The 72,089-nt window shown below is 33.6% G+C and overlaps 2 protein-coding genes across 2 annotated transcripts; both read right to left on the reverse strand.

Annotated features, from left to right (window-relative positions):
* Positions 1-27,684: 27,684 nt before the first annotated feature.
* LOC149563612 (uncharacterized) lies at positions 27,685-28,540 on the reverse strand. Its single transcript, XM_089824041.1, has one exon. The coding sequence runs from the start codon at positions 28,455-28,457 to the stop codon at positions 27,903-27,905; it is 555 nt and encodes a 184-aa protein (XP_089680167.1). The 5' UTR covers positions 28,458-28,540; the 3' UTR covers positions 27,685-27,902.
* Positions 28,541-43,080: 14,540 nt separating this feature from the next.
* Positions 43,081-43,978, reverse strand: LOC149563613 (uncharacterized). Its single transcript, XM_089824042.1, has one exon. The coding sequence runs from the start codon at positions 43,788-43,790 to the stop codon at positions 43,236-43,238; it is 555 nt and encodes a 184-aa protein (XP_089680168.1). The 5' UTR covers positions 43,791-43,978; the 3' UTR covers positions 43,081-43,235.
* Positions 43,979-72,089: the final 28,111 nt, after the last annotated feature.

Consider the following 72,089-nt stretch of genomic DNA (forward strand, 5'->3'; position numbering starts at 1 on the left):
AATCCAAATGGGATCCAATTGTAAGCAAACATGCCCTAGGGAGTAATGAAGGCCATCTTGCGTTGATCCTTAGGTCCAATGCTGATCTGATTGTATCATGAATACCTGTCAAGCATTGACATAATTTTAGATCCAGTGGTTGTTTGCAAAATATGATACATAGTAGGAAGTGCATAATTTTCCTTGAGGCTAGCTTTATTTAGATTTCTAAAATCCACACAAATTCTAATTTCACCATTTTTCTTTCTTACAAGGACAATGTTTGCTACCTAGGTCGAGTGCTGAATTAGGTAGATTATGTGGGCTTTCAACATCTTCTCTACTTCTTTAAAAATAGCTTCACATACCTTAGCATTATATAAAGGTATTAACTCTTGTCTTTAAAGGCATATGATGTACAAATTCTCCATTTTTGAAGTTCTTCAAGTCTTCGTACCCCTAGGTAAAAACATCTTGATACTGAGTAAGAAGTTTAGATAGCTTATCTTTCTCTTTTTTGGAATAGGTTCGACCAATGAAAATCCACTTGGGATTTTCTTCACTCCCGATATTTATTTTGTCATTTTCTTCTGCATCTTTATCAGGATCACTTCTTCTATTTTGGGCACTATCATCTTTTCTACCAAAGAGATGTTCTAGAGACACCAATCCCTTTGGGATACAATTTCCTTTCAACTGAACAACTTCTCTTGATTTAGATAATCCCTCTCCAACAAGTTTACCTTCATAATTTGATCTTTCGAAGAAAATTTCAGCAAAGTTCCCAACACATTCAATGAAATCCTTTAATTGTGCATCATTATCAAAAACCTTCCAGTGATTGACATTATCTAGGACTCTTGGTCTATAAATCATTTCAATCCTATAGATATCACTTTTGAATTATGGATGTGGTAATAGTAAAGAAGTTGAAATAGCTAAGGAATCGACTTTAGTATTTTGAGATCGAGGTACAAATTCAATAGAAAAAGCCTCAGAAGATTTAATTTCATCCCAAACTTGGCTCCTATAGTGTTTGAACCTATCATTTTTTACAAAAAATGGTTTCCTTACCTATTTGACAATGAGTTCAGCATCACCTTTTACCTTCAATTTTCTCACCCCTTTTGCTTTGGCTTCTTGCAGACCTAGAAGCAACACTTCATATTCCATGGTGTTGTTTGTATTATGAAAATCTAATTTAAAAGAAAATGGATGAAGATCTCCTGAAGGTGAGATTAAGACAACACCTACACTCGACCCAGAATTTGAGCAGCTTCCATCAAACTCTAGCGTCCATAGGACTTCTTCACCATTTCCCCTTCCAATTTCATCACATTGCTTCTCGGAAAAAATAACATAGTTTCCAAATTGACATTCTTCATATAGTATCTATGCTTTAGGGTTGTCTGAAGGTAAAACTATGAATTTGTTCTTTGGTTCCAGCTCTAGCTTGATCTTTTTCTCCCCCACTGGAATATAGGCTTCAGACCAGTCCATTTTGACTATAATTTCTCCAGACTAACACCTTCTAAATTTGTATCACAAACAACAAGTCTTTTCCACTCTAGACTTGAAACATTACCAAAGAAATGCAATACAGATTTCATCTTAAACGAGGAAAATAAGGCTCAAACTGATTTTATTTTCGAAATGCATATAAATGGTAGAACAAAGGAAGGCTTTTCTATGTTCTCACCTACAAATTGCTGAGAAAATAACTTTTGAATTCCCTTTTTGCATGGTAAACAAAAAGAAAGACTATTCTCTTTTTAAGGAAAAGAGAACTTACATGTGAAAGTACAACCTCATAATGAGGCATTCATGACAGATCAATTACAGCTAAGCTCACACGTTCAAAATCTTGCGACGTGACCTTTTTATTAAATAGCTCCCTTTTGCGGCTGACCTGATAATGATTAGCTTCATCTGACACCCAATCTTTCCTTTGGCAAAAGGATTTTTCACTTTAAGTCATGATGGCATTTTTCCATGCTTGAAATTAAGGTTCCCCCTTTGAATGATCACTTCCTGACGTGGTAATTCATGTCACATGAACCTGACAATTTCACCAACTCAAAATCAATTTTGCCAAAAGGCCTTCATTATAGAACTGCTTTGAACCACGCTTCAACGGGGTTCAAAGTGGTTCAAATGAACATTTTTTCTTGTGTGAATTACATATAGGAAACAAAAGTCAGCATAAAAACCTTCAGTTGAACTACTTTGAACTAAGGTTCAAAGTGGTTCAAAGTGGTTCGGACAAAGACAAGGAAAAACATGAACTTCGGGTGAATTTGTGCAATGTTTTTGATGATTGGGGGAACATAAAATGACAATGAGAAGCTTCGATGGCTAGATAGACAACCTAAGAAAAGTTCAAATTATGGTGACTCATAATATGGCTAACACAAACCACAAATGTAAAATAAATTTAGGGAGTCTTTCCCATAATGTAATTTTATCAAAGACCTCATTATTGGAATTGAAATATGGAACCATGGTTTTAACATTAGAGAAAATGTCTTCTCCCAACACTATTGATAGTCACACAAAACCTTATCCATATCTTGCACTTTTTCATAAACACTAATAAAAAACTTTTTATTGTAGGATAGATATGCACGTAAACATGAAGAGTTTTCTCCCAAAAATTTGAAATCAACTTGTGAAAATCAATCAAACTAGGCCAAAAACCCTTAAATGCACAAATCAAACTTATGTCTCAAAACATTTCCAAGTTGCAAATGACATCCTCTTGCAATTCATCTTCTACCACCAATAACAAGGCTTTGACTATAAATGCTATAGTATTTCCATTGTTCTTATGAGCTAAAATGGAGGGAACTTATCCCATTTGAACTCTACTCACCAAGAAACCATGAAAGAAAACTTGTCACATCATGTTGTTTCTTGAAAGCTTCATGCTTAGAGGAACCCTATTTGCTATGTTATCTCTCCATAAACCCTAGACCATACTTCAAGAATCCTTTCTGTAGTGTCTGCAAATTATTTTCTCGACCTCAAATCCTTGCCTTTCCATAAGATGAGAAGGGTTGGTACCTATCCCTAGATCTGCAAAAAATTGACTACTTCATATGTCATTTGTTGTTTCTCTTTCCTCCACCAAGGTTGAATGCATTGCTCTCACTAAGGGTCCTAAAGAGGTGATATGGCTACACTGATTGTTTGGAGGGTTGGGGTATAAATAATCCCACTTCACTCTATTTTTTGATAGAAGGAGTCCCATTTATTTGGCTAAAAATTCACCTTTCCATAGTCATATAAATCATATAGAGACTAGACTGCATTTCACTCATCATGCTCTTGAAGAGGGAAAATTAGAGTTATTGAAGATTACTAAAGTTAATCTAGAAGACGTGTTAACAAAAGTTGTATCCTGAGAGAAGTTTGAATTCTATATCTAGCTTCACTTAGCATTGTCACTACATAGCCATAAGTGTTCCAAGTGGGGGATATCATTGTTTTAGCTCTCTTTGCAATATAGATTGGCCTTCAATTGGGAGATTGTAATGATTCTTGTAAAGCCCAACCATTAGATTCTTATCTATCTTGTAATTGTTGGTAAGATGGAATCTATCTCTTTATCTTCCATTGTGTTGTTTTGTAAAAAAATGAAAAATAATGTAGAAGTGATGAAAGAAAACATTGTGTGTATTATAATTAAAAGTTATAAAAACCAAAGATTAAGTAATAGAGATTAATCCCCTACTTGAAGAGTGGATGTATTTTAGGCATTCTGGATGAAATACTATAAGTCTTGGTTTTAATTCTTTACATTTTAATTTGTCTAATATAGTTTAGATTTTATTTTTCATTTTATGCACATTTTCTTTTAGCTCAATGATTTGAACAACTCAAACTCACCATCCACAGTTACGTTCTTAATGATATTTCATCCACACATAAGCTCTAAATGACCTTTCACTTAGAGATAATTTCCTCCAACACTTGTGCATTGCACACAAAAAATCATTGGGTTATGGGAAACCTTAGCACCTAGCGAGAAGTGACCACACCATAATACCATTCTCCTCTATAAAGGATTTGTGGTGGCTCTAGTGAAATTTGAACTAGATCATTGACCTAACACTACACCGCATAGCTCTTCTACACACCAAATTAACTATACACTTATTCTTATATATATATATAATCATTTATTTAAAAATAAGAAGATATATATAAACTTGGAGTTAATATTACAAAATTAGAGACTGCAAATCATATAGATATATATGATAGGATGATCATGATAGTGAGGGTGGATAAACCTAAGAATTTAGTCATAATATAATTTAATAGGGCTCTTTAATATCATTTTATTATACAAGAACCTTTTTAATAAATAGACAATGGGTCGAAGTCTATAATATTTATTATTTTTTGATGAAATTAATTATTATTATGTTTTAAGCTCAAGTATCGAGGCTCACAATTTATCAATGTATTGTAGGCTCTTGCCTCTTATGCAATAACTTATAAACTAGGGTAAAAAAAACTAGAATAATGGTGACTTGAAGGCTAAAAAGTACAAAGCCTAGAAAAATATATGACAATGTGTTTGATTTATTTTGAACCTTTACTACTACTTTCTACCAAAATGTGCTTTGAATTTAATTAACATCATATAGGTTAACATTATAAACTAATAGAAAGATCAAATTTAGATTTAATATCTAACTTAGGTATGTAATATTACAACTTCTTGGTTCTAAAAATAGAGTATACTCTTATAATTTTAAAAAAATCAATGAAAAGATTGTAAATATTCATTATAGTGGGTGAAATATAAAAGATATTATTATTAATATTGAATTATTAAACATTCAAGGAAAGTCAATGCAATAAAAATAATAGAGATGCAAGCATTCATTAAGAAAGATTAACAAAAAAACAAAAAGTAATTAGAGAATCTTTGTTACCTTGATGTAATTTAATGATTTTGAATGTTTTAATTAGAGATCAAGTCTTGTTAGATAGAGAGTCCTTAATTTCATAAAAGATTGTCAAGTGAAGTAAATATATTAAAGTTAACATAAAATATTTTTTTAAATAATAATTTTTAATATCAAACTAATTATAATTATTTCTTTAAATGCTATATCTAAATAAATTGATCTATTCTATTTTTCCCTAAATCAAACATTTGTACATAAATAAATAAAATTGTATTTAAACTTATATCATGTTAACAAGTTAATCACACTCTCATAGGCAATCGCCTACACTCTATGACTTGTGAGCCTCTCATATCTGATACTTGAACTTAACACATTAAAATAATTAATTACAATAAATAATAATAACTAATCTAGACTTCAACTATCACTTGCCATCACTATCTTGTCATCATCATCTTCACTACTTTTACATAACAAAAACTAATCTAGAAATATTCTTACATAGTAGATGACAACGGATACAGGCTACCTACCCCAAATTCTTTTATGAAAAGAGAACAAAGAAGAATGTGGGAATGAATAGTCTACAGATATTTCAATAGATGCCCATAAACACTTATAGTTCTAAATTTCAAAAAATTCAAAAATTAATTTAAATTATTCTCCTAACATTCAATAAGTGAATCCATCAAGAATAGTGGAAAGTGTTGTCTTCCATGCATTTCGTGAAGCCATACTCCCTCTCGACATTGACCGCTTATATTTCTTCATAGATACCAAAATTTTAAGGTCATATGGATGTTGTTAGTCGCCCAAATTTTAAGCTTGGAAATCTAGCCTTCCCAATGACCCTCCCTTGGAATATCGGTCTTCTCCTATGATTGATATTGAAAATGTTGTGTGAAGGTATGTCGTGTAAGGTAGGTTTCAGATGAAGTTTCATGACAATAAACCCAAATGCTCAAGCACACAAGTTGGAAACCTTCCTTTGTAACTTTGGAACCATATGGAACATGGTTCAAGTGGTTCAAATGGTTTTCTTGGCCTAATTGGTCAAATGTAGAAGTTCATGAGTGTGGTTCAAAGTCAAGATGCAGACCCAAAGTTCATCTTCGAGCTTCTAAATTTAGAAGTTCAAGGTGTAGGTTTAAGAACACAAAGGGTTCACAAGTTCTTCAAGTTCGATAGATTTCTAAAATTTGAGGTTTGAAAGCTCAAAAGGCATGGTTCAAGTTCAAAGTTCACCAATTTATTATAGAGATTGAGTGGCTTGAAACTTTGAGGTTTGAAATCTCAAAAGGCATGGTTCAAGATCAAAGTTCACCAATTTAGTACAAAGGTTGAGTGACTCTAAGTTTGAGTTTAGTGTACGTAAATCTAAAGTGTATATTCAAAGCTTGTGGTTATAATCAATGAAATATTTCAAATGTGCACTCCATGGCCATAACCCTCAAAGTTAGAAAGTTTCAAATTTGTTCAATACATGTATGATTAAGGGTGAATACATTAGTTGGAGAAATTAGCTCACTTCTTTTTCAGATTGCATCATCAGGAATTCATTAACCACAAAGATAAAAGAATCATTATGAATATCAATCATTTGATTTTTAGGAGTACGAGCTCAATTTGTCAGTAATCGATAGAAAAATACATTAATAGATGTGCACAATGGCAAAAAAATTTTGGCACATAGAAATGATGATTCCTTGTTTCCATGGACCACTGTCAAATATAAATGTTTCAAAAGAGACCGATAGTATATTGAGTTCATTGGCTAGTCACTAGGCTTTGAACATGTGATTTATTTCCTCTTGGAAACTAGGAATAAGGTAGATGCTTTATTAAAATAAAACTATGTTAGTGGTAATTGAAGCCAAAGTCTCACTCTTAAATCAACCTAAAATACTTTTTGAGTTTTCCCATTCTAAAGCCTTTATCTCCCAATATAGGTGAGATGTTAAGGTTATGATGTTCTCGAACATATTTGAGACTAGCCTCATAATTGTTAGGTGTATATGTGAAGCCCAATAGTCATTCTTTTATTTTTCACATTTTATGATTGTTTTCCTTCAATTGTTTGTCTCGTCATTTCCTTTGAGACTCTATAAATATGTATTGAAGGTTTATTATTATGTATTATATTTGAAGAGCTAAAGCTACAGCTATGATGTAAAGTTCAGACATTTACATTAATAGAGATCTTCCTTACAGTGTGGACATAGCCACAATTTAAGGTGAACCACGATAAAATTGTGTGTTTGCATTTTCTATTTCTTTTGCTTGTTCTATCCTTTTAGTGTACACTTTCAAAAAACTTCACAATTGGTATTAGAGCTTGGCGTAGATGCTAAAATTGATTTTAGTGTTTGAAATTTGGAGTCATTTCTTGAGATAGAATTTTAGTTTGTGGAAAGTTCAGATGCGTTCATTGCTAGTCAAGCAAGACTTGGCAGTAGCAATTGGTGGAAAAGAAAAGAAATCGACTGCAATGAAGGATAAAGAGTGGGATAAAACTAATGAGAAAGAAAAGGAAATGATATTTCTTTCTTTATCACAAAATGTTTTATTCAATGTTCACAATGAATCTTCAACCAAGGAAGTTCAGGATAAACTTCAAAGTATGTACGAAATGACCTCAGCTATAAATAAAATATTTATTATGAAGAAGCTCTATAAGTTGAAAATGAAGGATGGGACTACAATGTCAAATCACATAAATGATTTGAACACTTTGCTATGTCAAGAAACCTCAGTTGGCATGACACAAGATGATGAATATAAAGCTATCATCTTGTTGTGTTCATTACCTGACAACTAGGAGCTCGTTGTTATAGCAGTTAGTACTTCCAACTCCTCAAAGAGCAAGCTAGTCTATGATGAAGTTACGACAACTCTACTTAGTGAGGATATGCAAAGAAGCAATAAGGAATCCTTATCTAGTGAAGCCTTGATGGCGGTCAGCACCAAAAATAGAGGAAGAAGCAAAAATAGAGGAAGGAACAATCATCATAGAAGATCAAAATCAGCTGGGTACTCAAAGTCAAGGGAAAGGAAATGAGGAGACTATTGGTTTTGTAGCAAAAGTGGTCACATGAAAAAGGATTGTAGAGGTTATAAGAGAGCACAAGAGTGAGTGTGGGAAAGTCAAGCCAACACTTTCTATGACAAAGATGATAGTGTGCTGATTTTATCTACAACTAAGACTACTTCATCCTCATGGGTTTTGGATTCTAACGCATCATTTCACACCACTTCATGTATGGAATGCTTCTTGAATTAACAAGAAGTTCGGTGAAGTATACTAGGGTGATAATAAGGCATGTGAAATAATAGGAAAAGGAGATATTTTATTATTTTTGAAATGAGGCATTAAATGACTATTAAAAGATGTGCATCATGTTCCAAAACTAAAGAGAAATCTGATTTCCATAAGTCAGCTATATGCAAAAGGTTTTCTCACTTCTCTAACTAATTCATGGAAAGTCATAAAAGGATCCATGTTAGTTGCAAAAGGAGACAAGATTGGGAGTTTGTATATTGTAGAAAATATCAGTGAAGTTGGGGCTGCCATGTCAGTTGAAGATAGCAATTTAGAATTGTGGCATCAAAGGCTCGGTCACATGAGCAAAAAGGGCCTTGCTGTTATGCATAAAAGGGAGCAATTACCAGGGCTGAAATTAATTGACTTACAATTTTCTGAAAATTTTCTCTATAGAAAATAGAAGTGGGTCAGCTTCTCGAGGACTAGACATAAAAAGAAAGGTACTTTTTTGGCACTTGTTTATTCTAATGTGTTCAGACCCACCGAGGAAAGCTCTATTGGAGGAGCAAACTTCTTTGTCACCTTCCTTGATGATTGCACAAGAAAGGTATGGATTTACATATTGTATAAGAAATATGATGTTTTCAGCAAGTTTAAAATCTTTAAGGCTTTAGTTGAGAATCAAACTAGCCACAAAATAAAGTTCTTACAAATGGATAATGGTGAAGAATTTTTCTCATTGGAGTTTGATTCATTTTGTGCGAACAATGGCATCCATAGAATTAAGATTGTTCCATTCACCCCATAAGAAAATGGAGTAGTGGAGAGGATGAATAGAACAATCCTTGAGAAATCTCATTGTATGCTTTCTAATGTTGCTTTAGGCAGGGAGTTTTGGGCAGAGGCATGTAATACAACGGTATATTTAATCAACCAAAGTCTCTCTTCTTGATTGGACTTTGGCATAGCTAAAGAAGAGTGGATGGGAAATAAATCTCATATTCACACATCCGGGTGTTTGGATGCGAAGCTTATGTACATGTTCCAAAGGAGATAAGACAAAAGCTTGATCCAAAATAACAAAAAGACATTTTTGTGGGCTATGGTGAAGACTAGTTTGGTTTCAAAATATGGGATCCAATTGGGAAGAAAATCATCAGAAGTAGAGATGTTGTCTTCAATGAAAAGGTATTTCTAGCATTACACAAGGAAGAAAATATGATATGTGAATATGCCCCTTTCTCCATTTTTGATAATAATGTTGGTAGAAATCAGAATCTTGTTTCTCCAAATGAATTATCTCCTACCTCAATGTTAGCCCCTACACCCTCTATCTTCTTCTTCTACTAGTATGTAGAATCAACATGATTAACAAAATTTAGATTGTCACAGTCAGAGTGATAACATCTCTTCCTCAAATCCAAATGAGAACATAGAAGATAACTCTCTATTTGACTACAGAGATATTGGAAAATATGTTAATCATGGCACACTCCCTACTAATACATCTAGTCAAGGCACCAAAGACCATGTCCAACTCAATGATAGACTTGGCACTTGGTGCCAGGAGCTCACATTGGATCACAGGCTTGGTTCTATCCCTAATATTGGACATATTATTACTTCAGCCAACAACCAGTCCCTATCTCACAGTCCTATGCACATAGATGAAGTGTGTGGACACTTACAAACCAATGAGAATTCAAAATGAATTCCCTTCCTCTCTCACACTGAGCTTGGTCACCACTATCAACATAGTTTTACCACTCCTGCCGATAGACAATAGCTTACTCATGGCTCATGTATCCTGGACTTGGGCTGGTAGGATGCTTCCACCATAGATAGGGAGGAAATTGGTGACAGGTATAAGTTTTATGAACAACCGTAGGTTCATCAGTTTTGTACGCACATGGAAGAAGTGCGATGTCACATACAGGCAAATGTGATTCCATCTCAAGTCCCATCTCATGCCAAACTTGGTCGCATATATCTACATGGTCTCCACACAGAACTTGATATTGATGCATATATTGCAAATCATCTAAGGACTTCTTTTGATAGAGACAATGTTGTTCCTAATAAATATAGTCACAGACAAGAACATGATGTGGCTCTAGATAGTCAAATGAATTCAGCTAATAGAAACAAGGAGTTGAATTTGAAATTTTTAAATGATTAGAATTCACAAAACTCTTGTAAGGACAATAGGATTGAAAGTAATATTAATTCCAATCCTAATGTGGAGAAAATTCAAAACATCAATATAAATCACACTAATGCATAGAAGAATCATCTCACATATTCTAAAGGCAATGATTATGAGTCAATAGGAAAAATTTCTCATGACATTAACAAGGAACATGCTAATGACAATATACAAAATGGGGATAATTTTCAGGGGCTAAGAAAATCAACAAGACAGAAAAGGCTTCTTGCCCAATTCTTTGATTATGAACTCTTATACTCTAAAGAAGCAGAGCTAAAATTTTTGCTTTTAGACCAAGTTGAACCAACTAGCTTCAAAGAAGCTCACAAAGCATTGGATTCTCACAAATGGAGGTAGTGATGTAGGAAGAGATGGATTCTCTGATGCAAAACAAGACTTGAGATTTAGTTCCTTTTCCACCGAATCAAAAAGCACTCAAAAATTGATAGATTTATCGGTTGAAAGATGAAGGCAAAAATTAGAAGTGATATAAAGCTAGGCTGGTTGTTAAAGGTTTCGATAAGCAAAAGGGCATAGATTTTAATGAAATCTTCTCTCCCATGGTCAAGATGATGACAATCCAAGCTATTCTTGGTTTAGTTGCTACTCATGATCTTGAATTTGAGTAGCTAGATGTCAAAAAAAAATTTCTCCATGGTGATCTGAATGAAGAAATCTACATGATGCAGCCTGAGGGATTTATTAAATGTGGTAAAGAAAACTTATATTGCAGATTGAGGAAGAGCTGGTATGGTCTCAAGCAAGCTCTAAGGTAGTGGTACCTCAAGTTTGATTGATTCATAACTGAACATAATTTCATTCGTGTGAATCTAATCCATATGTCTACTACAAGAAGTTACCTTATGATTCCTTTATTATTTTGTTGCTCTATGTTGATGACATGCTTGTCACCGGCTCATCTATGAAGCTGATTTCAGAATTGAAAGAAAAGATGTTAGAAAGGTTTGCCTGAAAGATTTAAGGGTAGGTAAATAGATACTTGGCATGGACATTATCTGTGATAGACACAAGAGGGAAATAAAGGTTTCTCAAGAACACTATGTTCTCAAGGTATTAGAAAGATTTGGCATGGCAGATGCCAAATTGGTCAGCACACCTCTTGCTGATCATTTCAAATTATCTTTAGTCATGTGTCCCAAGACACAAGAAGAACAAGACTACATGAAAAACATCTCATATTCTTTTGTAGTGGGTAGTCTTATGTATGCAATGGTTTGCACTCATTTGGATATTGCCCAAGCAGTGGGGGTTGTCAGCAGGTTCATGAGTAATCTGGGTAAACAACATTGGGACACAGTTAAGTGGATCTTAAGATATCTTAAGGGCACTCCTAATTTTGTATTTGTGTTTTGGTGGCAAAGACACTTCACTCAGAGGTTATAAGGATTCAAATATTGCTAGATATTTAGACAATAGGAGATCTACTACTAGTTATGTTTTTACATTTGCTAGAGCAGTGATCAGTTGGGCATCGAAGTTGCAACAAGTGGTTTTACTTTCTAATACTGAGGCTGAATACATTGCTCTCATCGAAAGAGAAAAATAGTTGATTTGGTTGCAACGTCTATTTGGTAATTTTGATTGTCCTCAATAAGGATTAGCCTTGTATTGTGATAGCAAGAGTGTCATTGACTTAGCAAAAATTGCAGTGTTTCATAGCAAGACTAAGCATATTGAGATTTGGTATTATTTCATTTGAAGTAAACTTAATGAGAGAAAAATTTTGGTCTTGAAGATTAACATCAAGGAGAATCCAATTGATGCATTAACTAAGGTTGTTCCACAAGAGAAGTTTGAGTTCTGCCAAGCTTCTCTCAGCGTTGGAAAGAAATAACAGTAGGGGAATTCAGGGGAGACTCATACATTACCATTGTTGGACTTCAAGTGGGGGTTTGTTGAGTGTATATGTGAAGCCCAACAATCATTCTTTTATTTTGCACATTTTATTATTGTTTCCCTCCAATTGTTTGTCTCTTCATTTCTTTTGAGACTCTATAAATATGTATTGGAGATTTATTATTATGTATTGTATTCGAAGAGCTAAAGCTACAGTTTTGGTGTAAATTTTAGACATTTACATTAATAGAGATCTTCCTTGCAGTGTGGACGTAGCCACAATTTGTGGTGAACCACTATAAAATCATATGTTTGCATTTTCTATTTCTTTTGCTTGTTCTGTTATTTCAGTGTGCACTTTCAGTGAACTTCACAATAATCACTAAGAGAGTCCATAGGTTGCCTATGGTCCTCTTGTATGGAAACAAGATCTCAATGACTGCACCCTTATGGTTTATAAGAACCTTGATTTACCTGAAATGTAGCATTTGAGAATGGGAAGAATGTCTTTGTAGAAGCATCAAATGAATGCGAAGAGCACATACAGGTGGTTCGAATGAAGTTCCAACATCATTAAGCTCGTGCCAAACCTGAATATCATAAATAAAAGAATTCTAAGGGCCATGGGTTGGTTCATTCTCATTATCAATGTCCTTTCATGTGGGAGTACACAAACTGTCTGACAGAATGCTCATGAGAAAAACACAGTATATGAATATACAAAATGCAGGCCCGATGCCAATGTGGTGAAGAGAATGATTAGGCATGCTACTCTCCTTCATACCGTGCCCATTAATTGATGCTTCTCAGTTGTATCGGCACTTACCCAACACGTGGATGATCAGGGTGTATTGAAGTGTGCATCTGTATTTAGTGCTAGTAATCAACCCAATATCATTCCCATAATCCGAGTTGATCAAGCTCTCTTCTACAAAAGTAAAAGATTCACTACAATGTTCAAGATTGTGCAAGGAATCTCGACATAGTAATCGAAGAATGCATGAATCAGGATGTTTGAAGACCAAAAGGGAGGTAATTTGGTCACTTGTTTGACAAATACCACCTAAGTCAAGTTGCAGGGCAACCATAGGGCTGAGGCAATTTGTCTATGGAATTAAAAGATCCCGACAGTGTCAAATAAAACGAAAGATTGTTGCAAAGATCATAAAACCCTCAATATTGAAACTGATGGAGATAATAGTGCATCGAAATGATAACTACAAATAATGACACTTGCCATCAAATCTAGTTAAGTTATTAAGATTAAAAGTTTAGAACTCAAAGGAGTAAACACAAAATATCATTGGAAAGTAATTAAAGGTTTTATTTGCTAAGAATCGGTTACGTTGGTAGCGAAAGGTTATGGGAATAGAAGATTGTTAAATAGATGACAGAACATCAGGAAAGGGGTTTCGCTTTTCTGTAAACAGGGTTGTTACATGACAGGGGGAGTCATTTTTTTTCCATTTTCTTATCTTACTAGATTGTATGTTGGGAAGAGAAAGAAATGGAAAGATAGATGGTAGTCTTTGTTGCTTGTAGTTTACAAGATTTTCTGAAATATATTTATTTTTGAAATGAAATGATATCTTGAAGGATATTGAGATTGTGTGTTCTATTCTTCATTTTATGGTTACGGTGTGAATCATGGAGTAGTTCAAGATTTTTATTTCTTTGTGCGTCATTTTTGTTCAAGAGCTACAAGTGTATCATTATTCTGTATTCATTGCCTCTTTTGTGCTCTTAACTCGTAATAGAGTAAAGGATTGTATGCTTTTATCTTGGCTGTGAGGTGTTTATGTGAAGTAGGTAATGGTTATTCACCCCCTATCCAAGAATAGTGAGGGTAGCCTTCGCTTTCAGGTTAAAAGCATTTCTTAATTTCATTTTTTGTATATCTATATCGTGGAGCTGTACCCTGTAAAATTAAGCAGGCACTTGCACAATCCAATGGAAAAGCAACCCGACTAGCTTCGTGCATCTTCATTTTTGGGTGAATAAAGGTTATTTTGAAAGTTTTGTTCAAAGACAAATCTCTTTACCAATAGATGTATAATTGAAACAGTATAGTGATGCTTAATAGAAATGACTTGATATTACTATTTTAAAATTACATATTTTACAATTCTATTTTACTTATAAGATATAGCATCAATATGCCCTTCATTAACATGATTCAAATTTCTATAGATAGTCCTAACCCTTTTGTTGCAATTTTGATTATTTCTAATATTGAATATTAGATTGTTTCTAATATTGAAAGAGTTTTCTTTACTAAACTATTCTTTGATTCTTTCCTTTCCTGTAGCTATTTCCTTTCCTATAGCTTTATGTACTTGGCACACAACTATATGTATCTGGACAGTTTTATGTGAATACTACGAATGGAAAATATTTTTTTTGTATTTCTAATTTTCAAGCATGTGGAGGTAGACATATTCTTTATTAAGGAGAAGTTGGATGAGAAGATTGTGGAGTTGCCTAAGATTCGATTAGAAGATCAGCAGGCTGATATTCTTACCAAAGCAATTTCAAGTTGAGTATTCTTGAAGTTTTTGGGCAAGTTGGGCATGTGGGATATCTATGCACCAAGTTGATGGGGGAGTGTTGCAATATTAGATTGTTTCTAATATTGAAAGAGTTTTCTTTCCTAAACTATTCTTTTATTCTTTCCTTTCCTATAGCTTTCCTATAGCTATTTCCTTTCCTGTAGCTTTATGTATTTGGCACACAACTATATGTATCTAGACAGTTTCATGTGAATACTAAGAATGGAAAATATTCTTCTGTATTTCTGATTTTCAAGTCTTTCTCCACCATAACTTTCATCTTTTGTCCCACCATCTTTAACTACACCTCAAGCTATGCATTTCTAGACTAAAACTCACTTATACTTGGACACCTTTCAAATTTGGCATGACATTACATTAGAACTCAAAGCATGTAATCTAAGTGTCTCAAAACATTACACACACACACACACACACACACACACACACACACACACACACACACACACACACCTAATGGTCTTTGGTGACTTGCTAAATGACTTTATGTCATTCAAAATATGAGAGACTTTAAGATAGAAAATATTTGCTCGACTTCACATTTACCCTATCAATTGTTTCATACCTAGAAATTAAATTCTCTATCTTTACATGCCAATCTTTATACTCTAAGTTTGTATAATACACAAGCTTCATCTTTGGTACTCAATATCTTCCTAAAGAAACACTTATAGGTGTCTAAACATACCAAGAACAATAATTAACTATTTTTACTTTCTTAGACAAACATTTAATGATAAAGGTATAAAATCTTGAACATTGAATACACCTAATATGGATATTATCTCATATTTCTATGATCACATGGAATATTGAAAATATATATTATATCATGTGGTTTGAGAGTTGTGATGCATCAAGAATAAAGTTAGAGTTCATCTTCATGCAAACCAAACATCAATAATGAGGAACTCTTTAACCGAGTTCAATTTACTCCTCAAAATGGGCTCTTTCAAGTCTTAAATCATCATATTTTCTTTCAAAAGTGTGATCTCAACAGAAAATGAGGATGTTCACAAAAGTGAACCATTTTTTGAAACCACCCCTAGAAAAATTTGCATATAGTAAAATTATGTCAACAAGAGCAGTGGTAAATCACCATTCTAAATTATATATGAGAGAGTCCTAGAAATGTTTCAAAATTAAGGGAGTTAGACTTGATGGAAAAAAATAATAGTATTGAAGCTGAAAATTTTATAGAAAACTTGAAGAATTTGCATGAAGATGTGAGGAAGCAAATTAATAAGGTCGATATATAGTATAGGGCTAAGGAAAATCATAAAAGGATGCATAAGGAATTTTTGATTGGGGATGAAGTTATGCTTCAATTGAGAAAGGTGATATTTCTAGTTGGAATATACAAGAAGTTGAAGATGAAGAAATTTGGACCTTGTAGAATCTTGAAGAATCATTATTTAGAAAATTCTTACAAAGTAGAGTTACCTCAATTGATATTTCAGTATTTTAAAATATTTTCATATTTGATAGAGCATCATGAAGGAAGTATGGAAGATGAAATTAGAGAAGCACGGTGGAACATTCCAACAACTACTTCAACTATAGAGGAGATAGAAGAAATCTTGGATGGTCATGTTGGCAAAAGAAAAAAAAAACATGAAATATGTGGAGTATCTAGTCAAATGGAAGGGATGACCTATTAAAGATTCATCATAGATATCAAAGGAAGGGGTTGGCCACCTCAGTTTTCCTTTGAATACCTAAGATGTGACAAGGTTAGTTCTCAAATTACCTCTGATGTCTAATGTAGGAGCATCTAGGTTGTAAAAGAAATCTTGCATCAACCCAAATAAATAATTATCGAGTTTGTTGATAAACTCCTATCTTTGTGTAGAGTTATTATTTTTGGAAAACTTACTTTTCTTAGGAAGTTGTTCAATTGAGCACAAATTGTTCCAACTAATTCCTCGAAGGTTCCATTTGGTTATCTAAGCCTACCAACAAAGTTTCATGACAAGGTCAAGTCTAGCTTTGAAGTTATTGTATTTTGAACTATTTTGGCAAGGTAGTACAAAATATTTGAGCTCATTTTTGAAGGCTTTAAAGAGGCTCTAAAAATGGGTCAAACCTTGGAAATAATTATGCTTTAGAACTTAAGGCTATAGATCACTTTGTGTCATTTCCAAAATGTTGTCATAATAGTCAATTGACTTTAAGGTTCACAAGTTATGGTTATCGAAAGTTGGATCTTCAAGACACTATTCTGAATGCAAGAAAAAAGGAGGAAAAAATCACTTAATAGAGGAAGTTGAACTACTGGGCTCCAAAACATAAAATTTTCAATTTCCAAATGATTCTAAGATTGTTAATTCTTCTACTTATGAGGCTAAAGGGGGATTTTGAGGTTTAGTTCTAGAAGTAGAGATTGTGGCTCTATATTATAGATTATTTTGTTGAAATGCCCATGTGGTTGTAACATATTTTTATGAACGTTGTAATGATAATTCAATGAAGATAATAGAAAGAAAGTTTTGTTGTTGTTGCCTTTAATTTATTATTACAATTTTCTATTATTTTATTATTGTGTTGTGTGTGTTTGGTTAAATAAGGGGAGCACCCTTCATCAACCTTGAATTGAACATCCTTTGTAATATATTTTAAATAAATATCATATATTAACAATTAACCTTCTCAATGGGCTTTCCATCATAGTTTTCCATGTAGAATTTGGTGTCTCCATGTGTATAGTTTTTATTATGAAAAAATATGTTTGGAGGGAACTTAAAATTGTTTTCACAAATACTCTTATGTAAGATTAGATACTAACCATGCAAGCACCAAATAAAAAAAAAGCACAAAGAGGCTTTAACAAAAAAATGTGAGAAAGCAACAACTAAGAACATGTGAAAAACACAAGAAACCAAACAACACTAGATAATATTTAATTCATATTTATAATTTTTTTTCCTATTAATTTCTTCTTGCTCGATCGATTTAGAATAGTTTCTTGCCACTAGTCTTCATATTTTTCTATTCTTCTTTGTTGAAAATTTGTAGTCTAGCATCTTGTTAGTTCATATTACACTTCATTTTCTCCCATCCATACTTTGTTCAAATGAGATGCCAATGTGGTGTGTTGGAGATGACAAATGCACTAACATCCCTAGACCACACTATTGTTTGAGATATTGAGCTTTTATAGCTCATAGTTTGATCATAGTAGTTAGTTAATTCAGTTCCCATAGTCAGAAAACTTTTATCTATTAGTTTTCATTTAGTTAATTATGTTTCCCTGAAACATATACACTTCAATAATTAAAGAAAATACATTCAATCTCATCAAATTATCAAAGCGTATTAATCTTCATCTTGTGTCCAATCTCTGTTACACTCCTAGCTAGAAATGTGAAGTGGTGTAAGGAAGTTATGCATCTATTGAGGTTTTAACTAGCCTTTAGGCAATGACTGGCTCACTAAAGTGGGGGTAAAATGTAATGTCCCAAATTGACAAGATATACCTTAAAAAAACCAATTGACAATATTGTGAACTTGGTCAATAAGATTGGATGGTGTTCATAAAATAGCTTCTCAAAGGTTTCATAACTTTTACTGAAGATAGATTTAGTACCTATAAGGAACTCATTGAACTAGATGAAGTAGGAAATATTTCTCTTAAATGAATTATTTCTAAAATAAAAAGGAACAATAAGCCTATTGATGTCTCCTCCTCGACTCTAAAGAAGAAAAAGGAAATATGTGACAGAAAATTTGAGATAATTGATATTGATGTTGCTAAGATTGATAATACTAAGTAGATAATATTGTTGTTGTGTTGGAAAATAGACCCAAGGAACACTCCAATTTCTTTGATCATGATCTATTTCGACATTCAAGAAAGATCTTGAATTTTATTTAATAACTTGATGGTGTGAAGAAGATAGAAATATGTTTAGAAAAACTATCTTGTTATGAAGACATGGTTAACAAGGCTTCAATTGTCCATCTAATCTGGAACAACCTTTCCCTTGATTCTATTGAATATCTTCTTGTGATTCATGTATTAGTTGATCTTCTTAATAAGAAAATAACTATAAATGCTACCATATCACTAATAAAGAGAAACTTGACCATGATGGTATGATATATAGGATAATGAGTTAGACTAGTATTTTATCATTAAAATATTGTTCAATGCATATAAATATTAGAAAATGTACCTAAGTGTTATTACTTTACAAAGCTACCTTAAATGGCCTACTAATACTTAGAAAAACAGAGATATAATTAACTCCATTGAGTCTCAACTTAATGAATGTGATCAATCATTTGACATATTTAAGTATAATGGTGGTTCTAAAAAAAATAACAATACATTACAGTGGTAACTAGTTTGAGTTCAAAGACAAAGATATGAATTTATAATATAGTTCCAGTCTCTTAAGAGAATAGTTGAAGGATGGGTCATATTGTCTAGATGTCAGAAGAATTTGGGATTTTTAAATTATATGAATATATTTAATAGATGATTTAGTTGGTTCTATTGAGTTGTGATTTTAAATAGTTAGTGTATAGTCCTTTCCTTGGTTGTCTATTCTTGGAATTCCTTAATCCTTGAACTTAAGGAGATATACAAAGAGATATCGCCTTAGAATGGTAACTAAGATATTTTTTCTTCTAGGTCACATCATTGATGATAGAGGGAGCTATTTGAAGACATTTTTTTTTTTTGATAACCTTTTTGCTTGATATCAAAGTATGGAGTTATATTGGCAAAGATAAACTTTGGCATGCTTCCATCAATGACAAAGGGCGAGATTCATAGAGTTTTTCATTGATAATGTTTTTTGTGATATGTGAAGGAGAATATTGGACATAGTTAATACAAGTTTTTCATTGATCTCAACATGCTTTTCCTTGAAAAAATTCTATTTTTTTATAACTTAGTGTTATTGCACATTTATATGTTTGTACTTATGTTTATTCCAACAAATGTTGAATTAGATCTAAATAAAAAATATGAAGTTTCTTGGGAGCCAATTCAATGATAAATGTGTGAAATTGAAATTGGTTAGAAGCTCATGTATCTATATGTATGTATGTATCTATCTATCTATACGTGGATTTATATAGATATATATCTATATGTATTTATGTATTCATATATATTGACTATGCGGTGTTGTGAGTTAGTGATGACATAAGTAGATCTTGATATTATGCGGTGATGTTTGAAAAGGTGTGATCCAAGTTTAGAATTGAATGTGAGTAGAGAATAATATCTATTATCAAGTTAGTTTATTGAGATTCTTTGAAATTGTATCTCTTTCATGTGGAAGATGCAATAAAAATATTTTAATCTCTACTGATATTTTTTTCTTTTCTAGGAAATGAATCTTATATTAGTGATCTAGCTTATTGGGGGTGAGCCCTTTTCTAGTGAGCCTTGCAATCTTGATATTATGATGTGGTGTGTGTAAGGATGTGAACCAAGTTAAGAAGGGATTTGAATAGAGAATAATATTTATCTTGTCAAGTTAGTATATTGAGCTTCATTGGAATTTTATTTCACATATTTGGAAGATGCAATCAAAATACTTCAATCTCTATTGATATTATTCTCTTTTATGGGACATGAGACCCCTAGTAGTTATCATTATTGGGGTGAGCCCTTCAGCAGTAGGTCCTATAGTAAGCATCTTTTTCAATATACTATAATTAGTTATAATATATTTAGAATTAACCCTCTCTATGATTTTTCCCTCATAAGTTTCCACAAAAATATATCTAGTGTCTCCTTGTGTATATTTTTGTTGATGTTATTTATCTTTCATTTTCTTTATTGGTTACATCATTCTTTCTAATGCATTTGAAAAAACTAAATTTATATTTTCAAAGAAAATATAATTTTTAGAGAATATACATACACCACCTCAAGATATTCTAGTTGTTCAAAACCTTCTCCAATATATTCTTCCTATCTTTTTAATACTTTTGACTTAGTATTTCAATCACTTTATATTTTCTAGCTTGGACTCTTTTTTTTTGCTTTTGATTTAATTCTTTCATTTTTTATTCTTACCAATTTGTGATTTTATTTTTGTCATTGAAAATTTATGTAGATTTACAAATAAGAAACTAGTCCCTACTATGAATATTTAAAGCGAGGAGGAGGAGTTAAGTTTACCATTTCATTAGAGTGGAGTGACTGAAAAAAATTAGAAATATTACTATAAATGATGAAAATAATCTTATTCAGGTGATGTAAGTAGGGTGATTGATCCTCTTAATAATCAAATAGGTTATAGGGTCTTCTTTTATATTCTTGAAATACATCAGTAGGTGAACACCTTCTATTGTAGCATTAAAAAACTAAAAAATTTACCTAATACTCTCACAAAATTATTAATTCCTAGTTAGTGTGATAATATACCACTTATCTTTTGGACCATGCCATAATTAAAAATAGAAGAATTGAATTCAAAATTCTCAATTACTTAGGCAAGATCCTACAATACAACAATAAATTGTAAGTATCTTATCTATGAGGTCTTGGGTTCGAGTCTAGTTATATTAATAATAATTAATAATCACAATAGATTAATAATAATTAATCATGGCTTCGACCTATTAACCATAAAAAAAATCGCAATCACTTGCGACCATAAAAAAAAATGTGCTTGTGTCATAAAATCAATTGTCTTAAGTACATTTTTAAAAATTATCTATTACCCCCAAATGATCGTGCTAAAGATAAGGGAGTATGTAAAAGAGTCATATCAGTTGCTATGTTGTCATTGATGTCAACCCTAAAAAGGTAAGACATTATGCTAATTTTGTAAGGTGCCAAACCATCTAAAGGATGTAGTGTTAATTGATGAAGAGGATTTGCAAAGATAATGATGAAAAAGAAAATGGAATGGAAGAAAGTCTTGATAAGTATGTGAATTTCAATGGGCACTTGATGAGTTATACTTTGATAGTAAAATGTTGATTTGACTATTTTACATGATTTGATTAAGTGTTGGGAGCATGTATAAGAAATATATATTGGGTGATAAAGAAGGAAATAGGTCATGAAGTGGAAAGATAAAAAAATAGTGTACCAAGCTAGAAAGTGAGGTCAATAAATGAAGTATCAATGGTCATCAATAAAATGGTGAGTGAGTGAAGCAAGAATAGTTTTAATCAAGAAAGAATACTATTAACTAAGTTTATTATTGACTAAGAAAGGAAAAGAAGATTTTTTTTGGAGGCTGACATTTGATGAAAATGTATATTGATCAAGATTTTGCTAAGATAAGGATGACATTTGTTGAGAGATCTATGGCTTGAGAAGTTCAAAGAAGATTTGATTTGGAGATTCAATGATTAAATGTGGAGCACAAAGTTCAAGGTCAAATTGTGTTGATCAAACGTCTAGATTCAATGAATACAAGTTGGGAGATGATCTGGTGGTTCTGATTAAGTGGAAAAATATTGGAGAATCTAGTTAAGCAGCAATAATCTATCTATTTAAGAGATGAAAAACATGGTTACAGATGCTGATTAAAGTCAATGGTGAAGGTGAAGAAAGAAGTGTATACTAGGCAAAACTACATTGTAAGATCAAGCAAGTGAAGTTTGAAGTTGATGTGTGTGTGTTGATAAACCAAAGAGGAGTAATCTAGGATAGAGGATGAGTAAAATGGATATCTAAAACAACAAAGGTCATTTTATTTTTATCAAATTATTTCACTCTTACTCGATAGAAATTGTAGAAAAAAAATTCTTAACCAAGTGGACTTAACAATCTTATTTGTATATCTTTTTTAATGTGGTATTCCTTTGATTATTTGTAAGTCCTTTAGAGAAGGCCACTCAATTGAGAAGTGATAAGGTCTAGATGATCTTTAGTGTAAATCCCCTAATAGGGTCACATTAACAATGTGTATGTAACCTTTAACCAGGTTGGCTCCTAACCAAGCTCACTTTAGAAGAGCAAAATTTTTGGGTTACTAGTCCCTAGGTTATTTTTCCCTTACTAGGAATTCCACATTAAAAATACTTGTGTCAAAATGTGTGGATGATTGTGTTGCATGTTGTTTCATATTTAATTAATGTTTATTTTTTATTACTATAGATTAGTTTATAAAGAATATAGTTAACAATCAATTGCTCTAATCCTCAATATAAGCAAACAATTTTTTGGTAATGATTGAATTGAGTATTATTGAGAACTTTGAATCAAGTTATCAAGTTTACATATTGAAATTTTAAGTTTGTATTTATCAAAAGGACATGATAATAACTTATTTAGCCCCCTCTTAGTTATCTAATAGTATCTTTTATTGGTATGTATATAATATTAAAACTTTTAGAATATAGAGATACATACATTAACACAAGCATTTCAATAAGACTAGAAGATCTAAGAATACATAATAAATAAATTTAATATATAGTCCTTTATATAAAACTATTGCATGTGACCTTAGCAAGCAGAGTTTAAAAGGACTAGTAGAATGATAACATCAAGGCTAAAAAAATTCAATCCAAAAAAATAAGATCATCTTTTTGGATCAAACATCTATTTGAATTTCAACTCTACAAAAAAAATGTTATAAGTTTGTTAGTACAACATTATAAATAACCCGGTCCATTTATGGCTTCCTAGCAAAGGACTGGTTGAAGATGATCCTGGACAAACCTATCAAGGTGGAGGGGGAAGAAGGATGAAGATCTTGGAAATAAGGAGGATAGCTAGCCCTGGGTCTAGTTTTTCCTTTTTTTTGTTATGTTGTTGGTTACTATAAATTGGTTACCCTACAGGGTTTTACATTATATGCTTATGTTGATATGTGGGACTGATAGCAGCAAGTTTGAGTGTTGCTGGTTTATTTTTCAGTTTTTTCTTTTTTGCAAGTTTCAGGAATGATGGTACTATTAATTCAATTATGGATATTATATATTTTTTGAAGTTTAAAGTTGGTATCGGTTAGATGACTATGAGGTAACCTCCGACTAAGTTTTCAACCCTTTTCTACTTCGGAGTCAGCCCCCCGTCTTTGTGGCTACTATCTAATACTTCAAAAACATTATAAATAACATTTTATAACTTAATGAAAAGATTACAAATTATTTTTAAACTTTAAAATTATGTATTATCAATTTATATATGTTATGCAATTATGGAAATAAAAAATTATAATGTATAATTTGTTGGTAGAATACTTTTGTTTAAACTATTTAATATTTATACTATGTTTTATTCTTTAACCTTCTTTAAATATAGTATACTCTAATAATTATAAAATAGTTAATTTAAAGGCAAGAGCATATAACACAATGATAACTTGTGAGCCTGCCATGTGAGAGGTCTTGTGTTTGAGTCTAATCAAGCTTAATACATAATAATTAATTACAACAAATAATAATAATAATTAATCTAAACTTTGGTCTATTACCTATAAAAAAATTTAATAAAAAGATTTCAAATATTCATTCTCTTGTCAATGAATTAATTTTTATGTTAATTATATTAATTAATTATTTGAATATTCATGAACATTCAAATAAAACAATTGTGATGAAAATAATGGATAGATGAATATTTTATTATTTTTAAAAAAATAAATTCAATAAAAAAAACTTTATTTTGTTTGTGAAGAAAGAATTTGAAATCGGTAATGTTCTAATCAACTTTAGAGAAATGATGTTCTATAATCTTTGTCTTGTAATTTCATACATGTAGTCCAATTTTGTATAAATATATTAAGTTTTACATAGATTTAAGAAATAAGCTATTTTTTATTGAAGTCAAGATTAATTATTTTAATTATTGTATGTTATGATTAATTATTATTATTTTTTATTAAATTCGATTGGAGTCAAATCCAAGATGTCCTATACAAAAAGCTCACAATTTAACACTTATTGCACACTCTTGCCTAAGAAATAACTACTTCTCATATCATACTAATTATTATATTTAATTTTCATTCCATTATTTTTTATTAAATTATATATAATTAATTTGTTATTATTATAATTAAATATATGAAATAGTCATCAACTTTAAATATATATAGCTATAGATATATTTATCATTTGGTAACATAATTATTGAAGACAACTCTTTTAATAATTAAGTCTTTAGTGTATACGTCATGTCACCAAGTTAATCATACTTTATAAGAAAAGAGATAAAGATAAAAGAAAATGATGAGAATGCTACATCATTATAAGAATCTTGTTGTCTTTTCATCTCTTTTTTTCCCTTTTAAAAATAAAAGGATAGAATGATAGAAAAAATAAATTCTTTTATACAGTATTATATAATAATACTACCAATCACACCTTAGTGTGTAATACCTATATGTTGATTAGATATTGAGGGTGAACTTAGCATATGTCCCTTTGTTAGTATATCTCTCAGCCCCTCTGTATAACTAGATGTCTTCCTATGAGTATACCTCAACATCTTTATCTATTTTCATATCCCCTCTCTCTCTAAAACATAATGTTCATGACCTTTTAGTAAATAATTTAAATATAAATTCATAAAATTATAACTATATGACAATTTTCAGAATTTTATAAATTAATTATAGATATATTAATCAAATAATATTAAAAAAAATATATCTTTAACTTCTATTCTTATCACTAAGAGTCTGAAGTCAAGATTAATTATTAGTATGTGTTTTGATTAATTATTATTATTTATTAAGTTTGATTAGACTCAAGCCCAAGATCTCCAAGATAAGAGAGGGTCTCTAAGGAGAGTGCCCATTAAGCACCCCATCAACACAAATCTTTTTACAAGTAGTGTCAAGGACAACAAAAAAAATTCTCATAAATCACCCACAAACATAGGTGAGGTAGAGGGATCTAGTCAAGATCTATATATAGCAACAACCATCCTACCTCATACACAATCTAATCCAACAACAAAATATGTGGTGGAACCCAAAAAAGAAATAGGGGTTGTTGATAAAGATGTCCTGTCAATATTTAGAGAACCTACACATTTTAATACTAACTGACAAGGAAATGATAGAGTTATTAGAGTACTTAACTATGTGAGAAATTTTAAAATTAAGTCAAGTTGTGAAGACATGATGCTTAGTTGGGGAGGAGGCATCGCTACTTCACCTTGAGTTGATTAAATATTTTCTCCCAATGTTTTTTATTATTATATGTTCAAGAGTTTCTCTTGATTATCTCTTCCTTTGACAAGCTATTAGAGATCTCTATTTGTTTGTTTTCAACTTTGGCTTCTCCTAAAATACTTGTCAAGTGAATGTTTAATGTCTCCTAGAGATACTTGATTCATCCTTTGACTTTCTCCCTATAGATGTGGATTTGTAGGAGTTGGCTATTGATAGTATCCATTATTTCTCTAATTTGCATGCCCATGACTCGTAGAGGATTGTAAGTTTATGTTAATTGTGTAATCAATTCCTCTAGCTTTATTGTTTTATCCCTTATAATATTGGTTTGGTTGGGCTAAAGTAAACCAAGTTTGTAAATGACAAGTTTGCCTCTAAGATGTTTTCACTTAGGCTCATGGTTTTTTCCATTTAATTTTGAGTGAGCAATAGAACACTTTATATACTTGTCTATTATGTTGTTTAAGACTTTTTCTTGACATTTTGTACTGATGTTGTCCTTCATAGAGGTCACGTCTCCTTTTATATTTTATTCCAAATGTTTGTGTTGTTGCATAAAAAAGTTAGAGAAGAGTCTTGTGTTAAGTGGTCACCCTTAAACATGACACACTAAGGACAACGTTAAAATTGAAAAAAGTAGTCAACTTTGACTATTTAACACTTTTATCTTAGGAAACAAGCCTTAGTATGCAATGTTTAAGTCATCGGATGTTAAGTGAGGAACAACATATTGATTGTATGGCTATCACTCCTCTAGCTACTCTACATTATTGATATGTTTGATAAGTTGTGTGCTCATTATAATAACATGTAAGAGTTCATTTGACAATAGGAATATGAGTGAAATAGGCATATTTAAATTCTTAAATTTTTTGAATTTTTTGTTTGGATGCACCAAATCGAAATTGGAATAGGAAATAAAATAGGAATATGTATTCCAATTTTGGCCCAAAATTTGGCATTTGCAATTCCACCTAAATAGGTAGAATTGAAATACGTATTCCTATTCTATTTTTATTTATTTTAGAAAACATAATTTTTTAAGTTCATAAATTCCTCATCAAATTCTGGCTGAACCAAAAGTAGAATAGGAATATGTATCTCATTGTTCCTATTCCCATATTTCTATTCCCACAGCCAAATAAACCCTAAGAAATAGTCCTACATAGGAGGGATACCAAAATTTCTTACACGGGATTGACAATTGTAATTGTAATAGTTTCATACGTACATGCTATGTTGAGCTCAATAAACAAATGTGAAAACGATGAGTGTCACCTTGTTAATAGAGGAGATGGATTGAGATCATAACTTATGCCCACTATTTTGAAACCCGACACGGTAATCTGCTCGAGAATGATGGAAATTCACTCCATCAAGTGTAATTTCCTCCTTTGGTTTCATAAGTAAGAGAAAGCCCAAGAGGAATGACTATAAGGGATCTACGCTTGATTTATCGCTACAGAGTAATCAGACCATGTCACCTCAAATTTCATGCTCAATCCACACTTTTAACCAAGGTATCTGAGCCTAGCGAGAGAATCGAATCCTAATCAAGGGAATGTGTTCGAAGTATCTGACAAAATGCCAATGGTGTATTACATCGCTTAAATTCCCAAATACCAAGCATCGCCAAAACACATTACCTGGTGCTGACAAAGAGAGCAAAGATTCTGTATGAAGCATTCTATTTTGTTTCCAGGCGTGTACTTTATCTTGGGTAACTTCCCAAGGAAGTTGTAGTGTGCGAAATAATGTCGTATGCAATAACAGTAGATTGACATCGTCAAATCATTATATATTATTCATCGTAAGACCTACATAAAAAACCTTGCAGATCAAGCCTACAGTGCCAGTAAAAATCAATAATAATAATATGGAAGTCATTACAAATTCTTTGACAGGAAGACATGAATAGCCTTTAGATATTTCAGAATGCCTATAGAAATGTGAGAAAAATAAAAAATGACTTAAAATTTTCTTCTTTCCAAGATATCAGTACGCGAATCCTTCTGGAACCGTGACTAGTGTCGTCTTCCATGCATTTCGTGAAGCTTTACTCCCTCTTGATGCCGACCTCTTGTATTTCTTCACACATCTCAACTCATGCCCAACATTTCTGGCTTTTAAATACTCTGTTCCCTCTGCAACACGAAACTCTTCCATTCTGTCTGTTGACGGAAACCTGTGATTTTGGCTGCAATCCAAAACATTTTTCTCCAGAGGAATAACTGTAGACAGACTTTGGTCTTTGAAGGCAGAAAGGGCTTTTATTGCGAGGGCAGCCATCTCTGAAGCTTGCAATGGGTATTTTAACTTCATTTCAGGGAGCACAAAATAGAGCTCATCAAGTTGTAGGAGATGCTGTGGATTGAGAGGAGTTAAATAGTGATCAAAAGCCATGCAATCAGAATGACAGACAAAGAAGCCCTTTTTCTCTCTCAATATTTCTTCGACTTTTATAGGCTCAGAAAGCTCCTTTAATCTCCCGTCTTCCATTATTAACTTAACAGTAGGATCAATTGCTCGAGAAGATGCACAGATTCCCATCAGACCTAGATGCCACTAAAAACCAGATGTTCAAATTGATGCACAAGTATGGCTTCCATTTACATGTATTTATAGGAATGAGTCGAGCCTTACCGAGTACAACAATTATTTTCATTGCTTCTAGTAAAGTCTTGGTATCTTGGAATTTGCAGTGACAGAGATGTTCAGACTAGACAACCTTCAGAATTTGCCGTTCGAGTCATTGTTAAGTAATGAAATGTTTTTTTCCACAATGATGTCGACATGAGAAAGTAAGTTGTGGCTCCTGCCACTTCTGCTGCGCTGGTGGGCCCGTTGGAATAACTCGCCGACGTCACGAAAAGATCCGGTCTTTTACGTATAATTTTGGGCAACCGTGTTTCCACCAGTAATCTTTGCAAGAGTATATTCTGTATTACATCTTGTTGGAGATGTGTTGCAATGGAAGCCTGCAAGTTAGGCCCTAAAAGTATTTTATAGTTGTGAATGTATATTCGGTAAGTAAAGAGCTTGTCATGAAAGTAACACGTTTTCAAAAAATAAGATAGAATAAGCATGTATGCATATAACAATCAAACTTACTAACAATATCGTGAAGTAAAATAATCATAATGGAAGTTCTTAATATGCGATATTTAAGAATATTCTTAAGGGTTGATGTCATGGTCTTATATGATTACTAGTTTGAATCAAGACTCAACTATGAAAAGGATTTATTGTGACCCTTATACACTTAGGGTCCATATTTAATACAACAAGATTAAGTGCATAACTTTAGACTAGACTAACATGAACATTGAGAATGGCTCACACCTATCCCTTATTAGTGGGAATCTATAGAAAAGAAATGTTATTGTGTTGCACACTAAATTGTGGGTTCTATCCTTTTCCTAATCTTTTACAACAATTGGGATGGTCAGAACTATCACTTGGTCAAGTACATATTGATCGATTGAATAAAGAGTTTAGTGTATCTCAAACTATAGTAGAGGTTCATCTTCCATCCCAAGGGCCATGGGAATGCATGAGATAAATCCCAAGTAGTGAAGCTCTACCTAGCTTGATGGATTCTAAGTTCAGTGACCACTAGGAAGCTAATAAAAAGCTTGTCCACCTAGGAAGAATTTGATTTTGATATATACTAGCATGCGAACTTTGTGATATTATAATCTGCTTTCTTCACAAACTAGGTGACACTTAAATTTGACCATCCATGTGCTATAGGTGATTATTACATAATATAATGATTAACTCCAAGTATTGTTGGTTTTTGTAGAATTCTACCAAGATCTACAAAAGATTAAGAGAAAAGCACCCATAGCAAGATAAGCCCAAAGTTGATGCTTTAATAATGAAAAAGAGGTGAGTACATATAGGTGAAAGTGCAACCATGAAAGTAGCCATGAACTACTCATCCAAGAGTGCCAATGAAAAATAACCCACTAAACTAGGATGATGTGTTGAAATGCAATTGACACATCTCTAGAGAACAATCCGAAATGATGACGACTTGTGTAGACAAGTGTCATTTGATCATGGACAACTAATTAGGCTTAATAAAGCAAAGTGTAAATACACACGCTAACATCCCCTCACCCCAAACATAACTTAGGAGTAAAATAGAAGAAATGGGTCCCAACTACTAGCCTAGTAAGGTACCCATGTACAATAAAATCTCTCATAAATAAAGAAAGATGGAAAACTCAGTAGGGAAGATTGTCCTCCAAATAGGAGAAAATGCACATGCCCTAAGATATAAAAATGACAAAGACGAGTGAAAGATCAAGGACTCATGGTAATTTCCAAATGACTACTTTCACAATGTATAATATGTTCTCCCAATTGGAGAGACAGAAAAAGAAGATTATGTGACTCACCCACTCCCCCCCCCCCCCCAACCCAACCAAAAGATATGAACTAATGAAGTCCATGCAGTGCTTATAGATGTTGGACATTGGATGCAAAATTACTTTATTTGGGAACAAACAACACCGTAAATGTGCCCGAATCTTTCCACTCTAAATAGGAATGTGTAGGAAGCAAGATGAATGCCTTTGAATGTTGCACATAATCTAATGAATGAAATGATGCTTGTGATGCCTTTGAATAATTCTCAAATATATCCAAGCCAATCATGATTGTGTGATAGATCATGTATCATGAAATATTCTAGAATAGCCCGACCATCAATGACTGGTCATGTCTAGATTGATGAGAATATGATACTACTATAGATGAAGATAGCTAAGTTGGATATCATAGATCATGAATATATGCACAATCTATCATGGTAGAAGATGATTTAGGTGAGGTAATAGCAATATACAAAAATGTCAACGATAATGCAAGTTCAAGGAAGTCATCACCAAATAGGAAAATAAAATAAAATTCAATGTCGTCATCCAAATCTGCAAGATGGGATTCTACAAAAGAAAGATGCTTTATTTGATAGATAAGCATCCCAATGTGGTGGATCTATTATGACTATAGAAATACTTGATGTAAAGGATTTGTGGAACCCATGGATGAGTGAACAACAAATTCAAATGTAGCAATAGGTGATGGTGTTCCACTAGATGGCCAAGTGTGTCTGAATGGTGTTTTTGTACGAGTTGGAGAATTAGGTAAGGCAATACCATCATTGAAAATAATCTATTGCATTTTGTGAAATTGACAAAACTAACATTATAATTCTGTTGTATGCTTACACTTTCCATAGTATCCACATTTTCTTTTCTATGTATCTCAAGGATTCTGTAAAGTATTGAAATAGAAGGGATTATATGTGGGAGACATGATCACTTTGAGCCAACAAAATTTAAAATAGACAACCTTTGAAGATTTCCCCTAGATTATTGTATTCCCCAATGCGATACTTTATAGTGAGTGCTTGTAAATTGTCCAAAAGAAGAAAAGATGGCACTTTATATGATTAGTGTGATATAATTCTCTTTATATTGGTATGAAATAATATACATCTTTTTAAATTACAAGTTGTTTATCCTCTAGATAAAGTTTCTATGATGAAAAATATTAATTTACACAAAAAATTCCAAATAATAGAGAGAGCTAAAGTTTGGCGAACTTTTAGAAAAGAATTTTAAAATCTTTTGGCCTCCAATACATGCAAATTTTTGTATCCATTATATGTAGTGTTTTTTAGGATGAATAATGATATAAAAGATTGCTAGATATTTGATGATCATTGTTATCTTTTTAATGTAAAAAACACAAATCCAAAACTTTCATTTATAAAAAATACATTAATTGAAAACTATAGATAAAAATACCACTAGTTTTATATCATGTGGATCTCTACCAAAATCTTTGTGAGGAAAAACTAATCACAATAATAAAATGATCCCAAAGTTAAATTTTTAATAACGAAAAAGAGGCATATAGGTGAAATTGCAACCACAAAAATAGGGATGAGCTCCTCAACAAATAGTGGAGGGAAACAATTGTTATTCATATTATTTTGACACAAAACATTTTCCAATATGGATGTGACGAATCTTGGCCAAATTCCTTCATATAAATAACCTTATTGACATAACAAATTGTAAAAATCCAATATCTTTAACCTCCACTCCAACTCAAACCCTGATTATGTTGCTTAATATCATCAAAAAATTGCAACACGATTCCCATGTGTGTGTGTAAAAATTTCCACAATAATTCATAGATGTGTGTGTATCACAAAATGGTTTATTTAGTAGGAAATGGGTGTGTATATGTCACAAAAAAGTTTCTTAGTTAGTAGCAAATGATTGATATGGTCAAACACTTGTGTTGTACACAAAGAAACTACATCAAGTGAATTATAGTTCTTCCTACTTTTAGGTCTCCAATCTCCTCCTTAAAATATGTTTTAGTAAAGAAAATGGGTTTTTAAAAAACCCATTGGAAAGAATAGAACAAGATAAATATCATGGCTTTAAAATTTATAATCCTGATACACATTTTGCAGTTATATCCATCCAAATGCCACATGATTGGATGGTACCCTCAATGTTTTGGAAAAAATATATCAATGAAATACTTGTACTCTCTAGATATCACAACACTTTGCAAATAAGAAGATCTATTATCTAGGCAATTATGAATGTCATCTAGAGTTTATAATCTACCCATGCTAAAGTAACTTGCAAGTTTTAGTGGTGTGGCATGGTGGAAGAAGGAAGCACCATTCACATCATAATATTTTTTACCATTAATGACATGAGCAGAATACCTAGGCTTGAAATTTTTTTCAATGGTGATATTTTCATAATGGTTTGATCTTTAGGAATTAGGGTAGGCTACACAACTACTTCATCAGGTTGTTAAATTTTATTTGGAGATATGTCTTTCTTAGAAGAGGAAATCAACCATCATATATTGTCAAAGGTCACACATTTAAAAGTAATTATTTAAATTCTAAATGAGTCTTTTTTTTAAGTAATACAAATTAATGGTGGGGATGATTCAAACATTTATAAAAATACAAGAAAGATTTGAAGAAAGCTGATGGATTTTTCCTCATTAACAAACCAAACAATCTCAATGGTTGGGCCTTGTGGAATAGGTATAGTAACACCCTTCTAAGAATTATTGTAGTACACAATTCCTATACCATTGAGAACAATACTAGTGAAAAGAGTAGATGCAACTATAGAGTATTCATGTGGTGGTTGATCTACAATAATTAGAATAGAGTATATCTCAATGATTTTAATATAAATACAAAGTAAACTATGTTGTTCAACTATCCAAATAATTAATCATTTGTATCTTGTTAGAATAATTTAAAATAACTGGGGGGGGTGGGGGGTGTGAATCAATTATTCTCAGGTCCAAATGTACTAACTGAACTCTTAAACACTTCAAAAAAACTTAGATCTATTCATCAAATAGCTTGGTCTCTATAACAAATTATTAGTAACATAAGCTTGCAGTCCACTATCCCAATAGTAACTAACTTGTAGAATGTAAAACATTAACAATAAAAAATCTTGAATAACATCCACACAAGTAAGACACTAGGATTTAATGTAGAAACCCAATTTGGGAAAAACCACTAGTAAGATGCTACCAATATGAACACTCTTATGAAGTGAGCTTTGTGAGGAGCCAACTCTACTAAAGGTTACAATACACACTGTTAGGTGTGACCTTGTTAAAGGATCTAATCACCTTATTAGGAGTGGCCTTTTTAGAGGACTTCAAAACATTCCATTAGAATGTCACCTTGATGAAAGGATTTATAACTGACTCTTGGGTCAACCTTGATTAAAGGATCTTAATTGATACATTGGTTAGAAAGTAACATAAAGTTAATCTAACAAATAAAACTCACTGCACACATACAGATCACAATGTAGTTCACACGTTGATCCATTAAATGGCCTCCATTATCATCTCTATCTCTGATCTTCTTGATAATGCTTTCTCTTCACAACTCTTCTCAGCCTTCTGCTCAAGTTTGCCAATCAACAGAATCAACAACTGCTCTAATCTTGATATTGCTAACCTTCTCTAGATTGGCCCTTATGCCTCCTTAAATAGTTAGCTTTGATCTTTTTCCACTTAAACATCATTGTCAATCTTAGATTAGGTTAGATTCATCAAATTCTTCCATCATTTTGTTTCCTCCTTCCTCTTGTAGAAATTTCTCAAAACTTCTCTTTGAATCAATGCATAGAAGCACTCAAACATAGTTCCCCTTGAATTAAATGATCCATCTCATAAATCCTTATCTTCTTTTTTTTTTGGAAAAGAGGGGTAAAAATTTATTAACTAAAAAAAAGGTACAAAACAAAGGCCAAAGGCCCAACACAAAGTTACAAACTCCTGTCCTCCAGTAGCATTTGATCAATGATCTCACAGTACTTAGTGGATAACTCATCCCTACCATTAATATTCCACTTATCCACATTCTCTGAAGCCCACTTAGGCAGACAATTAGCCACTTTGTTCCACTCGCGAGGAATATAGCGAAAGGAGACAGAGTCCACCAACCTACAAAGACAGAGGATTTGTCTGGCTAAAGAAGCAAGTTGCCAACTAACATTATCCAACCTCTGGTTGTTTAACATGTCCACAAAAATCTATGAGTCAGACTCAAAAATGAAATTTTTCCATCCTAACGAGCAGCCACACTCAATAGCAACCTTAATGGCCAGTGCCTCCGTCAGGTTGTTAGAATGCTTCCCCTTATAAATAGAGAGGAGAAAAACTACAACTCCAACATCGCTCCTGCCAATAGCCCCAATACTTGCATGCCCAGGATTCCCCCGAGAAGACCTATCCGTATTGATCTTTAGGAACCCAGTCAAGGGAGGGGACCACCTCCCATCTCTACACACTCGCTGCTTCCCATGTCTTGGTCTGCTACTGGGACTACCTCCCCCCTTGCTATCCCTTAGGTTCAAATTCTTCATAGTAACTTGATCCCCAGGATCAATATTAACAGACATATCACACTTGGCACATATCATCTCCTGAATCCTATTAAGAATCCACTTCCACAATTGGGGACTACTAAGTTTGGCATCACCAAAAATCCTGCAATTCCTTTCTAGCCAGAGGTTCTAGAGAATGAAGAATGGACCAACCAACCAGGCAACCTGTAAGAAAGGAGTCTTTGTAAGAGGTCTGCCCAAGCTATCCTAGAATTTGATAAGAGAATTACCATGAAAGTAGCCATGACCCCAAGCCTCCCACCATCTATGCCATATCTCTCTTGAGAAGGGGCAGAGAAAAAACAAGTGTGAGACACATTCCTCATTATGCAGACAAAGAACACAAATCAAGGGACCCTAAAAACCTTGTTTGCAGAGATTCTCCCAAGTAAGACACTTCTTCTAAGCCAACACCCATAAGAAAAAGTTACACTTGGGCCAGGAGAAGCTACTCCAAACTTTCTTTCACCAATGCACTTCAGTCTACCCATGAAGGTTCATGTCGAGGACAACATAGCCTTGGGCCACTGTAAATTTACCCTTAGGACTTGGATTCCAAGCTAAGATGTCCCTCTCATTGAGAGAATTGCATAACCTACCCTCAAGAACATGAGAGAGGAGAGCCTAGTCCATAATAGATCCACCCATCGACCACTCCTGGGGTTCCTTCTAGCAAGTTATCTCAACCTATCCTAGGCTCTTAACTGTCTTAAAGTGCTCCACCTTACTCCAACCAGCATTAGAAAAGGTTTGGGAGAGAGGGATAAGTTGGGGGAAGCTAGAAAGAATAGGAGGATGGCCATCCCATGAGTCCTGCCAAAATAGAGTTTCTGAGCCTCTGTTACAAATCCAGAAGAGCCCCTCCTTAACAATTTGTGCTCCCCTCTTGAGAGTATTCCAAATATAGGAGCCTTTACCCACCAAAGGAAGTTGTGGCACCTCAGATCCATCTGCACCAGGAAAGTACTTGTGGGTAAGAATCTTGGCCCACTCATGATCTTGACTGTTACACCAACGCCAATATAATTTGGTAGCCAAAGTAGTGACAACAAGATTCATCGAACGAAGCCTAAGACCACTAGCATGCTTTGGCCTACACATAGTCTCCCACTTGACTAGACTCCACTTCGAGGATAGAAGGTTTCTAGACCAAAGGAATTGTCGAGATAACACATCCAAATCTCTCACAAAACTAGAAGGAGGGATCTGGACCCCACACCTGTAACTGGGAAGAGACTGCACCACAATCTTAAGCAAAACCAATCTCCCAGTAGAAGATAGCCATCTATAAGTCCAGTGACTAACCTTACTTCTGAATTTATCCAAAATCCCCTGCCAATAATCCCTCCGCTAAGCACTCAAGTACAGAGGGACCTCGAGATACATCAAGGGGAGAGAGCTAATCTAGAACCTTAGAATTCTAGCAATCCTATTCTGAATAAGCCTAGGAGTGTTAAAAAAATAGATAGAAGACTTATCATCATTAATTTTTTGACCTGAGGCTTCCAAATAGATATCCAAATCTTTCCTGATATTAATTGCCTCACTAATTCTAGCCCTGCCCAGAAGTCCAATATCATCTACAAATTGGAGATGAGAAAATGAAGAAAGGTCGTTACTCCAGCTCCACCCTTGGATCAGCCCCTGTTGAACCTAAGCTTTTAAAAATCTACCCAGCCCTTCTACCATGATAATGAATAAGTAGGGAGATAAAGGGTCACCTTGCCGAAGTCCTTGAAAGGCACTAAACAGCTCAGAAGGTTCTCCATTAATGAGAACAAAGAAGGAGGATGAGGTCACGCAACTAAGAACCCATTCCACCGCAAACCCAAACTTCAAAAGATTTTTTTGTAAGAACTCCCAACTCACCCGATCATAAGCCTTGGCCATGTCAAGTTTTATAAACATGGCTTTCTCCTTAGAATTGGCCATAGAATGGATAGCCTTTGTTGCTATCACAACTCCATCCAAAATTTGTCTTCCATCCACAAAGCCACCCTATTTCGCAGAGATCAAAGGACCGAGGAATGGTTTGAGCCTCTCTGCAATTAGCTTGGTGATGATCTGATAGACCACATTACACAAAGTTATGGGCTTGAACTGATCCAACCTATCAGCAGCCTCCTTCTTAGGTATAAGGGCCAAGAACGTCAAGTTCAGAGACTTCAACATCTATTTGTTCCTGTGTGATTCCTGGACCATGTCTAGAAGATCATACTTTATTACCTCCCAAAATTCTTGGAAAAATTCAATTGGAAACCCATCTGGACCAGGGGCGTTACCCTTCTTCATATTAAACACAATTTTCTCCAGTTCTATAAGCGAGATAGGATATAACAAGGCTTCATTCATTTTAGCAGAGACAAGATGAGGAATGCAATCCAAAATATTTCACTCCTCCTGTCTGAATCCTAGCTCCTCCCTAGAAAAGAGGTCAGAGAAGTACTTGAGAACTTCCCTAGAGATAACATCACAAGAATAGATCTGAGTTCCATCTGATAATACGAGAGAGGAAAGAGAGTTCCCATGCCAGCGTGCCTTAACTGAGTTGTGGAAGAAAGCAGTGTTCATATCCCCCTCCTGAAGCCAATCAATATGGGATTTCTGCTTCCAGTAAATCTCTTCCCGAAGCTCCCATTCATCCAGCTCTTTAAGGGCTAGGGTCTAAGCTTCACTCATCTCAGAGCTCAACCCATTGTCCTGAATCTGTCGAGTAATACTATCTAGCTTGGTTTGAGCAGCAATCTTCTGATCGTGTAGATAATCGAAACACTTTTTGTTCCATCTCTTAAGATTGTACTTTACATGCTGCAATCTTTTACTAAATGTATACATGGTTGTACCATGATCAAGCATTCCCTCATACTTCCAGTCAACCATTAGATCAGATAAAGAGGAATCCCATAACCACATCAACTAGAATTTGAAAGAGGGATTCTTGATGATCCTGTATGCAAAGATGGAAAGCTTAATAGGCCAGTGATTCGATCCCCTCTAGCCAAGAATTTCAGAACTGGTAACCCACCCGTTGTCCATCCAATAACAAGAAACCAAAAATCTATCAAGCCTTTCCAAGATAGCCTCTCCACCACATCTCTGATTATTCCACGTAAAGACTCCATTATTTGGCTTCACATCAATGAGAAATAATAAGCCAATCATATCTCTAAACAGATTAGATGATTGGTCCAGCTTTGCTAGCCCTCCCCTTTTTTCCTCCAAGCTAATGACAACATTGAAGTCTCCTGCCATAATCCATGGATGAAGAGGTTCCAAGGACTGAATGAATCTAATATGAGCCCATAACTGAACTTTACCTGCAAAGTCTGTTGGAGCATTTAAATGTTGGATAAGAAGCACCTTTCACCATTCTCAGAGCTGGTGGCTACCAAAGAGATGGATGACTGATTGGAAAACCACCATAAAGGGGAGACTTTTTGAGGGTCCCAGAAGCAAGCCACCCCTCCAGAACTATTCAAGGCACCCACCCTCTACCAAGAGCCACGGGGCCAAATATACGTAGCACACTTAGCCAAACCATCCAAAGAAAGCTTAGTTTCCTGAATAAAAACCACATCAGGAGACTGAGACTCAATTAATCTATGAAAAACCTTTTGTCTAGGGATTTCGTTCAACCCCCTTACATTCCATGAAAGCACAATCATTTATGGGGTTGGGAGAAATGAGTATCAATGGGACATACCGACCTAGACTCCACCAAGTTTTCACCCATTATCTTAACTTTCTCTTGATCAGTCTTCCTACCACTTTTTATTGGTTTATCTAGAGGCCTCTTTTGGAAGACTTCTATTGAATGCCTAGAACAAGAGAGGCCTTATTACTCTTAACAGGATCAGAGGCCCCTTTAGGTCTGTGAGATACATTGGACACCTCTATTGGTCCCTATAAACCTTGAGCTCCACCAAGATCCCTAGTAACTTGAACAAGAGGAGGTCCATCATTATCCAAATGCTTGCCTTGTAGATCCCCTATACAAACAAGTTGATCCTCCCTCTGCATATCTTTTTCATGATTCTCCTATTGAATAATGGCCTACAGGGAAATCTCAACTGGGATACCCGCCTCTTGATCCATGCTCTCAAGAGCATCAAACCTATTAAAAGTGTCATTTGTCCGCCTTTCCACCCAGGTTCTCTTCTTTCCTTTGCCCTTGTTGCAAGATTTAACCTGGGTAAATCCCTCACTATCAATAGGTCCACTAGAAGCTTTTGCCTTTCCTTTGTCCTCCCTAGGGGGAACTGGAGCATCCAGGGATGGATTCTTATATCTGGGACATCGGCGCAATAGGTGTCCATACTCATGGCAAATTCTACATCTGAATGGGAGAGTCTCATAATCTAACTGCTGGATCTAGGAAACAGAGCCCATACAAATCTCCATAGAGTTTGGCAATGGATTATTCAAATCAACTTCAACACATATACAAGCAAAAGAAACTACCTTATGATCCTGCGTCTATGCAGAGGATCCCACAGAATTTTCAAGAAGCATCAAAATTGAGTGAAGAATATCCTCCCTCTAGAATTCCAAAGGAAGTCTTGGTAGGCGAACCCAGACCGGAACCCAAGAGGGGATCTCCTCAGTAGAATTAAAGCCTGTGTGCCAAGGCTTGATGAAAAGCCCCACTTGGTTAAAGAAATAAGGGCCTCCTTCAAAAGCCTTATTCCTATTCGACATGCAAGAGAATATAACCATAAAGTAATTATTAGCTACTAGCAAAATCTCCATATCTCCTTTTGGATTCCACACTCAATAGGCCCAAGTGTCCAACACCGAAAATGAAAGGCGAAGGCCCAACAATTTGCATATAATAGCATGATTACTCCAGTACTCAATATTCGCCGAAACTTGTTCAGGTTGGACTACAAGAATAGGACGAACCTCATCTTTTTGTAGACACCCATTAATATTTTGAAGTTGGAGTTGTCCATTTGAAGAGGACTCTCCTTCCTTTGATTTGGATTTATCCTTCATACCCTTACTACTATCCTGCATCCCCAAAAAAAACTCTCCTATCTCCAAATCATCATGCAAAGGCCTGGGAGAGGCAAGCACTAGATCTCCCATTAAGCCCAAGTCTAGGCTTGGCAAACTAGTAAGGGGCAAAGCCCCCTCAACTCCTACTGCCGTGAGCTCAAATGCACCACACAGAAAGAATGGCCCGATGCCCCACAAAAGACCAACTCTTGTGGCCAAAGGCGAGCCCAAACACAACACACCCTAGCAAATAAACCTACAAACACGATCCACGAACACCCAGAACGCCCAGCACCAGAAAGAGCAAGGTGAAACAGGTCAGGCTAGGGCATGCATGCCCCAGCAGATTGAACTAGTCTGTCCTGTGTGGTTTTCCATTCATCTCCGTATCGGATCTCATAAATCCTTATCTTCAACACACTTTTCATATTCCAATAATTTAACTAAGTTAGCTAGGAAATGAGATTCCTTCACAAATTGTAATATATTGTCTCTCAACAATTTTTGTGATCCTTGGCTTCAGTCATCACTAGATAACTCAGTCACCACTATACTAACTTACTCACCATACACTATCTAGCACTCAGACCAACTTCTCTATTACTATCTTTTTATTGACACTCGATTGACATTGAATGTGCTTGGCTTTTACTATTCACCTGGTTGACACTAGCATAGCTTGACTTCAAAGTTATTAGTTTCTTTATATTCTTCTTAGAATCCTAGTTAAGCCTACACATTTGATCCTTTAGTGATAATCTCTTCTAGGCTTTAACACAACTATATTATCCTCTTAGTGCTATGACTAAACAACATATTATCTTATCAAGGTCCAATTGATCAAGTGCCCATTATAGTTCCACATAACTCAACGTTTCACTAGATCCTATTGTTATCTCTTCTTCTCAAATCCTCTTCATCAATCAACTTGATAAGACACTTTACTCGAGTAGAAACTATCTCACCAATATGGCTTGACATCAACGACAATATAACAATTGTTCCAATTATAGCTTCCAACAGTAGAGTAGATGCAATTGTAGAGTAGTCATGTAGTGGTTGATATGTAGTAACTAGAATAGAGTATATCTCAATGATTCTAATACAAATACAAAGTAAACTATGTTGTCCAAGTATCCAAATAATTAATCATTTGTATCTTTATAATCCATCAAAATTGTCCACCTATTCCCTCCATGCACAACTTGTAAAATCTATTGATTATTAATTTATTTAGTCTCCTTCAAGAATAATTATCCTCATATTTGAGCATCTCAAGACACCTATTTTGCTGGCTCTACCCCCTCTAGAGTCATGTGTTATACTGGGCTAGTTTATGTGAAGTTGTTTACCCTACCAATTGCATTGTGTCAATTTTTATTATTATCAATGATATATATTAAAAAATGTGCAACTTCTACATTATATTCATTGTAAATAAAATTTATGCAATAAATCATGTAGTTTGATTGGCCAAACTATTAGGCATGAATCAATGTTCAAGTGAAAGGCTCGACAATAGTTCTTTGTTGTTGTAGGAGCTAAAAAAGGAATAATTGAATTCAAAATTCTCAATTACTTAGGCAAGAGCCTACAATATAATGATAAATTGTAAGCCTCTTATCTAAGTCCACTTGAACTTAACAAATAATAATAACGAATCAAAATAAATAATTATAAATAATCCTGGCTTCGACCTATTTCCCATTAAAAAATTCAATATCTTGTAGCCATAGAAATATTTGTACTCGTGTCATCAAACAAACCCTCTCAAATAGACAAGTTTTTATATCATATCTTTGATTAGTATGTATACAATTTTACAACTTCTAAAATATGGAGATACATGTGTTAACACAAGTATTACAATAAGAGTAGATGATCTAGGAATACATAATAATAAATTTAATAGGGTACTCTACATAAAATTATTACATGGTGAACTTATCAACTAGTTCTCAAAAGAACTAGTAGTTCAATGATAACATTAGGGCTAAAAAATTTCAATTCAAAAAAAATAGGATCATGTTATAGTTTGTATCCTTAAAACTTATAGCTTATTACATTAACCATCTATATCAAACTTCATTCTCCAAAATAATGTTCAAAGTCTTTCAACACAATATTATAAATAAATTTTATAAACTAATCAAGAGATTGCAATTTACTTTTAAACTTTAAAGTTACATGTGTATTATCAATTTATATGTGTTATGCATTGGTAGAACTCAAAAGCTATAACTTGCTAGAAGAATACTTTTGGTTAAAATGATTTAAATTTTTTATACATTATTTTATTCTTTAACATTTTTAAAATATAGTATAGTCTAATAATAATAATAATTGTTAATGAAAAGGGCAAGAGCCTATAACACAATGATAATTTGTGAGCTTCTCATGTGGGAAGTCTCAGGTTTGAGTCTACTAAAGCTTAATACATTTAATTAATTAATTAATTACAATAAAACATAATTATTAATCTAGACTTAGGCCCATTACTTGTAAAAAATTAACAAAAAGATTTCAAATATCCAGCTTATATTTTTATCAATGAATTAAAAAAATATTACTAATTATAATATCATTGTATAGATGAATATGCAAATAAAGTCATTGTGGTGAAAATAATAGACATACAAATATTCATTAAAAAAACAAAAAGAAATTCAATAAAAGAAACTTCAGTTTGTTTGTGACTTTTAAAAAATAAATTACATTGAAGAAATGATGCCCTAAAATCCTTGTCTTGTAATTTCGTAAATATTATTCAATTTTGTATAAATATATGAAGTTTCGCATAAATTGAAAAGAAAAACCACTTCTTTGATCATACTAATTATATTTAATTTGCATTTTATGTAAATAAATTGATTCATTCTTTATTTTTCATTAAATTAAATATAATTAACTTATTATAATTAAATAAATAAATGAAATAGTCATCGGGCTTTAAATAGATGTTCATATATTTATTAGTTAGATTACATAATTATTGAAGACAACTCTTTTAATAACTAAGTCTTTACCGCATACGTCAGGTGAACAATTTAATCATACAAGAAAATCATACTTGATAAGAAAAGAGATAAAGATAAAGAAAACTTGTATTATGAAAATCTCCCATGCTACATCACTATTTATAAGTATCTCGCTGTCTCATCATCTCTGATTTTCCCTATAAAAAACAAAAAGATGGAACGATAGAAAGAAAGCAATATTCTCTTATATAATATAATAATATGGAAGTCATTACAAATTCTTTGACAGAAAGACGTGAATAGCCTTTAGATATTTCAGAATGCCTATAGAAATGTGAGAAAAATAAAAAATGACTTAAAATTTTCTTCTTTCCAAGATATCAGTAAGCGAATCCTTCTGGAACCGTGGCTAGTGTCGTCCTCCATGCATTTCGTGAAGCTTTACTCCCTCTTGATGCCGACCTCTTGTATTTCTTCACACATCTCAACTCATACCCAACATTTCTGGCTTTTAAATACTCTGTTCCTTCTGCAACACGAAACTCTTCCATTCTGTCTGTTGACGGAACCCTGTGATTTTGGCTGCAATCCAAATCATTTTTCTCCAGAGGAATAACTGTAGACAGACTTTGGTCTTTGAAGGCAGAAAGGGCTTTTATTGCGAGGGCAGCCATCTCTGAAGCTTGCAATGGGTATTTTAACTTCATTTCAGGGAGCACAAAATAGAGCTCATCAAGTTGCAGTAGATGTTGTGGATTGAGAGGAGTTAAGTAGTGATCAAAAGCCATGCAATCAGAATGGCAGACAAAGAAGCCCTCTTTTTCTCTCAATATTTCTTCGACTTTTATAGGCTCAGAAAGCTCCTTTAATCTCCCGTCTTCCATTATTAACTTAACAGTAGGATCAATTGCTCGAGAAGATGCACAGATTCCCATTAGACCTAGATGCCTCTAAAAACCAGATGTTCAAATTGATGCACAAATATTTTCCGTTAAAGAGCGCAGAGTATGGCTTTCATTTACATGTATTTATAGGAATGAGGTGAGTCTTACTGAGTACAACAATTATTTTCATTGCTTCTAGTAAAGTCTTGGTATCTTGGAATTTGCAGCGACGGAGGTGTTCAGACTAGACAACCTTCAGGATTTGCCGTTCAAGTCATTGTTAAGTAATGAAAGATATTTTTTCCACCACGATGTCGATATGAAAGCAAGGTGTGGCTCCTGCTCTTTCAGCTGCGCTGGTGGGCCCCTTGGAATAACTGTCACTAAAAGACCCCGTCTTTTGCGTATTCAATGTTCCGTCAATATAAAGTTAATCTGTTGAATCTTGTTGCAATAATTTCGGGTAACCGCGTTTCGAGTGACAGTATGTAGGTGTTGCTTGATTTGACTGAAGCCGTCCGATTTCTATGCAACAATTCGTTTTAAGCCCTACACTTATAAGGGGGCACTTTCTTTATTAAAAGATTTCAAAAATTAGTGATAATATTTATGATGAATCAAGGCTCAAGCATGAAGAGGATTTAGCATGTCTTGTATTACACTTGGGGTCCATTCTTAATACAACAAGGTTAAGTGCAACTAAAATAAACATAGAGAATGATTCACACATATTCTTTATTAGGGGGAACCATGTATATAAAAGAAGCGTTATTGGATTGCACACTACATTGTGGGTTCTGATCTTTAACAACAAGTGGGATGGTTGGAATGATCAAGGCCAAGTACATATTGATTGATTGCATAAAGTGTTTAGTGTATCTTATACTATAGTAGAGGTTCATCTTCCATCCCAAGAGTCATGTGAACGAATGAGATAAATCCCAAGCAATGAGGCTTTAGCTAGCTTGATGGATTCTTAGCTCAATCACCACTAGGAAACTAATAAAAAGCTTATCCACCTAGGTAGAATTGATTTTGACATATACTAGCATGTGACCTTAGTGATACTATAATCTACCTTCTTCACAAATTAGGTGACACTCAAATTTGATCTTCCATGTGCTATAGATGATTACTAGTCAATATAATGATTAATTGGACAATTATTGTAATTTTTGGTAGAATTCTACCAAGATCTTTGGAAGATGAGATAAAGCACAATAATGAAATGAACCCAAAGTTGACTTTTTAATAATGAAAAAGAGGTGAGTACATGTAGGTGAAAGTGCAACCATGAAAGTAGCCACAAACTACTCAACCAAGAGTGCGATGAGAAATAACCCACTAAACTAGGATAATGTGTTGAAATGAAACCGACAAGTGTCAAATGGTCATGGATGACTAATTAGGTGTAGTCCTTCAAAGTGTAAATACATACACTAAAACCCCCCACCCCAAACATAAATTAGGAGGACAAGGTAACAAATTGGTCCTGACTGATAGCCCAATGAGGTGCCCATGCACAATAAAATCTCTCATAAATAGAAAATAGGAAAAATATTCCTCCAAAATTGAGAAAAAGAAAATGCAACATGCACATGCACTAAAATAGATTAGTGATGAAGATGAAGAGTGAAAGATGGAGGACTCATGGTAATCTCCAAAGGACCACTTCATCCATAACATACAATATGTTCTCCCTAAAGATGAGGCAAATAAAGAAGATTATTTTTTTCAACTTTGTCATCCAAATCAACAAGATGGGATTCTACAAAAAAAAGATGCTTTTTTTGATTGATAAGCATCCCAATATGGTGAGTCTATTATGACTATAGAAAATACTTGATGTAAAGAATCTGTGGAACCTAGGGATGAGTGCAAAATATATTCAAATGTAGCAACAAGTGATGGTGTCCCACTAGATGACCAAGTGAGTCTGAATGGTGTTTTTGTATGAGTTGGAGAATCACGTAAGGCAATACCATCATTGAAAATAATCTATTGCATTTTGTCAAATTGACAAAACTCACATTCTAATTATGTTGTATGGTTATACTTTCCATAGTATCCACTGAATAGGAAGAAAATAGGAGCTATCCCCAACCCAAATTCCCAAAAAGAATGATCCAAATTGATTAAGCATAAGAAAGTGATCAATGCACAAATAGATCAAGCAATGGAGAATATGAAGAAAAGAATTGATCCTATAGTCTTGCTATTTGAGAAATATGTGCTTAAATCTTGAATAGATAAAAGACAAATACTAACCTTGAAGTAGAAAAAATTTGGAAAATGTTGATTTTTGATGTCTATGTATAGTTTTGGGGAATTCTATAACCTGTTTTGGACTGGAAATATCGAGATGGAGAAAACCTAGAAAAATTTTGTCCTTTTGAAGGGAGGTCAACCTTGACCTAGATAGAGGGGCACAATCTTACCTCGAGGCACAATTATACCCTAAAAAGTTGACCTTGACCTACATTGCTTTGATGAAATTTTAGTTTGTAGATCCTGCAAGTTCAACGAAAAAAGGGTATCCAAATATGCTCTTCAATTTGTTGTTCCACACCTGTATCTATAAGAAAAATATTTTGTTTGTTTGGATGAGGGGGTTTGCCTTGGTCAAACCCCAGTTTGGAATCAACCTTGAAATATAATTGAAATTGCAATATGTATAAACAAAGTAAATGCAACTATTCACCTTGCTTATATTGAAATCCTTATGGAGGATTTGAATCCTTGAATCCACAATTACAAATCATCCAAATGAATGTAGAAATGTATGTAGGATGTCTCAAATAAATGACATTAGATTTTCAACACCATTCTTCAATGTATCTTTGCATAAGAAAAGGCTTTGATGAATACATATGGAGAAATCTTCAACAAGAGGGCTCCATAGAGATTGAATCCTTCAATGGCTAAAAATGGACCTCCTTGATGAATTGGATCTTGAATGCTTAGTAGATCTTCACTTCATAGAATAATGGATGTAGAAAGGTAATGGTTTGTCCAATATCGTAATGCGTCTTATTATCTAATATTATTGATGGAGAAAATTTGAGGAGGCTTCCTTATATAGAGATCTACACCACAAAATCCTAGAGAAGGCCGACATGGGAGCATTTAATCCCAATTAACCTTAACCACTAAAAATGAACCTAGATTAAATGCAATTTAAGAGTTTACCATTTTGAAACCCGAAATAGCCGATCCAAAAGCGGGAAAATAAACTTTTTGAAGCCCAATATCCCGAAACTCCTAGAAATCAAAAATTGGACCTAGGGTCAGGGACAAGGTCAAACTTGACCTAAAAGGTCATCCTTGACCCAAAAAGTCAAAGTCCTCAATTTCACATAGAAAGTTGTTAGAAATAGGTTGGAAATGGAGGGAGAGAAGAAGAATAGGGGGAAAAACAACTAGATCCATGCAAAGACCAATTCAAGATGCTTGACATGACCTCAAACCACTTACTCGGAGGATTATATAGAGTAATCAAATAGAAGGGATTATACATGAGAAACATGATCACTTTGAGGCAACAAAACTAAAATAGACAACCTACAAAGATTGCCCCCTAGATTATTTTGATCCCTAATTTGGTGCTTTATAGTCAGTGCTTTTAAATCATCCAAAAGAAGAACAATTTTCACACTATAGAACTAGCGCGATATAATTCTCTTTATATTGGTATTAAATAATATACACCCTTTTAAATTACTATTTATTGGTCCCCTAGATAAAGTTTCTATGGTGAAAAATAATAGTTTACACACCCAAAAAAATTCCAAATAATAAAGAGAGCCATTTGGAAATTTTTTAAAAAAGAATTTCAAAGTCTTTTGGCCTCCAATGCATGTGACTCTTTGTATCCATTGCATGTAGCCCTTTTTAGGATGAATAGTGAGATAAAATAATGCTACATATTTGATGATCATTGTTGGTTTTTTTGATGTAAAAAATACAAATCCAAAACTATCATTTATTTTAAAAGTACATAAATCAAAGCTACAGATAAAAATACCACTACTTTTATACCACATGGATTTCGACCAAGATCTTCATGAGATGAAAATAATCACAATAAAAAAATGAACCCATGGTTAAATTTTTAACAATGAAAAAGAGGCATATAGGTGAAAGTACAACCACAAAACTAGGGATAGACTCCTCAAGAAAGAGTGATGGAAAAGAACAATCTACTAAACTAAGATGATGTATCAAAATAAAATCAACACATCTTTAGAGAACTCCTAGATGATCACTACTTGTGTACAGACTAGTGTCAAATGATCATGGATGACTAATTAGGCTTAATAAGCCTAAGTTTAAATACATAAACTAATATTTTTTCATATTATGATATCTACTCTTGCAACCATTCTCATATCATGGAACTAAGTTAGTTTTTGAAAATCCATCATCTATGTGAGCTAAATGAATGCTAGATAATTACAATAAGTAGCTCAAGAATCAATCATTAGCATGACCTAATCACTTTTGATCTACTCAAGTATCCAAGAGGCTTACATTTAATGTTTCTTCTCTAGTTCAAAGCTTACTAAAAGTCTAGCCACATAAAGCCTCAACTAAAGGTAGATAAAGATAAATTGTGATTGGGATGGGACTTTGTAGTCAACTTTGAGGAAACTTATGAAGAACACATATAAATTAGAAACAAGGTCTAAAAAAAATACAATTTGTTAAAAACAATAAAGTCTAACATATGAACTATTGAAATTTTGGTTTTTGTCTCATTAAACTTAACATGTTTAAGTTAAAAAAATACCTTCATATCATAGTTATCATTAATCTCTCTAAATTTTAAAATATTCATTCTTGTTGACACATAGTAGCTTTGGTTAAATATAAGAATGATAGCTTGCATTGATTATGTACATACACACACAATTCTTGTTCTCAATAAGAATAAATATTTACCTTTTGGTATTCAATCAAAACTTTGTGCATCATATTAGATTAAGTATAGTGAAATTAGTATCAGAAGATTCTAATATTATCTATCTTCTCTTAGCATAGATCGAGCATCATTTGATCTTATGTAATCCTAGAACTGATCAAGTAATGATCGAGTGCTAATCTTGAACCATAATATGGATCAAGAAAATGATCTATTAACTTATATGCAGATTAGTAATTTACAAGAATTAAAATTGTTAAGTTGTTTACCACATAAGGTAAATATAGATTTATTTTATTCAGAGACTATAATATGACACAACACTAGATAGTATTGTATCCATATAAACATAACATGTAGTAAAGATCACAATGATAATGTTGATCCATAGTTCAATAGAATGATATACATATATGAAGGATTTTAGCAATACTATTAGAATTAGTAATCTTTCCTTGGTTGTGTTTATTTATTAAATGGGATAAACCAATGTATCCCTTATGTTATTTTTCCTCTATTCCACATGTGAGGACATGTCACTTGCTTGTCCTTTTGTCCATGTGTGAGGACAACTCTTTTTTATAATTCCTTTTATAAGGAAAATAGTTATTCCTTCTTAACAGGATTATGACACTTGTTATGCACACACTTATGAATGTGGCAATCATTCACATGGGAGTTAGTAAATAACTCCTCTTCTCATGTCTTTATAAGAGATGCTTCTCTCTCATTCTCTACAACACATAACCACTATGTAATTCATGCAATGATCCCATGGCTCCACTCTCTCTCTCTCTCTCTCTCTCTCTCTCTCTCTCTCTCTCTCTCTCTCTCTCTCTCTCTCTTCATTCCTTAGGCATTTTCCTCATTCATATAATCCACAAGGGGTTTTCTTTGTTTCCACTTTCAAAATCTTTGTCCCTTCTCTTGTGTTGATCTTGGAAAGTTCATTTAAATTATGGTAACTATTTTCATTAACAACTTTGTAGGGTTAATTTATTGTTCTTCATTTTAGTTCATTTCAATTTCATTATTTCTAAAAAATACAAATCCACAAAACCCATAGAACACCTTGATGATAGAACCTATCATAGAGAAGCAAAGACAATGAGAAGGCAAGGGTTTGGCTCTAAAAATATGAAAGATTATATTTATCATAAAATAAAGAATGAATAAAATGTACAAATGATCAATCCTTAGAAAGGAGAGAGGAATGGCCTAAAAGGAAACTTCCTAAAAGGAAAAATCTCATTTAAAAATTACATTAAGTTATTAAAAGGAGATGCATAAATGAAAAACTTAAGAGGTAAGTAAAGGAAATAAAGAAAATAATTCTTTACTCTAACACCCCCTTAATATGAGAAACAATGTGGCTACAAACTATGCAAGAAAGTAAGGAAACCACATTGTTGAATCCAAACTTGGGTCCCAACAACAAGGCCTAATGGGGTACCCAATCATGACCAAATATTATGAAATAGAGAAATAGAGAAAACCAAGTGAGAAAAATGCTACTCTAAAAAGAGATAGAAAGAAAGTACAAATGATATGTCTCAAGAGGTTCTCTTAAAAACCATAAGTATAATGAAACCCTCCATATAGAGGCTTGAGACTCCATGGCTACCCCAAAATGATAGAAATCATGTTTTGATGATTAGACCAATGTGGTTCCAATATGGAAGAAACGAAGGTAGTGGACAAGAAAGATGAAACCCCTAAATGTAAGGTGAAGCTAGAAGTTCTAGCTGATGCTCAAAAGAGAATGAATGAGAATCTTATGAAATCTGCAATGGAGGTGGGATAATAGGTGTGTTGAATCTATCATTTGAGAGGATATGGATATCCTTTGATATATCCTCAATAATTACAGTAGGTGGCTTGATGAATGGAGTTGCAATGTCAAGCAATGCTAAAGAGTAATCTTGTATAACAAATGAAACCTGAATAGGAGGTAGAGGTGTAGAAGTCACACCACTAGTTTCAAGAACAACACATAAGTTTAAGTGGCCCAATTTTACCTCAAGAGTCTCTCATGAAGAAGGATAGTGTGGCTATGATAGTGGAGATGGTGGACCAAAATGAGAGAAGAGAAGGAGTACAAGCATGAAGAATTATCAATAGTCCCTATAGCAACAATATTTCCTATCTCACTATCTATGATGTGCACTAAATCTCATGTGAACTCAATTGTCTTCCATGTCCCACTATATGTAATCTGATAAAGAGAGAGAAGGTTAAAGGAAAAAGATGGAACACATAGTACATCATGAAATGTACCATCATCAATGTCAATAGAACCTTTCCCACATATAGTCATAAAAATGATGTTCCCCATCAAAATGTGTGTAGTAGGAGAAGCCTCAAAAGAAGAGAACAAATCCTTAGAACATGCCATATGGTGTGAAGCACGTGAATCTAGTAACCATCTAGAAGAATGTGGAGTAGTAGTTGCACATAAGGCATGACCCTTTCCTATATCGTTACCATCTAATTGAAATGATGATGAAGAAGAATCTTTGTGAGAATTAGAAGGAATATCAATGTTGCTCTTTTGACGAAGAGCTACCAAATCTTAAACCTATTTGGCATAGCCATATAACTTCTTGATGGAGTGCAAGGAAGGAAAATACCCAAAGGCGATGTCCTAGCCTCCAAAAAATTAACCACACAACAAAAATACAAAAAAAATGCAAGATCTGATACCAAATCACAACACTTTATTCATAAATATAACTATTTACATGTAATATGTTAGACTATAAGGCCTTCTAGGTTAGGACCAAATACAATAGAAATTACAACAACAATTCTGCAAAATCCCTCAAGATCCAATCCAAACACAAATCCTAGCTAGTCTAGATATGCACTCTAGAAGGAAATCTTAACTTGTGCTCACAAGCCCACCAAGTAATCTCCTCATTTACTAAGATGCAACTACTAGCCTTCTCAAAATTTGCACTTACACTTCATCATCTTCTCCAAGATGGATGACTGTCACTAATCCAATCCTCCAAATGAATGAATCCTAAAGCCTCCACAAGACCCTTTACTTATACCCAACTAAACCATAAGTTAGCCCAATTAATTACAAATTAAATTAAATCTTAAAATTAAATATATGTTGAGCCACAAGTTAGCCTCCAATAGAAATTTGTTAGTGTAAATAATTAATTATTATTACACTTTACTTAAGTTTACTTAGGTTAAATGCATTTTCATATAGACACCTAAGATTATGTAGTTATATGAGTTGTCTTGATGACAACATAGGAGTTTGCATATTCATCCGAGTTGTCATGTAGACAAAATAGTTGTTCACACTCTAATTAAGCACATGGTGTCTACAAAATCTCTAGACAAGATAAACCTTTTCATACTTATCCTCTCATCATCGCACTAACTTCTATGCTCAATGGAGTATAATCCACCTCTGGTGGATGTGTGCTTAGTTGTGAGTCTTATCACTTTGCTAACTCCTAGTCATTCTAGATGCCTTTTTATACAAGCATTTCTCTTGTGTATTGTACAGAGAACATTCTCATTATTTTTATGTTAATCATTCTTTGTTCCATTTTTGTGCTAGTGTTTGAGCCTCTTGATCTTGGTGTTATTTTTCCCTAAGAAATTTTTTTACATGGTATCAGAGTTGAGGGAATTTCTCTTCACATAGCCATTGAAGACAATTTTTTTGCTTCACCTCTCAGAGGACCACAACTCTAATCTAGAGTATCATAGTCATTGGGAGCATCTAGAGCCAAAGCGAACCTCACCATTGCGTCCCGGAGCATCGATTCGGTGAATTTTGACTATAATTTTTCCTACCCTAGGCCATAGTCAAAATTGAGGAATTTTTTTTTGCAAACTGGAACTTGAAGGCCCGATTTGTGAAATTGGTATGATCTTTTTAGATTTGTACAATTGATTTTCAGATCTACATTTTTCTTTTGCGTCTTTGCAATTTCTTTCGGATCTACATTAGTTTTCCAAAAAAAATTTGGCCATCAGGCCAGTAGGAGAGATTTTTTACAAGTAAATATTGGAGCTTGTGAGTGCAAATCAGATATTGGCATCATATTTAGAAGGTCAAAAAACCACCATCTAGAGCCATTTGATTTTTGGAGGTCTGACATCGGTGATTCAGGAAAAGTAATTATGGTGGTAATTTTCAAACAATGATATCTCCCTCATATGGACTCCTTCTTTTGAGGAATTTGTTTTTGTTTTGGGATAAAACTTCATTATCTACACATTGGTGTAGGTTGTTTGAGATATCCATTCTTGAATTTTTTTGCAAATTGCAAATCTCAATTTTTGCCACTTCAAATGCTTAGTTTGGGCTTATCTAGACACATAATTAGGTTCCATTGTTTTTGAAAGTGCATAATTTTTTGTCTACTTTCTAAATCTGCAATCAGATGATATGCTTTTTTGGATAGAAATACTACTTTCATAAATAGGCACTAAATTGGCAAGTGGCTATAAAGTGCCTAAATCATACATTGGGGCGAGGGGCGAGGAGCGGGGGTGGGGGAGGTGGTGGTGTGTGTTCTTTGATTCTCTCTTGCATTTTAGGAGGTGCATATATTTATTGATCTCATGGATTCTCGTGACACATGTTAGTTTGGTTTAAGACCGAGGTTGACAATAAGGAACTATCACAAATGGACTGTGTTGATGATTGATCATCTAGGAGAACATAAGGAACTATTTCCTTATCTATATTCAAAGATATTCCCACCTAATACTAATTTGAATAATCTTTATATTCTTCTTCACTTTATGTATAATAATATGAGTAAGGAATCTTTTGCTCCTCTTAGTGTGGCAAGTAGTTCTCATGACGTTTGGATGGCTCTTTGGGAAGCATATGGAAATCCACGAGTCCCTCCATTCCCAGAGGACATTCTAGCACTAGTCACTCCAGTTATGGTACCTTCAACTCTAGTTGAGATCCTACTTCTTGATGCTCTTTTTTCTTCTACTGAACTAGTTCTAGCTATAGATGCTCCTGATTCAGTATAGCAAGAAATACCATGTCTTCCTACTTTAGCGTCATGTGATGACTTCCTTCTAAATATTGTTGTGTTATTTGTAGAGTCTCACATTGAAGATGTGGGAGACATCATTGATGACATCCATCTTCTCTTTATTGAGGAGATTTCTTCTTCACTTGTTGTGAGGGCACACTCTGACCCACACTCACTTGATCTTTCTTTCGGGACTGACATGATTGTGGAAACTTCTTTACAATAGTTTGGGGAGGGCTCTTTCACTTCAGAGGAGACATATTAGTCTTTGGAGATTGTCTTCCAGTTTCCTTATACATCATATCTTCTGAGGATTCTTCCTACTAGTTGGGGAGCATTCTCTACTACACCTATAGCACCACTTCTTCCTACAAGGAGGAATATTATTCAACATTCATGGCACAACTTGTTCAGTCATCAAGGAGCTTCTATCATGGGTATGCATTCATCATTGAGGGGAGTGACATTTCTTCTCTTCCTCCATCTCCCTATAAGGATGCTTCATCATCTTTGGAGCCTGATTCAATGTCATGCATGAACATGCTTCCTTGTTTGCCACCTTTTTGTGGGCATTCACCAGATTGGTTCATGGCATCTATATTTATCAAGGTCTTGTTGGCATATGAGAAGACTTCAGAGGCAATATCCACAACATTCTATGTATGGATCCCTCTTCCATCTTCCTATCCACAATGGGAAGCATACTTACACCCATATTTGGTGTATCTTCTTCCTAAAGGGAGAAATATTGTTTGTCGGCATTGGATTTTCTTTTGTCTTCAAAAACTCATCATTACAAGATCCTTCACTAAGGGGGGGATTTCATGAAGGGATTCTCTATTGTATATGCATGATGTATGTCATAATGGTGGGGTCTTAATTACTCCATCCATTCATGCATCTTCTTTATTGTACATATCTCTCTTTTTGGGGGAGGGTTTTTCCCATGAGGATTTTCCTCTTTCTCCATTTACAAAGAGATTTCATTGCATTGCCTTGTATGTAAAACATTACATTTGTACTTGGGTACCTAACATGGCCTAGTAGCCAGGACCCATTATGCATTTCATCATATCTTTTGTAAGCTTAAGCGCATTCCCCCAAGTCATACTTAAGGGGGGTTGTTAGTGTAAACAATTAATTATTATTACACTTTACTTAAGTTTACTTAGCTCAAATGCATCTCCATATAGACACCTAGGAGTATGTGTTGTTATATGAATTGTCTTGATGACAACATAGGAGTTTTCATATTCATCTAAGTTGTCATGTAGACAACATAGTTGTTTGCACTCTAATTAAGCACATGGTGTCGACAACATCTCTAGATGAGATACACCTTGTCATACTTATCATGTCATCATTGCACTAACTTTTGTGCTCAATGGAGGATAATCCACCTTAGGTGGACGTGTGCTTAGTTGTGAGGCTTATCACTTTTCCAACTTGTAGTCATTCTATTTGCCTTTATATATAGGAACTTCTAGTGTGTATTGTATAGAGAACATTCTCATTATTATTATGCTAATTATACTTTGGTCCATTTTGTGCTAGTGTTTGAGCCTCTTGATCTTGGTGTTATTTTTCCCTAAGGAAAATTCTTACAAAATTAAATACCAAAATTCTTTTAACGGTTACAACGTAAATTAAATGCACATAGGTGAGACAACCAAGACCCAAATAGGTCCACACAAACTCCTAGATTGATCTACATCATGATCACATGCTACATGCATTAAATGAACCAACTCAATAGAGAAAATTCACAAGAACTCCAGATAGCACCAACACATTGCCAAGTGTCAACAAACTCCCAAGCATTGCCAAGAAATCAACACATGTCAATCAACCAATACATGTGAAGCACCACAAATGCTGAGAAACCAATACATGTTGAGCACAAAATGTACTACGCAATAGAAGATCTCGAGCTCCTACAATGACCAAGCCCCCTTCAATGACCAAGCTCCTCGATCAAAACCATATCCAATAGCAATTGAACACCACTTCTTTGGTGACTAAGTCCACATCTCCAAAGCTAAAATACCTCCAACATGTAGGATTTCTAACAACCCTAGGATGCTCTTGCATCAAACACCTAGGTTTGAAAAGATGTTCTTAGTAGCTAGAAGAGAATCTTCTAGCATTCAACACATAAATCCCAAATTGGTTCTTCACATACATATCCTCCAAGTCCTCAACTTGTACACTCTTTCCTTTGCTCTTCTTCTACTTTTTCATATCCATCATTAGTGTGCCACAAGTATGCTTTCCATGCTAATTTCCAACCCTTTCAAAATCCTTCAACTACTAATACTCAAGTTCCTTCTACTGAGCTCTTCATTTTGCAAAAAAATTGGGGAATGCTTCCTGCCACCTTTCACAATTATAAACACATTCTTGACACAATCATGCACAACTTTATAATCATACTACCAAGGTCTACCAAGCAACATATGACAATTGTTCAAGTCCACAATATCACACAACACAAGTGATCCTTATATTGCCCAATCTGAAAATCAACAAGGTACTACTCCTTCATCACTTCCAAAGCATGCTCACCTTGCAACTAGCCAATCCTATAAGGATAAGGATGCATCACTCTCTTCAAACAAATTTTCTAAACCATCTCCTCAGCAACAAGGTTGTCAATACTACCACCATCCGCAATCACCTTGTAGACTTTACCACTAGCCTTACAACAAGTCTTGAATAAATTAGGCCTCTAACAAGATTTTATTTTCCTTTGACCAATCAACACTTGTCGAGCTAGTAAACTCTCTCCTTGCTTAGGTTGAATGTCTTGGACTTCAACCTCATTCACAATAGTAGCTCTCCCACCATTAAGATGTTCAAAAGATCTATGCCCTACTTCACCACATCTGAAGCAAGCACCTCTAAAATCACCTCCACCTATCCTCCTATTCTGATAAATAGGTTTTGGTTCATGTTGTACACTCAGTTTAGCCTTTGCCAAGCTATCTTGTTTCTCCTTTCCTCTAGTATTACCTTGATTTTTCCTCTTCAACTTATCATATTGATAAGAATGCTCAACTAAATCAATCTTCAACATGCCAACCTCATCTTGGATATTGAATCTCAAACCATTAGAATACCAAGCTACCTTTTCCTTTGATAATTCTCTATGCCTAAACTGAATAGTCAACTTGTAGAACTCCTCAATATAATCTTTCATAGACTTATCTTTCTATTTTAGATTTTGCAACCTTCTTAACAACTCAAGATCATAATCAGTAGGAATTAGCTTAGCCTTCAACTTAGTTACCATCAACCACCATCTAGTGATCTTCATTTCACCTTCCTCCTCTCTATCTATTTGTAGTTCCTTCCACCAAAGAGTAACATGTCCTTTCAACTTAGTTTGTGCCAACCTCACTTTGAGCAGATCTCTAATATACTCTAGCTCAAAGTAGTCTTCCAATTCACCAATCCAATCAATCAAGTCTTACTCTTTAGGAGATAAAGTACCTAAAAATTTAGAAATCTTCATCTTATGCTTCGGCCTCAACTGAGATCTAGGTCAAGCAAATTGACCAACGCTAGTTCTAGTAGGTCTCATCACATGATTAGTTGTGTCCTCACCAGTCAATCCAACAATCTAAAAGTCTTTAGGAATTTCCTCATAACCATCTTTAGTACCCACATGCCTAGGTACACCACCTAAAGCACTCATGGTTTCAATAATCATTTCACTCTTCATTAGTGCCATCTTAGATCTAAAAATGGCTTTAATCTCCTCCATTTTTGATATAAAATCTACTTTTACCTTTTCTGAGATCCTTTCTTCCACAACATCACTAAGATCATCAATCACTCTAAGGTCCAATCTTCTCAGAGGCATCTTCCAAGATCTTCACAAATCCAAAGAAATAAATCCGCATGTCCATAAGATTAATCATCTCCACTAGATCGACCTTCTATTCTAGCCTTCACGGGTAAAATTACAAAGCTGTGTCACCTTTCAAGATGTCTTATTAGAATTATTTGAGTATTTCTATCCAAAAATTGATTTTTTTCAAACATTTGATCTAGATAAATTTATTCTAGCTAAGTTATATATGGTCTCACACTTGTCCAATTGAAAATGTCTATTAAATGCACATTTTATGCTCGTTTGTATCCAATTACTAAAGAAATTAAATTATTTCAAAAAAATGACATTTCAATAACTCTTACTATTTTTTATGATATTATTTTAGTAACATATAAACATCATTTTATAGAGCTCAAAGTCAAGGGGTAAAAGCACAAACTTGTGTCACTCTTTTGTAGAGGAAAATGCTAATAAAAGTATAACTCTTCACCTTCAATGGCATAAAACTGGTATTATTATTTAGAATTTGAAAATGAAGTAAACTAATGAAATGTGTAGAAATGGTTGAAGTTTATGATTATACTTTTTAATAATTATTTGGAATAAGAATTGATATATTTTTCTAATTTTTATAGATAATTTTTTAGTTTTTAAAAAACACTAAAAATTAGAGGTTTAGTTCCCACCATTAAACTATAGGAAATAAACTTATTTCTATTTGAACTCAGACTATGTTATAGATAACATATATAGCTAAAAAATAAAAAATAAAAAATTGACTTTAGACATATTTTATTTGTTATAATGATTCAAATTTCAACTCACCTAAAATTGATAGTTTTCATCTCCCACCACATTTTTCAAAACAAATCTACTCTAACCAAAAGAAAAATTATACATTCTAGAAGAGGACTCTCTCCTCCAGAACATCATATAATTTTAAAATATTTTTGATATGATTTAATATTTTTTTCTTTCTCAAAATTTACATCTTTTCGAGTGTTAAAATATATGCTTGTAGAATTTTTTAATTACAATACACTATATCTAATTAAAACACTATAAAATCTATATAAGAATATTCTCGACTTTGAGCACTATAAAATGGTGTTTATATGTTACTAAAATAATATCATAAAAAATAGTAAGAGTTATTAAAACATTAGTTTTCTAAAATAATTTAATTTCTGTAGTAATTGGATACAAACAAGCATAAAACATGCATTTAATAGACATTTTCAATTGGAAAAGTGTGAGACCATATATAACTTAGCTAGAATAAATTTATCCAAATCAAATGTTTGAACAAAATTGATTTTTGGATAGAAATACTCAAATTTAGTTGTTCTGATAAGTCAACCTAAAAGGTGACATAGCTTTATAATTTTACCCCAAGAATATTCTCATATAGAGTTTATAATGTTTTAATTAGATATAGTGTATTGTAATTAAAAATTCTACAAGAATATATTTTAACACTAGAAAATATGTCAATTTTGAGAAAGAAAAAAATATTAAATCATATGAAACAAATTTAAAAATTATATGGCATTCTAGAGGAGAGAGTCCTCTTCTAGAATGTATAATTTTTCTTCTAGTTAGAGTAGATTTGTTTTGAAAAATGTGGTGGGAGATGAAAACTATCAATTTTAGGTGAGTTGAAATTTGAATCATTATAACAAAGAAACTATATGTATAAAGTCAATTTTATTTTTGATTGTTCTAATTATATATGTTATCTATAACATAGTTTGAATTCAAATAGAAATAAGTTTATTTCCATATAGTTTTGTAGTGGGAACTAAACCCCTAATTTTCAACATTTATCAACAACTAAAAAATTATCTATAAAAATTGGGAAAATATATCAATTCTTATTCCAAATAATTATTAAAAATTATAATCATAAACTTCATCTATTTCTACACATTTCATTAGTTTATTTCATTTTAAAATTATAAATACTAATACTAGTTTTATGTCATTGAAGGTCAAGAGTTATACTTTTGGTAGCTTTTTCCTTTACAAAAGGGTGACATAGGTTTGTGATTTTACCCTCACCCAAGTTCTGGTGTAAACTACCTCAACTTTGGTGATCTGTCTACACACTCATGAACACTTTTGATTGGATACCACCTAATGGAGTGCTAGGTAGGAGAATCCCTAAAGAAGATGTCTTGACCCCCAATAAATAACCACATAGTGAAACACAACAATAATGCAAGATCTGATACCAAATCACAACACTTTATTCATAAATATAACTGTTGACATGTAATATGCCTAGCTATAAGGCCTTTTGGGTTAGGGCCAAATACAATAGTAATTACAACAACAATTATGTAAGATCCCTCAAGATCCAATCCAAACATTAATCCTAGCTAGTCCAGATTTGCACTCTGGTAGGAAACCCCAAGAAAATCTTAACTTGTGCTTGCAAGCCCACTAAGAAATCTCCTAGTTTACCAAGCAGTAGCTACTAGCCTTTTGAAAATTTTCTCTTACACTTCATCCTCTTCTCTAAGCTAGATGATTATCACTGATTGACTTCTTTAAATGAATGAATCCTAAAGACTCGACAATACCCCTTACTTATACCCAACTAAGCCACAAGTCAGCCTAGTTCATTACAAATTAAATTAAATCCTAATATTAAATATATGTTCAGCCACAAGTCAGCCTTCAATAGATATTAAATACCAAAACATCTTAAAATGCTTGCAACATAAATTAAATGCACATAGGAGAGCTAACCAAGACCCAAATAGGTCCACACAAAATCATAGATCGATCCATGTCACGATCACATGCTACATGCATTAAATGCACCAACTTGATCAAGAAAATTTGCAAGAACTCCAATCACCACCAATATACTGCATATTGTCAGCAAACTCCCAAGCATTGCTGAGCAACCAAAACATGCTGAGAAACCAATACATGTCGAGCACAATAAATGCTAAGAAATAAAAGATATCAAAATCTAACAATGATCAAGCCCCCTTCAATAACTGAGCTCCTTGGCCAAAACAACATCCAATAGTGATTGAGCACCACTCCTTTGGTGATTGAGTCCACAACTCCAAAGCCAAAATCCCTCCAACATGCAGGATTACTGACAACCCTAGGATGCTCTTGCATCACTTGTTCACATAGAAATGTGACTCATCATGATTGGGCTTATTACAATAAACACACTTCAGTTTATCTAGCTTTGATCTATCCCCCTTAGGAGGAGGTGGGCCTGATGAGAAGTGAGGGCTAGAATCAATCTGAGATTCTATAGGATGTGACTTATACTTCTTCTCATTCTTTCTAGAAGATGTCTAAGCTACCAATGTATGAGTCTATGAGAGTGTGAGAGAATCCAACTGAGAGATTAGCTTGCTCTTGAGTCAAATGATCACAAGAAACCTCAAAGGATGGCATGGTAAATCTAGTACCCAAAGCATGGAATGGAAGGTATAAGCAAAAATTTGCAAGTTTTAGTGAAGCTTAGAAAGAATCAGGTAAACGCACTTAGTGTCAATCTTGATCTTCCCACAACCATGCAATAAACATCTCTATTGTTTAAACTTCATCAAGAAGTCCTCAAAGGAAGGAAAATAATTTGGTATAAGAGTGGTAATATCTACCTCAATGTGATGTGCCCTAAACTCATTCAATGTATCAAACAATTCATTTAGCTTGGTCCACATAGCTAGAGGGGTATTGCACCCATCAAGATAAAACTGTATATTGTTAGATACCTATAAAGAAATCAACCCCATCACCTCATCCATCTTGTTGCTATGCTTAATAACCTCAAAAGGCCTCTGTAAAACTAGTTGTATTGCATCTAAACAAGATCACAACCCTTTTGACTGAAGAAGCTATGTAATTAGGGATTTCTATGTGTCATATTTATGAGGAGTTCAAAGTTATAGACAAGAAGAAGTCTTAGCCATATTTTTTAGAAGGGTTTTATTTATGAATAGTTCTAGTTTAATGAAGTAAATGACATAAAAAATCATATAAAAGAACCCCCACAATGCAAAAAAAAAAACCCCAATAGCTAGAAAGAAAGCTTATACAATGAGAAGAAAAATATAGGAAAGAGAGTGAAAAAAAGGTTTCATATTAGTATCATGTGTACCTTTGAGAAATTCTAATAAAAAGGTGTAGAGATCTGGAGTGTGGTCAATGAGACCTTTCTAACACTTCTTCTTGATTGAAACACAGAGAAAAATTGAGCAAGTTATGCCCTCCAAAATTCTAACTCCACTAGAATAAAAAGGTATCTAAACAACACCAAAAACTAAAATATCCTCATTAAAGCATGCACCTCAAAATAAACTTTCCAATGATACTTGTTTTTCTAAAAACTGACACCATATGCTCAAGATATAACCAAAAAACTAATTGTTGTTATTTTAACCAAAGAAGAAACTTGGTGACAAGTGCATGAACACCAAATTTCAACTTAAAATTTGACGATGTCACCCCAACACATGCAGACCTACATCAATACCTTTATGACATGCTAATGTGATCATCTATGATGTTGTACCTATGCCTGCTACACATGATTTAAAAAAAAAAGGTTTTTGCATTAAAAACAATTTATAAAGTTTTGACAAAACTTTATTTAAGTTTTTTTTTTTAAAAGCACAATTAAAAAAAAAATTCTGATTGTTTTGAAAAAAAATTCTCAGGATACATGTTGAAGGCTATACAACTATGTTGGGTAAAAATCTCTCTCTCTCTAGGCTATAGTGTTCAAATATGACATGCCTTATATGGTTTTGGCAGGTTTTTGGACACTTCGAGCACAATGTTGAGGTTCATTTTTGCTCAAAGTGCTCCAAATTTTAGAGACCCATCTATTTCCATAAAAGAATATCAAAAAATACTAGAACTGATCCCAAAAACCCTTGTTCCTACTTTCTTCAATAAATTGAACAAGTTTCAATAGATCCCTTTTTGATACCATGAAGGATTTTGGCAATACAAATCCATAGAACCCATAGAACACCTACATGCAAACTTGTCACAAAGAAGCAAAGACAAAAAGAAGGTGAGGGTTTGGCTCTAAAAATATAAAGGACTATATTTATAAAAAATAAAGAACAAATAAAATGTACAAATGATCAATCCTTATAAAGGAGATTAGAATTATCTAAAAGAAAACTTCCTAAAAGAGAAGATCCCATTTAATAATCACGCAAAATTATTAAATGGAGATGCATAAACATTAAACTTAAGAGGAAAGTAAAGAAAATTATTTTCCAGATGACAAAATGGAGACCACTAGGTACATCAAAACATGACTAGGAAGAAGGACTTAGCCTACAACTGTACTCATAACTCATGCACCTATTGGGTCTGTGTCTTCATATCCGCCTCAACCTACATCTATATCTCTAAAGTTGTCTTCATCCTCTCTTCTATATTCATGAGCTCCAACTCTTTTGCTTCTAACTCCTTCTATAGTTGTCTCTTTTCTTTCTTTTCTTCTTCAAGCTGAGATAATAATGTTGTCCTCTCTAATTCCTTTTCCTATTTAACTACCTCCAACTCTGCAATGAGTATTTCCCATTCTGACTCCCAAGATGATTTTTGTGTAGTCAAATTTTCTTCTAGTGCCACTGATTAGGCAATTGTCTCCTCTTGAGCCCTCTCCACTGCTACATGATCTTCATGTTTCCATTGTAGCTCTCACAATAGGCATCTTGATACATCTGTACTATCTCTCGAGTAAAGTTCTCCACTTGACTCTCTATAAATCCACTCATGTTGCACCTCTAGAGTCTCTCTATTAGGCCACCTTGGTGCTTCAAAGCATACTAAAAAGGCAGCTAGGAAACTAACTCACATAAAGTATAAAACATTCTCTAGCTCCTACACAATTGTCTTTAGTGCACGTACCTATGCAGAAATCACCGCTAGGTGACCTTTAGTCACCATATCAGACAAGTATGCCTCTACACCCTCCCCCATGTCTGTCAATGATCTTGATGTGGGCTACTCCAATATGCCCATTGTTTTCTCAACTCACTTTAACATTCTAACGACAGTGCTATCCATTAGAGGTGGAGGTGGTAGCTCATCTATACTGATGGGGTGACTCTCCTCCTCCTATGGAACTATAGGGTCCACCTCCTAGGGCACTTCCTTCATAGCCAAGAGGATACTTGATACCCATGGTACTAGCCTAATGTTAAACCTTTGAATCAGACAAGCACTCAAGTCTTGTGTTATACTTGGCCTACTAGTATCCTCACTGGTTGGCCTGGCTAATAATCCAACATCTATAATGACTATATAATTTGAACCAATTATGTATAATTGAAATGTAGTGTCCTTAGACTCTTAGGTGTCTCCTCCTGCATAGTTACCTCCATCACCTCTTTCGGTAAGGTTATAGGAAATGATGTATGACACTTTGTCCATGATGCAATCGCTGCCTTCAGAATTATTAGGGTTAAGTGCTTATTTTATTTGTGAAGAGCCATATCATGAGAGACATGTCCTCTCATAACATATCCCTTGAAGAAAACACTTATGTTAGGTGGCATTTTTACCCCAATTTTAAACTTGCAAATCCCATCCTCTTGATGGCCTTTCCCTTAGTTCTCTTGAATTCTACTCTAGTTTATACTGAAAATTCTTTGTAAAATTATATCTTTGAAACAATTAGGTTCATATGAGAGTTCAAATCAGCCCACCAATTTTATAATAGTCTTGAAATAGTATGAAGTGGTTTCAAATCACTTTGTACCATTTGAACTGGTTCAAAAGTTCAGAGCTTGAACAAGTTCAAAATTTCAATCTGCATTTAAAATAGGTTCATTAGTTCAATGTGGCACAATAAGTGTATTCAAATGATTGTTTCTAGAATGTGCAAGACCAATATTAGATCCTCATGCGTGTTGATTGATTCATGAGTGTAGTTTGATGTCAAAATGTAGGTCCAAGTCAGATTTTGATATGTAGATTCAAGTACGCTAGTTTGAAGTTCAACTTTAGATTCAAAGTTCAATTAAGAGACATGATTATGAGTGCAATTCAGTGGTTCAATAGAAATGCAAATTTCAATTTTCAAAGTTCGGTTCAAAATTTGAGTTTAGATTTACATTTCCAGCTTCAAAAATGTAGATGAATGCCTAGTATTCAAAAGTCCATCTAGATTCTTGAGTACAATGCAGCTTCTATGGATCACAAGCTCAGGTTCAAGGCCTGGATTCACTGAAGAAACTAATGATTAAGATCTCATGGTTTGTATTTCAAATGGCAAGTTCACTAGTCCTAAAACATAAACTACCATATTTGAAGGTAGAAAGAATGAACAAATTCCTTATGGCATAACTAATAGACACATTAAGAAGAGGAGTAATAGTTTAGTGGGTTTTGACACAATGTTCCTTGGATGAGAGAAACCTGATAGGTGCCAACCATGCTAAAACTAATAAGTTCCATCCCATTTATTGGATGAAGTGACCATGATGAGAAACTATAGCCCTTGGTAATGTTAGAAAACCTTCACAATACCTCATGTGTAGAAGAGGAAATTATAAATTAGTTTTTGTTCTCACTCAATTGAGAAGATTTCGGCATGACACATTCAATGCTTGAGAATGCTGATCTAATGGACAAAGAATCTGAAAATTTCCATGCTAGAAGTGGTATGTTTGAGGAGGAAAAACAAGTGAGTGTTTTAAAGGAGGTACAATACTCTTTTAAGTCATGTATTGAAAATGAAGTTCAAAGCTTTATGTCTTTTGTTATGGATCCTCATTCTTCAAAAAGATGTAATGATTAGGATATGACACTTTCTCTTTTTCATGATAAACTAATGGTGTGTGTAACTAATAAGAGAAATGCCAAAAAAAATCAACTCCAAGATAACATAGTTGTGCCGTATTTGAAAAATAGAAAAATGGAGGAAAAAGAAGAGTATCCAACACCAATGGTGATTGATATCTCAACTATAAAAGGTAAGATCTATATACTATGCTCATTTCATGTGAATGCTAATATTGATATCATTTAACATGTTTTCCTTGGGCTGGTAAATCAACATGATCCCTTGGATATGGTATTTTTGTGTGGTTCATTTTGTTATGATGATCATTTTCCTATGAAGAAGACCACTAACATATCCATTGAAGGGTTCTACCTGCAAAAAATTGGACACTATTTCTGTCATGAACTCTATGAAAGGGGAAGACATCAAATTTGCAACTAGCTAAGTGAAGGGAAGTTCTATATTTGGGTCAATAAATTGAGTATTTTATGGTGTATGTCCTAGGGCTTCCAAAGTGAATGTGTTGTTGCATTTGATCTAGGTATTCATGTGATGATTGTTATACCATTTGATTTTAACAATGTTGCTATTTCATATGAACAATTTAAAGGTGATGTCATATTCTCTTTTTGGATGTTGGAGTATGAACTCTTCAAATTTGAGCTCACTAATGGATTTGAAAATTTTGTGCTAAAAGACTTGGAAAATTCTAGAATTTATGAGGAATTGTGGCTCTCTGAATAAAATGTATACTTTTCCAAATTCTTGTCCAACATTAGTTTCATTTACAGTAATAAGGAGTTTGCACAAATGTAGTGGTGTTGGGTTCTTTCATGCGGATGCAATCCATTGTCCAAAAAAGGCTCATACTTCTATTAGCTAATGAATGGCTTTGTGTAAGTCATTCTTTTATTCATGTTCCTTGTGGTGAGGTCTCCTCACTAGTACATTCATGTATATAGGTTTTCCTTGCTTTGGTTTGTTGCTACTTTGTGTTTAGTTTAGGTGTTTAGAGTAGTTTGTTTTTCTTTTTATTTGTTTTGTTTGCTGCCCTACTTTTCTAGCAGCCCCTCTTTCCCATCATGCAGTTTGACTAAGCTACCCAATGGAATAGGCACTATTATTTTGACCAAAGATGATGGATTCTTTATGTGCCTTTCATGCACATACTCCCTAGTTAGAGCCAATGTTAGTTGGCATTTTGACCTTGATTTTAAAATTGAAAATCTCATCCTCCTGATGGCCTTTCCCTTAGTTTTCTTGAATTATCCTATGGTTTATATTGAAAATTCTTTGTAAAATTATATCTTTGAAAGACCTAGGTTCATATGAGAGTTTAGGTTAGCTCATTGATTTTATAATAGTCTTGAACTAATATGAAGTGGTTTTGAACCTACTTTGTACCATTTGAACTGGTTCAAAACTTTAGAGGTTCAACAAGTTCAAAAGTTCAATCTACATTTCAAATAGGTTCATTGGTTCGATGTGGCACAATATGTGTGTTTAGATGAGATTTTCAAAAATGTACAAGACCATTATCATATCCTCATGTGCATTTATTCATTCACGAGTGTAGTTCAAAGTCAAAATACAGGTCCAAGTCAAATTTTGATATGCAGATTCAAGTACCCTAGTTTGAAGTTCAATTTTAGATTCAGAGTTCAATTCAGAGACATGATTAATTATGGGTGCAATTCAATGGATCAATAGAAATGCAAATTCCAATTTTCAACGCTCAATTCAAAATGTGAGTTCAGATTTACATGTCCATCTTCAAAAATGTAAATGAATGCCCAATATTCAAGAGTCTACCTAGATTCTTGAGTCCAATGCAACTTCAATGGCTCATAAGCTTAGGTTCAAGACTTAGGTTCACCAAGGAACCCAACAATTAATATCTCATGGTTTGTATTTAAAATACATTTTCAAATGGCAAGTTCACTAGTCCTAAAACTTAAACTAGCATATCTGAATGTACATCATGCATGATTGAGGTCCAATAGATGATTCCATTATAAGGAGTTAGAAAGAATGAACAACTTCATTTTGGCATAACCAATAGACACATTAAGAAGAGAAGTAATAGTTTAGTGGGTTTTGACATACTTTTCCTCAAATGAGAGAAGCCTGATAGGTGTTGACCATGCTAAAAATAAAAATGTATATCCCATATATTGGATGAAGAGACTCCAACTATACAAGTGATTAGGATTGACTCAAAATGGAGAAAGAAGAAGCTCAATGTTTTATCATATTGCAAAGAAGTTCCAAGAGAAAGTTCAGAGTAGAGGTAGCATGATGAGATAAATATTGCAGAAATCCTCAAAGAAGAACTTGATTGATGAGAAGATACAATCTCACCTAAATCAATGAAAAGAACTCTAAAGTAAGGGAAATAGAAATAATTTTTTACCCCCATTTGATTGAGCCATGTCCTGAGAAAACTCACAAATTCAACCGACTTGCAAGATCATGAAAGCCAAGGTATTTCAATGTTAGATCTCAACATCAACGATCATGCAATCATTAGGTTTGACTAGAATAAGTTCAAATCCATGTGACAACACAAAAAAAATTCTTAGATGAGTTTGGGTTTGTGTAGTTTACACCAATGAAGACTATAAAGCTTACTCTAAAGAAATTAGTTGACAATTCTCCTTTTGAATATATACTTTCAGATGATGTGAATGATAGACAATTACAATCAACGTTCAAATGCTGGCAGATGAAATTGAACTATTTGATGAAGTTGATGGTGATTTGATATATTTAAATGTTATAGTGCATGTGATATCATATTTCCTCTTGCTTAAAGACTCCTACAAAGAGAGTGTGAAGATTATCATTATGGTGAAAGAATGAAGTTCCACCCCAAGTATCAATGATGAAATTATATATAAGAAAGTGTGTGGTTATAAGTATTAGCAATGCAAATTATGTCTTCAAATATAGTAACATTCCTAGAATTAATGGAGGCACATGACTAAAAATGCCACCATCAAAAAATCTATCGTACCTCAATTGTGTAGGTGCTTTATGAGATAGATAGCTTAAACCTGAATCAGTAATTAACCTCAAACATGTACAAGGAACTTCCTTCAGTCTTTTAATAAGCTATCTTGATGAAATGTTGTGTGTTTTCTTTGACTCCACATAGTGATGATGTTCATGACATATGTGCCAATTGTTTGACATAATGCTTGAACCATGAAAGCATTGTTTTAGTGTATACCATTGGTGGTTTACATAAGAGGGGACATGATTTTCAGATTCAAATCATGATGACTATTATCCATCATAAAACCTAAAGCTATCTAGTCTATGTCCTGCCCTTTTTGTATGTAAATTCATAGTCAATGCACACAAATTGTTCAACAAATGGTCTCTATTAGTTGACAATTTTTCCCAAAATCTTTGACAAATTTGAATAAGGGAAAAAAATGCAAACTAACAAATTGAATTCCTATGCCTTGATTTTCTCTACTTTAAAGGTTTAATCAATATTAATTCTGTGTTGTCTTTGATGTTACACAAATGACATATCTGGTAGATAGTGCTTACCAAGCTCAATTGGTTAGCAAAGAAAATTTCAAAGTCTACCAAGCATTCTTGGAAATTACTCTGTGTAGACAGTGTCTACTGAGCTCACTCGAGTGTCGAAGGATTTTGTGAAAGAAATCAGTGGTAAACCAACTCACAAGGTTAACAAAGGAAAGTTAGTGTTTATTGAGTTAACTTGGTCTCCAAAGGATTTTGCAGAGTTCACAGTGTTAACCGAGCTTTAGTTGGTTAACACTAGAAATCAATTCAGGGACAATGTTTATCGAGTAGGTCAACTAAAGAAAGATTTTTTTAATTTGAGAAATAAAGTTTAATTATTTTATGTAATTATTGTAGCTGGCTGAGGTAATGATTATTGGTATTTGTAAGTTATAAATGAGCCAACTTGACAATTTGTAATGTATAAATAAAAGGTCAAGTTAAGAATTCTAAAGTGAAATGAGTGAGCATGCAAGTGTATTGATCATTTGAAGAAGATAGTGTGAGCAAACTTTGAAGGATGGTCAGATATCCTTGAGGCATAGAAAATATTTATTTGATCAGAGAAGATCTAGTGAAGCAAAAAAAAGATCTGTATCAACAATTTAGTTGCATCTCATTTAGGCCAATTCATTGTTACTTGCTCACCATTGTAGTAGTGATTCATAAATCTCTTAACAAAGTTGGTTTAACAACCATTTGTAAATCCTCTAACAAGGTGACAATTCTATTGAATTGTTCTAAAGACCTTTTGCAAGGCCATTCCTAGCAAGGTGATTAAATCCTCTAACAAGGTCACACCTAACAGTGTGTTTTGTAACCTTTAATTGGGTTGGGTCCTAATAGGGCTCACTTTAGAAAAGTGAAAATCAGTAGCTAGTTACTTGGTGGTTTTTCCCATATTGGGTTTTCATGTTGAATCTGGTGTCTCATGTGTTCATGTTATTCATTTAATATATGCATGTTAATCACTGTGAATGTTTAAGATTTGCTAAATTTAACATACACTACATCTACTGAGTTCAACATTTTTCTGTATGGTTATCAAGTGACAAAAATAACTAGTTTATCAGATATCTAAGGGATCTGTGGATTTGTTTTTGTGGTAATTGATTCACCCTCCCTCTCAGTTACTCCATCTATATTTCCAACAATTGGTATCAGAGCTTTTGGTGCTTGCAGGAAGGATTTCAAGGATCTAAGCTAAATATTAGGATGTCTTACAAGAGGGAAATTTCAAGGCTTAACAGGGATAACTTTTCAGCATGGCAAGGTCTCAAGAGACTCCATCTAGCTTCCATTGGAGATACAAGATTGAAATATCTTGATGAAGAATATACAACTCCTATAGGTACATTATCTGTTAATGACATTGTTGAGAAGAAGACTCATAACACCATGATGATAGACATTGCATCTGCTCTAAGCTATGAAGAATTTGATGATAACAAGGACTGCAAAACTGCCTTTTCTATGTGGAACAAGCTGAAGGAAATCTACAGAGGTGATGACAATGTGAGGAGAGCTAAAGCAGAAAGCCTAAGAGGACAATTTGATCAGATGAGAATGAGAGATGATGAAAACATTGCCAAATATGTTGAAAGGGTCAAAGCAAGTGTCAGTGCAATCAAATCTTCTGGAGGAGATATCAAGGAGGAAATAGTTGTAAGTAAAGTTCTTAGAACATTGCTTCCCATTTATGCAATTAGAGTATCTGCAATTCAAGAAAGAAGATGTGAAGCAAATCATAAGATAAATTTGGATGCTATAGTGGGAAGGTTGACAACCTTTGAGCTAGATAACCATGACAATTATGTTCTAGCTTCCAAGAACATTGAATCAGCATTTGAAGCCAAACTTTCACTCAAAGAAAAGGGCAAAAAGATAAATGCCACTTAGTTAAAAAGTGAAAAAGAATCAGAAGAGAGTTCTAATAGTGATCTTGAGGTGTTTGAAGCTCTACTTGTAAGAAAATATTCTAGAGGCAAAGGAAAATACAAAGGTAAAGTTCCTTTAATCTATTTTTCATGTGAGGAAATTGGTCATATTACAGCTAGGTACCCAAAGAAGCAAAGCAAGGATGATAAGAAAAGTCATAAGTGCAATGGCAAGAAAGACTTCAAATCATTCAAGGAAAAAGGTAAGGAAACATATTTTATGGCTAAGGACTCTAATGATTCTAATAACAGTGAAGATGAAATTGTTTACATTGCTATGAAAGATGAATCTGATAATAATGAGGAAGATAAGATGACACTTATCTCTCATGTAAGAAAAATAGATACATGGATTATAGACAGTGATTTCTCTCATCATATGACTGGTGACAAAACAAAGTTTGAACATTTTGAAGACTATGATGGTGGCAATGTGAGGTTTGGTAATAATGAACCTTGTTGCATAAAAGAAAGAGGCCAAATCTCATTAACCAAAGAACTTGTATGTGATAATGCCTATTGGTTTGAAGGACTAAAACATAATATGTTAAGTGTGGCACAACTAATCAATATTGGATTCAAGGTGGAATTCATGCATGGAAAGGCAAGACTACTAGATGACAAAGGAAAGTCGATTGGATTAGGCATACAAACAAAAGGTAACTTATTTTATCTTGAACTTGGTGAGTGCTCATGTTTTATTGTTCAAGCTGAAAAAATTTGGTTATGGCACAGAAGGTAATATCATGTGAATTTCGATAACATGGTAAAGATAAGAAAATTCAGGAAAGTAAGAGGCATTCTTAGTATAAAGAAACTTGATCTTGGTCTATGCAAGAATTGTCAGATTGGTAAGATGGGAAAGACTAGCTTTAAAAGTAAAAACTATCAATCTGAAGAAATTTTGGAAATTATGCATGCTAATTTGTGTAGAACTATTGGAATTGAGAGCTATACTCAAGAAAAGTTCTTCATTCTTTTTGTTGATGACTACTCTAGAATGATGACTATTTTGTATCTGAGAGAGAAGTTAGAAGCATTTGAGCAGTTCAAATGGTATTTGGCTATAGTAGAAAAAGAAACAGGAAAAAGACTAAAATGTTTGACATCAGACAAAGGTGGTGAATTCATTTCCCATGAATTCAATAATTTTTGCATTGAAAGAGGAATCAAAAGATAGGTATCAGCTCCTAGAACTCCCGAGCATAATTGAATAGCTGAAAGGAGGAATAGATCTATCATGGATTGTGCAAGGACTCTAATGATTGAAAAGAACATTGCTATCAAATACTAGAAGGAAG

The sequence above is a fragment of the Cupressus sempervirens genome, chromosome 4 (assembly GCF_028749045.1).
Source record: "Cupressus sempervirens isolate cs-2001-9-10 chromosome 4, ASM2874904v1, whole genome shotgun sequence".
Lineage (NCBI taxonomy): Eukaryota > Viridiplantae > Streptophyta > Pinopsida > Cupressales > Cupressaceae > Cupressus > Cupressus sempervirens.

Excerpts from the sequence above, each read along its gene's own strand:
- LOC149563612 (XM_089824041.1), bottom strand. The coding sequence starts at position 28,457 with ATGGGAATCTGTGCATCTTCTCGAGCAATTGATCCTACTGTTAAGTTA.
- LOC149563613 (XM_089824042.1), bottom strand. The coding sequence starts at position 43,790 with ATGGGAATCTGTGCATCTTCTCGAGCAATTGATCCTACTGTTAAGTTA.